General features: G+C 30.9%; 4 protein-coding genes and 1 long non-coding RNA gene across 10 annotated transcripts; 3 read left to right on the plus strand and 2 right to left on the minus strand.

The window, feature by feature from the left end:
* Positions 1–2,309: 2,309 nt before the first annotated feature.
* Positions 2,310–5,130, minus strand: LOC112323559 (uncharacterized). 2 transcript variants are annotated; one of them, XR_008056943.1, is made up of 2 exons: positions 4,875–5,130; positions 2,310–4,734 (listed from the first exon to the last, which is right to left on the minus strand). It is a non-coding gene; the product is annotated as an uncharacterized LOC112323559 (long non-coding RNA). The 2 variants fall into 2 exon arrangements; XR_002976991.1 differs by having other exon boundaries at positions 2,310–4,752.
* A 6,547-nt stretch (positions 5,131–11,677) lies between these two features.
* LOC112323661 (uncharacterized) lies at positions 11,678–18,584 on the plus strand. Of its 4 annotated transcripts, none has more exons than XR_008056944.1 (4): positions 11,678–12,011; positions 12,399–13,318; positions 13,404–13,828; positions 14,177–14,729. XR_008056944.1 is itself a non-coding variant. In XM_052445871.1 (4 exons), exons 2-4 carry the CDS (start codon positions 13,645–13,647, stop codon positions 16,831–16,833), a joined length of 516 nt encoding a protein of 171 aa, XP_052301831.1. In that variant the 5' UTR covers positions 11,678–12,011; positions 12,399–13,644; the 3' UTR covers positions 16,834–18,584. The 4 variants fall into 4 exon arrangements, 1 of the variants encoding a protein (XP_052301831.1); XR_008056945.1 differs by having other exon boundaries at positions 12,399–12,523; positions 12,819–13,828; XR_008056946.1 differs by having other exon boundaries at positions 12,399–12,523; positions 12,950–13,828.
* Positions 18,585–22,306: 3,722 nt separating this feature from the next.
* Positions 22,307–33,697, minus strand: LOC7483295 (GDSL esterase/lipase At1g74460). 2 transcript variants are annotated; one of them, XM_052445870.1, is made up of 5 exons: positions 33,337–33,697; positions 32,990–33,120; positions 32,632–32,871; positions 32,250–32,499; positions 22,307–22,685 (listed from the first exon to the last, which is right to left on the minus strand). In XM_052445870.1, the coding sequence occupies exons 1-5, from the start codon at positions 33,575–33,577 to the stop codon at positions 22,414–22,416; spliced, it is 1,134 nt and encodes a 377-aa protein (XP_052301830.1). In that variant the 5' UTR covers positions 33,578–33,697; the 3' UTR covers positions 22,307–22,413. The 2 variants fall into 2 exon arrangements, with proteins under 2 accessions (XP_052301830.1, XP_024437982.1); XM_024582214.2 differs by lacking the exon at positions 22,307–22,685 and adding an exon at positions 30,932–31,310 and having other exon boundaries at positions 33,337–33,696.
* Positions 33,698–40,717: 7,020 nt separating this feature from the next.
* LOC7484745 (geranylgeranyl diphosphate reductase, chloroplastic) lies at positions 40,718–43,207 on the plus strand. Its single transcript, XM_002317943.4, has 2 exons — positions 40,718–41,502; positions 42,229–43,207. Exons 1-2 carry the CDS (start codon positions 40,792–40,794, stop codon positions 42,928–42,930), a joined length of 1,413 nt encoding a protein of 470 aa, XP_002317979.3. The 5' UTR covers positions 40,718–40,791; the 3' UTR covers positions 42,931–43,207.
* An 8,652-nt stretch (positions 43,208–51,859) lies between these two features.
* On the plus strand, positions 51,860–54,906 carry LOC7483432 (uncharacterized). Its single transcript, XM_052445872.1, has 4 exons — positions 51,860–52,170; positions 52,695–53,375; positions 53,508–53,606; positions 54,293–54,906. Exons 1-4 carry the CDS (start codon positions 52,027–52,029, stop codon positions 54,536–54,538), a joined length of 1,170 nt encoding a protein of 389 aa, XP_052301832.1. The 5' UTR covers positions 51,860–52,026; the 3' UTR covers positions 54,539–54,906.
* Positions 54,907–63,721: the final 8,815 nt, after the last annotated feature.

Genomic DNA, 63,721 nt, shown 5'->3' on the forward strand with positions numbered 1-63,721 from the left:
ATGTCATACTAGAAATAAAAATTACTAGGACATTTGATAGATCAGTATTGTCTCAATCTCATTATATTGAGAAAATTCTTGACAAATTTTTAAATGTGACAATAGTATTGTCAAAACAACAATAGACATAAGTGTACATCTATCTAGAAATAAAGGTAATAGAATAAACCAATTGGAGTATTCTTGATTAATTAGGAGCTTGATGTGTTATAAACTACACAAGATCAAATATCTCATACTTAGTAAACTAAGTAGATATACCATTGTCTAAGTAAGGATTATTGAAAATCAATAAATATGGTACTAAAAAAATTAAAATACATATTAGACTATGGGATACATTACATTGGATACCTAATGATACTAAAAGGTATAGTGTTGTGAATTAGATTTCCAACACTAAGGATTTCAAATCCACTAGTGGATATGGCTTCACACTCAGTAAAGTAGTTGTATCATGAAACTCCTCTAAGAAAACATGTATTGTAAGATCCAAAATATAATCAAAGTTTATTTCTTCTGATAAGGTTGGAGAGAAAGTCGAGTGACTTTGAGATTTCTTAAAGAATATTCCATGTTGACTAAAATCATAACAATAATTTATGTTCATTGTGACAAACTGTTAGTAATTGGAAGGGCTCAAAGTAGTATGTATAATGGTAAGTCTAGACATATACATTGTAGATATAATAATGTTAAATATTTACTCTCGAATGAGATAATTTGCATTGACTATGTAAAGTCAAAGAACAATATTGCATATCCATTAACTATAGGTTTGTTGAGAAAGCTTGTGTATAACTTATTGAGGGAAAATGGTTTAAAGACTTTAAAGATGAAAATGTGTGATGACTGTAACCATACCTAGTTGACTAGAGATTTCATGATCTAGGTTTAAAGAAAAAACTAAGTCATATAATATTCTTAGTAACACTTGAAAAGTATTGTTTCTTGTTTATTTCTATGATAAAAAAAAAGTTTTAGATGAAACATGATAAAAGGTGAGTTGTGCTCTTAGTGATTTTTATACTTTTTGTATATTAAGTGGAGTATAGTTGAATACTCTGAATGAAAAATTACTTAAATAAAAGAGAAATGTGATCGTTTTTTTGAAAATTTACAAAAATACTAAATTCTTGAAAGTAATTATATATTTGTGAGTTGTTTAAAGTCAAAATAAACATAACCATGATAACCAAAGAAAATCTCTAAATAAAGAACCATCTGAGTTATCTTGGTTTGCATAGAAAACTATATGGTTTAAGACACCGCGTTCACTACTTAGCCAAGTAAATTTGATTGAATTTCACTAAGGAAGGTTCCAAAACAAAAGCTACATATCTTGATGTAGTAATCCTTCAAATTAGTATATCTCTATGAATATTCAAGAGTCTTTGTATATTGATTAGATAATTTTTATTTATGAGGGGGGTTGTTAGAAATTTGTTTTAAAAACATGGTTAATAAGCATATTTGAGGTCAAATTAAAATTGAGGTCCATTAACCTTTAAAGTTAAAACTTTATTGAAAAATTTCTCCAACAAAAATTCTTTAACATGAAGCATTTACATAATTAAAACAAATTATAGATTAATGAAAAATTGATCTAAACAAATTGTTAGCTACCATATTTTTATAAAACCTTTTATCCAATATGAAAAGTATAAAATCTCCTTATAATTTATATAATAAAAAGTCAAAGGATCATAAATGAACCTAAACAAAGTGAAATTGAGCTTAAGTCACTTATTTGGCTCTGTACAAGCTCAAGCTTGGTCAAGGAACTTGACCCCGAGCCACATAACTCGGATTTTATTTATATATTAAACATTAGATTTTCAAGCTAAAAAAAATGAGGTTAATTGTGTTTTTATGATGGTAATTAAAGCTAAACAATTGCTAGAATTTGTTTTGCATAAATTTTTATTTTAAAAATCAATATAAAAAAAAGTTATATAGAATAATTTTTACACACATTGCAACAGTTGATATGCCTTCTTATCTAGTGATTTTTAATTTACTTTTGTCTCAAGCTTTACTTGATATTTTGTTCTCTCTCCTTGTTTTAGAGTTTAGGATCTTGCTCTTCGCAGAGAGATTTTAAAAAATCACGTTTTCTCGAGTTATTGTATTTTATTTAGAAATATATCTAAATAAATCAATATTATTAGAATCCTTATGAGATTTATTGAGATTATTTTATTTACACAAAAGAAAAGGAAGAAAAATGATTCTTTTCAACAACCTTTTATCTCAATCAAATTTATGTGCCAAGTGCTAAGTATTTTATTTATACTACTTTCTCTTAGTTGATATATAACAATTGTTTTATATATGTATTAAGATGTAGGATCTTATTTTAAACTTTATTGCAAGTTTATGTTATCTAGTTGCATGCAATCTATACAAAACTTTTGAACCTCTAAATATCACACAACATTCCAATCCTCTTGACAAAGATACTGGATATCGGAAACAATGTTAGAGGATGTGTCGGTATTGCACACCGACAGCAGCAGCTAGCACTGCCTCAAGAGAATCTGAATTCACAATAGCATGGCGAATACCTTAATCCAAGCCAGCGTCGGTCCTTCTCTGATTGCTTCTAGTTCAGCCAACATGATATTTTCATAGCCAAAATACCCTGAAAAACCAATTAGCCACTGCCCCCATTATCAGGAAAAGTGCCACCATTTCCAGCATGAGACAATGTGCCAGAATTTCTGCCATCCATATTAATCTTGACTGTAAAACCAATTAGCCATCTGCTCCCTTGAATGACCTCTTTGTTTATCATCAATAAGCATAGCCTTCGTTGTTCCCATTGAAAATCTCAATCAAACACATTTACCATGAATCCAGTCTGACCAAGTGGATGAGAATAAATTAGATTGAAGTCGAAACAGAAAATTGTTGCCACATCATTTTAGCCCGCAGACAATCATGTAAAGCATGCACTTTTGTCTCTTGTTCAACGCCACATCTGCTTCACAAAGGAGCAGTCATTCCTAGCTTAAAACGAAGCCCATTAGTTGGAAGTCTGTCATTCAAGCTGCCACAGAAAGAATTGTTTTTGGGGAATATCAAATTCCCATAAGCTCTTTTGTCTCTTGTTCAACGCCACATCTGCTACACGGAGTAGTCATTCCTAGCTTAAAACGAAGCACATTAGTTGGAACTTTATTCCCCTAAGCTCTTTTGTCTCTTGTTCAACGCCACATCTGCTACACAGAGTAGTCATTCCTCGCTTAAAACGAAGCACATTAGTTGGAACTCTGTCATTCAAGCTGCCACAGAAAGAATTGTTTTTGGGGAATATCTAATCCCCATAAGCTCTTCCAGTGAATATTTGCTTCCATAGGATAAGGAATTCGGGTAAAGAAATCATAGCCAGACTTAGTTGTATAACTACCTCACTTGGTCATCCACCTATCAAACCAAAGTGAGGCTTGCAGGCCAATACCAATTCTCCAAGTTTAACCATCTTTCAGAAAAGAAAACACCTTGAAATAGCCTTCTGTATCGGAGAAGCTCTCTGTGAAGGTCGATGAGACACAAGAGACTCCTCGGCTAGATACTTCTTGTATAAACATGAATCCAAGGCTTATCTCCCCTTTGATTAATATCCCACCATAGTTTCCCCGTCATGGCAATCTTATTATCTCTTGTCATTCTCAGACCCAAACTCCTATATTTTGGCAAATTAACTGCATCCCAATTTACCAAATGAATACCGTGTCCCTCATCTAGAGATCCCCAAAGAAAAACCCTAGCAATTTTATCAACCTCCTTACAGAAATGGGACAGTAACCAGGCAGATTGCATGGTATATAGATGAATAGTAGAAATGGTAGATTGAACTAGAGTACCTGCCTGCCTTATTCAACAATTTTCACTTCCAACCAGCAAGTCTACAGTGAATTTTCTCTAAAATATGCTTAAAGGACTCCTTACTTCTCTTGATAATCAAAAGCACCCCCAACCCAAGATCAGATGTGAAAGAAAAATTCAATCTCTGTCTCAGCTCTTCTTTATGTCTACAGCATGCATTAGGAGAAATAGAAGATCACGTTTTAGCATCATTAACCAGCATCCCAGAACTAGCACAGAATCGATCCATAGTCTCCTAAAGCTTTGTTTGGGAATGCGGCCAACCATCCCAAACAGGTTCTTAATAGAAGCAAAACGAAGATATGAAATAGCCATACCACAAATTTGAGACCACAAGAGGCCTCCATTTCTGAGTTGCTTCTTTACTTTCAATAAGCAGAGACAGTTTCTCCATTCACAGAACAAAAGGATACAAAAATTAGGATCTCCCTGACTAAGGTCACTTTTAGGTTGAAAACAATGGAAGTTTAGAACCGTTCCAAATGATTGACAGCAAGGAGTTAGAAACACAAAACATGATCAGTCGAACATATGTTGGAGGAAATCCAAACACAATCACTGTCTAATGTGTAAAAACAACAATCAACGCTATCATTTCGCCAACTCAATCTTCAGAGCAAATGAACCCAATCTTCTCTTGATTCGACTAAGTGTGCATTTATTCCTGAGCCAGCACAATATTAGCCAAACCTACGTGCCCAGAGAGAAAAGCACTTTGGAAAGGGCTAATCAACTGCTCAAGCATAGGTCGAATACGTTGAACCAGAACTTTCATCAGGATTTTATAACTAACGTTGCACAAGCTTATAGGTCTGAACTGCTTCATACTCATAGGATCGTGCTCTTCAGGAATGAAAACTACTGAAGTTATCTCAAATACATACCAATCAAATAAAACAATATGAACTCCAACCAAGCAATTGCACTATAATTAGAAGATATGAAATACACATAAAATGAAATGATGTGGAAAATTTATTCACCTGATGAAACAGACACATTGATGCCAAAATTTTATAATTTTATCTCTTATAACACCGACACCGTATTCATTCCCTTCCTAAAATAGCTTCTCATTTCATATTGGATTCTCCTTTAATTTTTATTTTTTTTAAAATTGAAGGAGAAGCCATTTTAGGAAGAGGAATGAACAACGTGGCAAAGAGAAAATGAGGCGGCCAGCGACAGAGGATTAGGGTTTCTTTGCCCTTCTTTCATTTATGCTTGCACATACACAGACACACAGACACACACACACACACACATATATATATATATATATATATATATATATATACACACACACACGCACACGCATATGCGCATCTGCTACGCAAAAGGTAATGCAAACCATCTAAACATCTCCTATTTAGAGTGTGTTTGGTATTGCGGTAATTATTGTTGTTGTGGTTTGAAAAAAGTTATTTTATAAAAAGTACTTTTAGTTGAGGTTGGTTTGAAAAAATAGATGTTTGGTTAAAACTGTGATTGAAATTGAGATCAAACAAAAAGTAGTTTAATGTGTTTGGTTAATAATGATTTTCAAATTGAGGTTATAAAATAATTTTAAAAATATATATATATTAATATTAATAGTTTTTAATTTAAATATTATATATTTAACTACTGCTATTACATTATGAAATGAATAATACTTAATATAAAATATTTTTTATTTTTCTATTAAACTATCTACAATTCCATCACGTATAAAATACATCCGACAAGGACTACAGTTGCATTGGTTTTGTAAGTACGCAACAACATCAGGTAAAATATTATCAGAAATAAAATTGGGATTGCGATCAAATTCTACAAATATTACATCATCAAGCGATCACCTTCTAATTTATATAGTGTTATTGAATAATGTGAAACACTAGTTTTTCGAATAAAACACAATTAAAAATAATATTTTTTTTTACTAGATCGAACCTGGTCTAATGTATTTTTACAGCTTTGAACCGGGTCCGATCTCCACTGTTCACGTGAACAGTGGAGAGTGAATTAAATTCATTCTCCACTTTTCACTTAAGTAAACAGTGGAGAGTTCACTCTCCACAGGAGAAGAACGCAGGCAAGAGCAGGAGAAGAATGTAGGAGAAACAGATAAAACTTACTTCTCATAAACTGAGTTTCGACCTCAGTTTTTAGGTGGGACCCATGTGAAAAGGTTTACAATAACCAAACACTTATTTTTAATATTTGCTTTCTACCGCTGCCGCTGCCTCATTACCAAACGGGGTCTTAGTGCTATTAGCACAGAAACTCTTCTTCTTTTTTTTCTTCTTTTTTTTCTAAATAACACATTTATAAAAAAAAATTTATGAAATAATATAATTTATGATTATCATGATTAAGAGATTGTTCATAAAACACAATATAAAAAATTCATGATCGAAAAACATAACATCGATTCAATATCTGAGAATTCTAGAAATTACCACAACCAACCAACCAAAATCAAGTAGCCAATAAAACTAAAAATCACAACATTTAAACAAAATTTCGGCAAAGTTTTTCTTTCATGGGTACTACCTAAAATTTTGTGCAGCTTAAAAATACTTGTAAATAACCACAATAACTATAATAACCAAACACAATAGTTCTCATAGTCCGTAATAACAAGTAACTTCAACTTTATCACACAAAACACACTTCTTAACTATTTTCACCCACCATATTTATGAACTATTATATATGAGAATGTTTTCAGGAGACGAAAGCAAATAAATAAGCATACATACATGGACATGAAATATGAGATATTTAAACAATGCAACATTTTATTAATTGAAATCCTAAAATATATCAACATAACTATGTATCTATCTATCTATGCTTATGTCATTTACTATGAATGATCTAGGCTCATTAATAGTGGTTGCTTCTTGCTCATGTTTGAATAGTCTCATCCTCAACCACAACATCATTAAGAGTTAACTTCTCTTCAAAGTTTGCAAGCGCATTGAGGCAAATAGTGAACCACAATGTATCATTTGTTTTCTTCGTTACTATTACAAAGTACAAAGGCAGCCATTTGACTCTTTCATAGTAAAAACCTAACCTAAAAAATTGGACCTCAATTTTTCAAACACCTATATGATGGCTGGAAATTGATTTCAAGATAACATGTCCTTTTGTTTTGAAATAAAGGAGTGGATGACTTGTTTTCCATCCCAATGCAAAAGAAAGAAAATCAAACCAAGTGCATGAGCCTGGGTTTCCAAGCCCAGGCGTGCTTAGGCATATGGATCTAGTTTGCTAGGCCCATCAATGTGTAGCTTATTTTTTGTTTTCTTTAAAAATTTAATTAAAATGCTTTTTTTAATGTATTTTTAGTTTGCGTCAATTTTTTTTATTTAAATTCTAATCAATTTGAGGCTCTTGTTTTTAAAATTTTTAATCTTTGAATTGGACAAAAAAATAGATTCTAAAAGATAAGGTCATTAAACCTAAGGGTTATGATCTGGGTCACAAGTTGAGTAAATTAAACCAGTTTGGTTCAAGTCTATCCCAATTTAACCCATGTCTATCTAATATATCATTGTTCCAATATTATCTTATAAAGAAAATGTTAGATTAACATTGTTTTTTATTTATCTTTTTATAAAAGCATATTGAGGTTTGGCCTAATCAACCAAGTCATCGGGGTTATACCTAAAGACTCAAGTCCACCTAGAGCGTCATCATGTTAATATTTATATTTTTTAAAAAAAACCAGCTTCTAGAATTTTTTTAGTCAAATTAGGTTTTGAATGGATCATAGTTGAATCTATTAAATCGACTAGGTTACATTAGATCAACTTCTACATGATTTAATTTCAAATCAAAGCTAAGCAAAGTTGAGGGTCTCCCTGGTTGACCCATCAGGCCAGATCGATTTTAACAATGGTATCAAAGAGTTCCCAGAGGCAACGCTTGAACAATATATTATTTTTATGTTTTTTTATGCATTTGCCTTAACATTGTCAAAATGCTATTTTTTAATCAAAACTTTTTTTTTTGTATGATGCTATTTAAAAAACAAATATTATGATAAAAAAAAACACTAAAAAAAATAAAGCATGTTAATAAAATAAAGAGATTTTAATTAGAAAAATACATTTTTTACTCTTATTTTAAATTGTCCAAGACTTTTTTTATTTTTATTTAATGATTAACAAATAACAACAGCAAAGTTTTTACTTTTTTAGTGGTAAGTGATATTAAGCGTGTTAATACGGTGTAAGGTGTTTTTAAAAATATTTTTCAATTGAAAATGTATTAAAATAATTTTTTGAATATTTGTTTTTTATTTTTAATATTATCATATCAAAATCATAAAATATCAATTTGATATTTTTTCAGGTAAAAAACAATTTGAAAAATACTTTAAAAAATAATTTCAATAACAAACACTCCCTAATAAATGAAATTTAAATTATTATTCTTTTTATATATAAAAATATCATTATATATTTAAATAATTAAAAGAACTTTAATATCTCCTGCGGAACAATATCACATGCCGTGATCCATGTGCGTTTAAAATTTTAATTTCACAACCAGATTTTTTTTTTCGCTGGAAAATATGTTGACAATAATTATGTTGTTTCTTTTTTTTTTTTTTTTTTGTATAAAAAAATTTGATGGACATGAGGCGAAAGGATGGAGGGATTTACTTTTTACTCATATCTATTATACTGTGGATCATAATTTTTTTTCATTTTTTTTACAGTTTTTTTTCACTTTTTTTTCACTTTTTTTTAAAACAAATTTGTTTTTGTTTATTTTTTTGATATTGAAGTAATTAAAAATTAAGTTTTGTAATTTATTTTTTTTTCATTTTGCCTTTATACAAGGTTAAAATAGTTTATCTATTTGCTAGGATAACCCGAGTTGTTCGGATTTACAAGTTTGGTGGGATTTTTTTTTATTGAACTTGACTTGTTATTGTTTATTTCATATAGTTAAAAACAATAGTTTCAGAAAAAAAAAAAACCTCATTTTACATAAAGTTAAAACATGTGGGGAAAGTACTGTAGCTTTCCTCACATAGTAATTGCTACAGTGCTTTCCCTTTTTTTCATTTTTTTTCCTCAAAATTATCTTTGTCAATTTTATTTTTTTAATATTGAGCTGGTTAAAAATTAAGCTTTGTAGTTTTTTTCCTTTAAAATATTATAGATTACTACGATATTTTTCCACATGGTTTTTCTATTTTATTATACATAAAGCTAAAATATATGGGGAAAGTACTATAGCTTTCTTCACATATTACTGTGGATTGCTACAATATTTTTTTCTACAATACTTTCCCTTTTTTTTTGTTTTTTTCCTCCAAAATTATCTTTGTCAATTTTACTTTTTTAATATTGAGCTAGTTAAAAATTTAGCTTTGTAATTTTTTTCCTTTAAAATACTGTGGATTGCTACGGTGTTTTCCTATAAGGTTTTTCTATTTTATTTTTTAATTTTTTAAAATTATATTTGTCATTTTTTTTTTTAATATTGAGCTGATTGAGAATTTAGTTTTGTAATATTTTTCTTTAAAGCATTGTTGATTGCCATAATGTTTCTCCACATGTTTTTTTTTTCCAAAATTATCTTTGTCAATTTTATTTTTTAATATTGAACTGGTTAGGAATTACAGTTACAATATGGAAGGAAAACACTGTAGCTTTCCTCGCAAATTACTGTGAATTGGTATAGTATTTTTCACCACATGGTTTTTTTTGTTTTTTTTCTAAAATTATCTTTGTCAATTTTATTTTTTAAATATTGAGTTGGCTAAGAATTAAAATTACAAGTAAATACAAGTAAGGCTAAATCACGTGGGGAAAACATTATAGCTTTCCTCACAAAACACTATGGATTGCTAAAGTTTTTCCTCACATGGTTTTTTTCAGTTTCTTTTGTGTTTTTTTTTGTAATATTTTTTTCCAAAATTATCTTTGTCGATTTTATTTTTTTAATATTAAACTGGTTAGAATTTAATTTTGTAATAAAGCTTAATCATGTGGGGAAAACATTGTAGCTTTCCTCATAAAACACTGTGGATTGTTGCAGTGTCTCTCCACACGATTTTTTTTCCTTATGATTTTTTCAAAATTATCTTTGTTAATTTTATTTTTTTAAATATTGAGCTAGTTAAGAATTAGAATTACAAGTAATTACAAATAAGGCTAAATCATTTGGGGAAAGACTGTAGCTTTCATCACAAAACACTATGAATTGCTACAGTGTTTCCAATATGGTTTTTTTCCCTTTTTTTGTTATATTTGTTTCTAAAATTGTCTCTGTTGATTTTATTTTTTTAATATTGAGCTGATTGAGAATTTAGCTTTGTAATTTTTTTCTCTAAAATACTGTGAATTGCTGCAGTGTTTTTCCACATGATTTTTTTATGATTTTTTCAAAAATTATCTTTGTCAATTTTATTTTTTTGAATATTGAGTTGGTTAAGAATTATAATTAAAATAAAGTTAAATCATATGGGAAAAGCGTTATAGTTTTCCTCACAAAACACTGTGGATTGCTATAGTATTTCTCTAAATGGTTTTTTATGATTTTTTCTAAAATTATCTTTGTTAATTTTATTGGGAAAAACACTGTAGTTTTCCACATAAAACATTGTCAATTACTACAACGTTTTTCCTCATAGGTTTTTTTTCTTCCAAAATTATCTTTGTTGATTTTTTTTAATATTAAGTTAGTAGAGAATTTAGCTTTGTAATTTTTTTTATTAACAAAAAAGCTAAATCATATGGGAAAAACACTGTATCTTTCCTCACAAAATACTGTGGATTGCTATAAATCATTTTGTTCAGTCTCTAAGTATTTTTATCATCAACACAACTTTTTTGCCGTCATAAAATATTAGCTCAATTATACCTTTAGTTTCTATTACTTATTTAGCGCTGGTTCACAGTTATAAGCACTATTAAGTATATTTGTTTTATAAACCCGTGGTAGCGCGCGTGCATACCATGTTATTGTAATTCTAAAACGTTTTCATTTATTATTGATTTATTTTTGAATTTTTCCCTATCAATTATAAATGAATTATGATAAAAGAAATGCCAGACTTTTATCCTCAAATTTACCAATTCCAATCCCCAAAAAAATAGAAAAGATAATCGTTTCTAAAAAAATTATCTTTGTCGATTTTTTTTTTAATATTAAGTTGGTAGAGAATTTAGCTTTGTAATTTTTTTATTAACAAAAAAGCTAAATCATATGGGAAAAACACTATATCTTTCTTCACAAAATACTGTGGATTGCTACAAATCATTTTGTTCAGTCTCTAAGTTTTTTTATCACCAACACAATTTTTTTTTTCGTCATAAAATATTAGCTCAATTCTACCTTTAGTTTCTATTACTTATTTAGCGTTGGTTCACAATTATAAACACTATTAAATATATTTGTTTTATAAATCCGTGGTAGCGCACGTACATACCATGTTGTTGTAATTCTAAAACATTTTTATTTATTATTGATTTATTTTTGAATTTTTCCCTATCAATTATAAATGAATTATGATAAAAGAAATGCCATAGTTTTTTTTCCGGGTTTTGACCAGGTTACCGGGTCGGCCGAGTCAGTTCTTTTTTTAAAAAATCAAAACGAAGTCATTTTAGTAAAAAAAAAAGGTCAACGAGTTTGCAATCAGGTCTTGCCGGGTCACACCAGGTTTTTCCTTCCCTCGTTTTTTCTTCAACCCGACCTGGTTCCAGCTCCGGATAGACCGGATCCCGGATCGACCCACCGGATCGGGCCGGTTTCAAAACTATGATTCTATCCTCAAATTTTACCAATTCCAATCCCAAAAAAATAGAAAAAAAAAATCGTTTCTAAAAAAACATATTTCACTTCCTTCCCTCGCTTTATCATTTCTATTAATCGATGACTGGAATTAGGTTACAACAAGAAGAATCAGCTGACCTTCACCTGACCCCAAACAGAGTTGCTGGTGCCGGCGGCGATCTGGTGTCGGACGACGAGAGGTCTGTGGCAGCGGACTCTTGGTCAATTAAGAGTGATTATGGAAGTATTCTCGATGACGATCAGCGCCATGCTGATGCCGCCGAGGCTCTCTCCGCCGCAGCAAACTGTCGTGCTGCTTCTGATTGCAGGTCGATATCTTCGCGTTTTAACTTGTTCAGATTTTTGCCTTTTCTTTTATTGTTTGAAAGTGAAATTAAAAGAAATTAAGTAATCAAATTAGGAAGTTGTGGAGGTTTTTTCTATTAGTATTGCTGTTGTTGTTGTTTAGAAACCACTTTATTTCGCTTAATCTGTCTGTTTTTTTTTTAATTATTATTAGCTGAATTAATTATCTTTTGTATGCATATGTGATGGAAATATTATTTAGTGTAACGTAAAATTATGAGGCATTAATTAGAAACCATTTTATTTGGCTTAATCACTTTTGTTGTTTTGAATTTTGCATGGGATTTGTGGTGTCTTTGCAAATGCAATTGTGCTTTGTACATTGAATCATTGATTGTTCATGAACACAGTTCGGACAGGATGAACTGGACGCTGAAGGTGTGGCTTCCATGCTAGGTCTACAGAGTTATTGGGATGCTGCTTATGCTGATGAGTTGGCGAACTTCCATGAACATGGTCATGCCGGTGATGTTTGGTAAACATTCCTTTAATTTTCTATTCATTTGAAACACCTCTCGCTGTTCAGTTTACATGATCATGAAGCAGGATATCTGTTGCCTAACCGAATGGAAATATAAAGTTTCCTTGTAGTGGCGTTTTATTTTGTGGAGAGGAAAATTAGTCCCTCAAAAAAGAAACTTCTTACCGATGACTTTTCATGGTCTAAAGATCCCATGCATTTACTCTCTCGTGGATACTAGGAATCACTGTGATATATGAACCTTGCTATTCTCGCTCATCCACACACAGAAATTTCTTTTTTCTTTCAGGGAAATTCATTGTTTTGTACATCTGTCACTGGAAAAATTATCTGGTTACATGATTCTGTTGCTAGTGGCCTAAAAGTGGTGAGTCCTCACACAATGTGAAATAATAATGCTCGAATTGCAACTGTTTGCAGCAATGCCGTGTCGTTGAAAACGATTGATTCAGCAATGCTCAAATGTCTTAATGTGACCAGTTAGTGGTCTATCATCAAAATTTTCGTACAACAAGAAGCACATTCTGATTCTCGAGGATATGATGTTGGTCCATTAAAGTGCTTCCCAAACTGGATCTTTTATGAGGTTGGGATGAGGTAAAATTAGTACTTTTTTGCAAAGAGAAAGAAAAGGCAATTTATCCTGTATATCTTTTATAGGCAGAGATTTCCGAGTTAGGCTCTCTCCAAATGGAGTCAAGCTGCATGCAAATTTTTTCTAGGTTAACTCATCATAATTATGCGAGGGCTAATTGATGCACCTTTGAGTAGTCTCTCTCCAAATCAAGGGTATGATGCTGTAAAAAATGTATAAATACTAAATCAATATAAAACTATGGTTTCCTTATATTTTTTATTTGGATTTTTTCTATAGGAAAAAAGGAGAAAGAAACGTAGGTAAGAGCCACCAACATGGTGCAATCTATAATCTATACTGAAAGGACATTGCAAAAGTATTTTTTTGCAAGACAAAGGTGCAGCGTTTCAATCCAGCAATCAATAACAGAAAGATAGCTACACTCCCTAAAGGCCTCCTATTATAGTTAAATGTATTAAAGCACTTTCCCCCATATCTGTACAAAAGCATTCCCAAGTCCACACCTGTCCTTAAGCTAATGCCGAACAGATTACTACCTCTGAGAATGGATGCTGTCACAGTTCTCACCAAGCAGAATGCCAAATTGATCCCAGCGATTCTGTTGCTCTGTTATGGAGATTTAATTTTATTTTTTGGACAATGTCGATGGCCAAAATTCTCCACAATACTGCTTTCCAAGGAAAATAGGGAAATCATTGGAGGTCAGCTTTCTTTTTAATAGCTCTCAAAAGAAAGCTAGTCTTCCATTGCATGGTTAGTTTGGTCTCACCTGTTTCTGATTGGATTGAATTATTCATGATGTAGCTACAATAAACTTTAGATTTTTTTTAGATGCCATTCATTACAATACATAATTGTCAAGAAGGTTAATATTCCAAGGTAGATTTGTGCTAGTATGTACATGCTGAATTTAATTCGGAAAAAATAAAAAAACAGAAGTCCATTTAAAGATGAGTTCTGCAACATGTGAATGATTAATTATCTCATATTGATCTATATGTCTATGCTATTTGGACCTCATTTGATTGCTTCTTCTTCTTTCTCAATAGGTTTGGAACTGATGTCGTGGATGTTGTTGCTTCTTGGACGAAAAGCCTATGCTTTGAAATTTCTCAAGGTCATAATCCAAGTCATGTTGATGATATCAAGTCTGAAACTGTTGGAGAGTGATAAATATTTGTCCAGCTGGAGTGTACTTGACATCGGGACTGGCAACGGCTTACTCCTTCACGAACTCGCTAAGCAGGGGTATGCTTTGAGATTTTGCTAGCTCTGGTATTATATACTAAATTGCCCTAAATAATTTAAAACGGCAATACAAAAACAGTACCTTTTCCTCATTTGTGTGAAGACTTGATGCATGCCCTGCGGAGAATAATATAGGATTTGGAAAGTTATTTTATAATGTAAAATATTCGTAAAGCTATAGCTAGCAATGCGTTCATCAGAGATGGTTAAGGTGGCTAATGTAAGTGAATCTTGGTATGTGTACATGGGATCCACCAGAGAAGAGGAAGTACAATTATAGCCTTTACAAAAATGTATTTTAGTGTTCTTGCTTTCTATCATTATATAAAACAGTAAAGGGTATGAGTTTTTTTATTTATTTATTATACACACCACTATTCATCCTTTCACATTTTATTATGGATTTATTGTTCAGAATATTTTTTTCTTTCAATTTGATCTTTAAACTCTCTTTTTGTAATTGTATCTTTTTTTGGACTAAATTCAAGGACAATCAAATCAAATTTGTTGACTAAGACAATTAAAAGATAGGAGATCAAAGTAGAAAAGATGTTACAAATGAGTGATGATTTTAAAACTCACATAAAAAATTTAATTTAGTCCTTGCACTTTTATACATATTTGGTCCCTTTATTTTTTCAATTCAATTCTGGTATAGAATTTTATTTTTGTTATTTTTTAATCTTTGATTTGGGAGATGAGAGAGAGAGATCGTCAGATTCCAGCGATAAAGAAAGAAAGATGTCATTGACATTGATTTTGACCACTAAAATTGTTGATTTTTATGTCAAATAATTTTATTTGATGATGTTAGTTCATATTATATGTGTTTTTTTTTTTACCTTAAAAATACCTAAAAAACATATCTGAACTCGAGAATATTTTTGATTTCGTATTGATTTTGATATTTAGGATAGGTTTTTGAAGTAATGGATAAGTTTATCAAGATTTTTAGGGTGTGTTATATAGTTGTTTTGGGTAAAAAGTAGGTTGAAAAATAGGTTTTGGGGCCAAAAAAAACTTTAGCCCTAATTTTCATGCTGCTATAGTGGTTGTAATTTGGGCAAAAACAAATGACATGTAGTTTGATTTATTTTTTTTCAAAGAAAATTGAGGTAGATAACATGTCATCTGTCTAAGTTGCAATAAAAAAACTAAAGGCTCAAGCGTGCAGGCCCTAACAAATTAGGTCAGGTGAGCTAGCTAAGGGTCCCAGCGGCCCTTGGCTTTTTTTTAAAAAAAAACTATTGTTTTAAATTAAAGTTTTTTATATTTTTTTAAATTATTTTTTTATTTATATTTAAATTAATACCCTTCTTTTTTCCATTCTGTTTATATAATTTATTTTAAATGACAATTATTTTTTAGTTATTTTATATGTATTTAATTTTTGAAAGAGATTTTTCTGATTTATTTATAATTTTTCTTAATCTTTTGTGTAGAAGAATTTTATTTTTGAAAATAAATAATGTTTATTTTTATATAATATTTCCAATATATGTATCCTTTTATAATATTTTTTTTATTTTTATTTTATTGAATCAATTTAATGCGTGTCTATTTATATTCATTTAATTGAATAAAAAATTTATTTTAACAAACAAATTTGGCAAACACAACCAGATAAATGTTTTGTTTTGCGAGATTAAATATCTTGATTTGTATTTGTCTCTTGATTTTTTCAGTTTTATTTTTAGTTATCGTTTATGATTTGTTTTTTAATTTTATTCACTAACACATACAATTCTTGATTTATTTAATTATATATATGCATGGACTTTTTTATTTTCATTTAGAATTTTTTTAACTACAAAAACTTGTGTATATAATTTTTTAATAGGACCTACAGAAAAGTATCGGTAAAATAATTAATATTTACTATAACATGCACGTACACATTTGTGTTCTTGCTAGCACCTTAGACAATGATTTTATATCTTTTAGAATTTCTCAATTGCTGAAGGCCACACAGGAAAGTCCATGGATCTTTGTGATGTAAGAAAAGTAAATATTTGCATCTTCTTTTTTCCCTGAAAAGAGGTGTACAGAGAAGGAAAGAAGCAAATTTGAACAAAATGCCTTTTAATACATTTTTGTTCTTAAATATCCAAGTTCATTCTACCTCTTTACGTGTGTTGTGACACATACAAACTCAGTGTGCGCATGTCCAATTTAGAATAAGAAATTCAGCCTAGCTTGGCTACATTCTGCAGAGCTTTATTTAAAGCTGTTGCAAAACTGTTGAGATTCTTAATAGAGCTAAAATTTTGTTCGCAATTATTATATTCTGTTAGAATAATGAAGGGTTCTACTCATGTTTTCCAGGTTCTCTGATTTAACTGGAGTTGATTACAGTGAAGGTTCCATTAAACTGGCGCGGACGCTTGCTGATCGAGATGGGTTTTCGAATATCAACCTTCTGGTGTGTCCTAACTTTAATATTATTATGAAATTATAACTGATTGTGTTTGTATTCTTGTGAAATTTTGTTTTATTCATTTCAATTTCATCTGTGTTTTTCCTTTTGACTTGTTAACTAGGCTTTTACAAGCTTGTGGCTGTCTTCTCCATGAAATTGATCTTCTTAATTTGTTGTCGTTTAGCGGGATCTTGATATTAGATAATTTTATCTTAATAATTAAATGAACTTGAGATTGATAACATGGAAGTGAGCAATCCATGAACTTTATCTTTTGAGATATATACAGAACAACCACTATTTAAGTATCATATATTTTTATTTATTGTTTTCAATGTTGTATGTATTAGTCTTTTTCTTTATTACCTACTAATTTTTTATTTTTGTTTTAGTATAATTTTTAAACTCTTGAAATTTTTCACAACCTTAGTACTTATCAAGTTTTGTGTTTTTTATAGCACACAATTGATTTAATACTAGGTTACTCTCTTAGCCACCTCTTGTTTTTTACATCCTAGTAAAAAACTTTATATATAATTAATTTTATAAACTAATTAGTTTTTTAAATTTAAAAAACTCTATATTAACTAAAAGTAGGGATTATATATCTTCTAACCTTAAACTTTTCTCATCAAGTAGCCTTACTTATACTCATCCATACAGGATGATTAATTCCATTAACACAACAGTTTTTTCATTAAATATTTTATCAGATGTTATTTTAATATTTGTAAATCTAAAAATTATTTCACGGAAGCCATATCTCTTCTAAGTATATTACTCTCTTGGGGTGTCATGACATTATAGAGACCACCCAAAAATTTGAGCAATCCATCTGTAGGCTTCTCTTTTAGGTATATTACACATGCAATTACACTCTTGAGGTGTCATGACATTAAATTGACCACCCAAAAATTAAAGGATATCACAGGAACCCTTTTTCCAACCTAAATGGCGGGGGTGATTTTAAAAAAGGGAGGGCATTTTGGATACAAAATAGGATTTCTGTAATATTTTTCTTTTTTAAACGTAGAGGGGTTTCATGTAAAATCTTCAAACTTCTATGTGGACTCTATAATTCTGCAATACCTCAGGGGCTTATTGTAATTTGCGTTTTATTTTTTGTTGCTTTTATCTTTAGTGGGATTTTAATATTGGATAGTTTTGTCTTAACTGTTAAATGAACATTTAATATTTGATAACATGGCATTAATCTATTTACTCCCGTTTGTATTTCCTCTTTGAATTGTCATGCATCTTACACCTCTTGAGAAAACCGGTGACCTTTCAAGCTGGAAGTAAGCTACTCCTGTGAAGTTCTTGTAGAGCAAGAAGTGGGAAATTTCAAGCAAAGAAGGAATGATGTATATCAGGAGGAACCAGAGTCCATGAAGAACAAGAAGCATCCAGGGACTCGTCATTTCAATACCTGGATCATGTGCGAACATATCCTACCTTTATGTTTGGTGGATCAGTAGGATCACGTGTTGTCACTGTGGCATTTCTTCGAAACTAAACATTAGCTTTCTGTCATGGGTGGAGGCACTGGGAGGTTTTGTTGTGGTTCGAGCTTTTGATATGTGTGTGTGTGTGTGTGTGAGAGAGAGAGAGAGAGAGAGGAGGGGAAGTAATATTTTTTGAGAAAGGTCGATGCTGAAATGAATTATTGAATCCAATGTTTGATCGAGAAATGATGAGATTCAACGAAACCAATACATTTTCATGTTTTTGTTAGGATGCCCGTTGAATTTGTTTATGTTAGCGATCAGGCAACTATATATGCTTCAATATTTTCTGGCTTTTAACTTCTTCTTTTGCGAATTAATTGAAAAGGCCCAAAACTCAAGTGTTTGGTTAATATATTTTTAAAACGACAAAATGTAAGCTTCAATGGTAGAAAATTGTCATGTGTTTTATTTTGCAACTAGATTGGTGGCTTAGGATATTGACGGTTTTTCATTTTATCCTACCATCTCATTCATTTTATCCTACCATCTAATTGTTGCTGCTAATAACAAATGATTTTTATTTTCATAAAAACTTTATACAAATACAATTAATTTGTATAGAATATAAGAGAGAGAAAATTCAAGGCAAATCAAACTAGTTTCTTTGAAATATCATGCAAATTAAAAAAATATTTAAAAAACAGTAGTAAAAAAACAAAAATAATTCAATAGAAACAATTAAAGTAAAGGGATAAAAGAAATTAAAAAAAAAATAGAAAGAAGCTAGACGTTGACGGGCCAAGTTCACATTCCTAACATTAATTAAAAAGCCTAGATGCATCTGTATTTTTTTTAGATTTTACCTCAGGACTGCCCCCTTTTTTTTATTAAGTAGGCACAAGTCATCTTTAGTGACAAACAACCTGTCGCCAACTACTCAAAATCCAACCATTATTGCGGTTGCCGGAAAATCAAAGGGGAGGGGGTTTTGACCTAAACATTTATTTTCCAACCAATTTTCACCTAAAAACACCATAAAAACCTCTATAAACTACACACCAACTCAAACACTCCAAAAATACTAAAGAAAATATATAAATCATTCGAATTAAAAAACAAAAGCTAAACAGAACTTGATCTATATTTTTAGGCATGTTTATAGAAAAACAACCACATCCATTGAACTTTTTGTTATTGAATAAAACCTATTGACACTAAGAATAACAAGTTTGTTGTTGAAAAATGGTAATTCACCAACTTTCTCTCTCATTCACTGTTTTCAAGGAACTTTCTTTTTTCTTTTTCAAATTCAAGGACTAAAATGTAAAAAAATAAACTTTCAAACCAAAATTAAAATCGTAAAAACTAAAGGGACTGCAAAGTAAAAAGAGAGAGTAAGTGGACCAAACAAAACTTTTCTAGCAAATTTGAGATTGTCAATGAGATTTCTTCTAATTTTATACTTTAATCCTTTTTTGTTGAATTTGTTATTTCCTTAACAAATTTTAGTAAATTGATCATTAATTTTGACATGGAAGGCTAGAATTAAAATAAAATTTGTGAATGAAAATGAAAAAAAATAGCTATTGTGGATTCATATAGTATTTTATCTTAACCTTTTAATATATTTTATAGCTGTAATTTTTCTTACGATTCTTAACCTTCTGTTTAGAGATTTAATTATTATAAAGAAATGATATTTTTATTTTATTGATTACTAAAGTGCTCAAAAGCCGAGCGAAACTAACTAGAAGATCAACATAAGAATTTGACTCCATGTAAGCATGGACCCCTTTCATGTCCCATTCCTTGTATTAAAAAAAAATCTAAACCACCTAGGAAATCCACTATTACAATTATTACAATTATTGGAGATTCAAAATCAATTGCACTATGGATTTCTGTATTTTTTTTTATTTGATCCTTGTGTTGATCTCCTTCATATGTGAACTAGGTATTTTATTTTCATTTTCTCTCTATAGACTTCTTGCCTAGTTAGAAAACAATACAACATTGAGTTTGCGTTCCATCATGCAAAAAATCAAACGGGTTTTCTATTTTCAAAGAGATTTAAACTAGAGGGAATGGAATTGACATCAAGAAAAAAAATAAAAAGGTTGTAATGGAAGAAGAGAAAAACATATTGCAGAATCCAAGGGAGGAAGAGAGAGTAAGGAAGAAAACAGAGGGAAGAAATAACCATTTCATGCATCACGATGTGGATAATTATCGTACACCACACTTATGGAGGACGGGGACATAAAGATGATTCTATACACCATACAAAATCGCATTTAGAGGCGATAGATGACCATATACGCCACTCAAAGCGACGACATTTTTCTTACTCGCTTATGTATGCCAACCTTTCTTTTTAAAAAAAAAAAACTTTAGTCTCTACTTCAATAAAAATCTTAAACTAAGCCCCAAATATCATTTAAACCATTCAATTTAATCTCTAATTCATTAATAACTCTTCAATTAGGTCTTGATTTTCATTCAATTAAATCCCTAATTCGATAATAAATCTTCAGTTAGGGTCCAAATGTTATCCTCACCAAGCCAATCCCTTTTCTTTCAATTTAGCCCTTTAGTCTTTATTAAATCCTCTATTTAATACCGATTTTCCTTTGATTAAAGCACAAATAAGGCACATGAAGTGTTCAAATAGGGAAAGGAAAAGGAAAGAAATAGTTGCCCGACCAAGTTAGTGCACTATAATCTATCAGTGATTCCGTTAGTTATTCTAACGGTGAATTGGTCACGTCACTGTACGGAGATCCCGGTTTGAATCATTCGGTCATTCCTTCGGTAAAATCACTTGCAAAAACTTCCACGCCATCGAACCATTTTTTTTAATTCATCTAGGGTGATAAATCCTTTATTGATTACTCAAACACTTTCATATAGTTCATATTATACCCAATATATGCTCGTTTGTTACCCTTAATTAGAACAACGTGTAACAGAATCAAAGCATAACATTCTCTATATAAGATAACTTAGTGATCTTAAGTATAAAAATCACTTATACAACCATCACGTGAGTCTTTCTATAGACACATGTGATCTTTTTATATGGAATTTCCATGCAGTTCAGTTCAATGTACATGTCATATGATAAACACCTACATATAAGTTTTACGGATCCCTTATACTTCAGCTTATGAGAGAAACTGTTTCCTTTCATAAAAAAAAGAACATAATTTATATTAGTCTTAATAGCTCTAATTAATATCGAGTTTTAATAAAGTATTAACCAGGAACATTTAGAAACAATGCTTGATACAATAAGAATCTCATAATTATAACAACTTTATAATTTTCTTTGCAAATCTTTTCTATCCTAATAACTTTATCTTTACTCTAGATTCATTAATCAAATATTAAATTCATTAATTAAATATTTGATGAATATATAAACAAATCTTTTATTAAAATTAAATATATTTACATAAATAAAGTTAATGTCATGTATAACTAACCAATTAGCTATATAGCATATATACTAACTGTTAGTTTTAATATGTCTTATAACTAATCGGTTGGTTATATGTGATGTTATTATATTTATGTGAATACATATTTATTATTAATAAAAAAATTAATTTATCTTTAATAGTTATATAATATTATATTCTATATTATAGTGATTCTTTTCTTCTTGTTCTTTTTTTGATGGGTAGAGAGCGCCACCCAACACATCACAAACCAATTTGAGCCTTCCTGGCTATTATACTTGATACTTTATTTATTAAAAATAAAAAGAAAAGAAAATTGGATATATATATATATATATATATATATATATATATATATATATATATATTGAGATTTTTTTACGATTAAAATAAATATCTTAAATAATAAACATTTGATTCTTAAGTATCTAATGAAAAGCTAATAAGTTACTCGTTAACATGATGGTATATGAATACAAGTATTAAATTCATATTTTTTAGTGTTTTTTTAATAATTTTAATATACTAAGATTAACAATAAAAACAAATTTAAAAAACTTATTTTAATATTTTTTTAAAAAAAAAAACACATAACATCTCACATTACAATAACAAACACTCATTCAATCTTATTAATAATTATTGAATGTACGATAAATTCGCAGCAATAATAAAATAAATTAAAAAGAGAAAGAAAACACAGTGATATTTTATCCCACAGGTGACGGGGCAATAACAGGTGACGGGGCAGTAACAGGCGATGGTGCTGAGGGTGGTGGAGCATTCGTGCCGTCGACACGAGTAAATCCGAATTTCTTGATAAGTTCATTTGCAATCAACTCATTTGCGCTGTCTGATGGATGGTATTCGTCCCAAAACACGTACTTGCTTCTATCCTCGCACAGCGTTGATGCCGGAAGACATGTAAGAGCAGGTCGTATTTGCCCAAAGGAGCAGCATGGCGAGTCCGCGTTGTCAAATCCTACAAACATGAAACTCAGAACTTGTCATGTAAAACGTCCGAAGCTACTCTTTTCTAATTTCCTCACTGTCTTGTCTTTAAAGCTTCGTTGCTGCAATGGCAGCCAGCTCTCAAGACAATTAATGAACTAGGTTTAAATTTGTCGAGACCAGTTTATTTAGTTTTAGTGTAATATAACAAGATTATCATCTATTATATAATTCAAAAACTAATAGATTAATTTCTTTATATAAAATGCATAAATAAAATCAGCCAACCCGTTTATATTAATATATGTTTCCACTTCACTTTAACTTTGATATATAGTGATTAATTAATATCTACGTAAATCAAATATCAAATTTTATAGTATGTTTTTGTTGAATATAATGGATTACGGAATTTAATTAATAGTTCATTGCATTTACAATTTATATGTTCAGATGAGTAATTTTAAATAGAATCGAAATGTCATGGACGACGTTATGATTAATTGTAATAATTCATTATATTACAAGCATTAAATATTATACTAAAACATTATACTAAACCTGATAAACTCAACATAGCCACAACAAGGAGAGAAAAAAAACAGTACAACAAATATAGTTTAGCAATAAAAAAGACAAATAGCAAAGCTTAGTCCTAAGGTTCCCAGTGGAGTCGCCATTCTGTCGCACCCGACATCGCGGCGGCCTTAAAAATTAAATCTTCGGAAAAGAACGGATTTCTGGCATCCTGTTCTTTAATGGGGAATGATCTTTGTTTAAGGAGTCGCCACCTAGTATTATGGTCACTAGGAACCCTAACTGGTCAACAGAGATTCTATGGTTCGGGACTGGTTACGTAAAAGGGAAGATATGTCGCACCCGACATCGCGGCGGCCTTAAAAATTAAATCTTCGGAAAAGAACGGATTTCTGGCATCCTGTTCTTTAATGGGGAATGGTCTTTGTTTAAGGAGTCGCCACCTAGTATTATGGTCACTAGGAACCCTAACTGGTCAACAGAGATTCTATGGTTCGGGACTGGTTACGTAAAAGGGAAGATATTATCACCCCTTAAACGTCCTGCCTAAGGCAGGCTGCATTGCTAGTTTCGTCTTAAATTGCTAAATGTTTATTAGTTTATGCTATGAAAATTTGCTTATAATATTCCTGACTCTGGCGCCAGTGAATATTCAACTACGAATATTTCCAACTCTGGCGTTGGTAAATATTACGTAGCTATAAAATAAATTAGATCAATATTTTATTTTATTCCCGACTCTGGCGCCAGTGAATAAATAAATAATAATAAATTTATTTTTTACAAATGCAAATTTTTTTTATATTTCTAGCTAAATAAAATAAAATACAACGAATAAAAATAATATAAATTTAAACCGGTATTTTTATTCCTGACTCTGGCGTCAGTGAATAAACCAATAAATTTACATTATTTTTATTCATGCATACACATTTTTATTTTTTTATTTTTCTGTTTTTTTTTATTTTTTTCTAGGACTAAACTTCACACGTGCATGCACAAACCGGTAAGTAGAGAATTAAATTGGCCTATGTACAGTACCCATGCAATTATAATTGCAAAGCAAAGGGAAATGAAGAACTTACCTGATGCAGGGAGGTGAAGTTGAAGACAGTAGCTTGCTTTGGATCCCTCGGTTCCTCCTCCCTCCTCTGCTTCTACTCATCTTTCACTTTCTTGGGTCGCCTGTTCTCTCCCTATAATTGTCTCTGTGTTTATATTCTTCGTTTGGCCCCCCTGTGTTGTCCCTCATGTTTTGTTCTCTGGTTTCCTTTGTCCGTCCACTGGTTTTCTCGGTTTTCTTGGTTTTCTCGGTTTTCTTCCGCTTCCCTTCTTTCTCCTCTGTTTTGGTCCTCTATTGTGGTTCTCCTCTGGAGAGCTCAGGTTCTGGTGCAGTTGTTGCTGAAGATGGAGACCTGGCCTACTCGGAGTGCTGGACCGAAGAAAGGAAGCTTACTGCTGTGGCTGTGGTCCACAGCTGCTGAAAACAACAGCTAACACACAGGAGACGAATAGGCAGCTGTTATTCGCATTGCTGAAGGAGAGCCGTCGTTTGGCGAGGGTCACGATGCTTTGGAGAACGAGTGGAACAGAAAGAAGTCGCGCTGGTGGACTGCTGGCGGAACTGTCAGCCTGAGGAAGAAGTAACTCGTAGACTCGATGAGATGCTGTTGTTGACGTGAGGAAGAGCTGACGATTTGGTTCGTTGCACTGTAAGGGGGCATTCCCTTTCGGCTACCATGGCTGGGAATGTCGTTGTTGCTCAGAGGAGAGGCCAAGGCTGGCGTGGTGGCAGTTTTGGTCTCAAGCTAGAGAGGAAAAGAAAAGCCACGGAGGGCTTGTTCTGGCTTTTTTTTTGTGACTGGGGGAAGAAGAGGAGTAAAGAAGCTGGGGGAGGGGGCAGCGGCAGCTAGTCTAGGATTTGGCCGCGCCCCTTTTTTTTTTTTTAAATGTCTTTTTTATAATTTTTTTTGTAGGGTTTTGAGTAATGGCCTTCTCCTGAGTTTTCTTCTCTTTTAGGGTTTCTCTCTAATCCTCTCTCTTTTTCCTTTTTTTTTTTTTATACCCTGAGATCTGTATTTATAGTGCCAGAGTCCCTTCGCTTGTGAGAAACCAAGTTTCAATCAAGCTCATTCTCTTTTTTGAAGTTTGAATTTGATTAAGAATCAAATTTGAAAGCGGATAACTATCATTATCTTAAAGACAAGGACTATCTCGAAGATAAAGATTATCTTGAAGATAGGGATTATCTTGAAGATAAAGATAGAATGATAAAAGCACATTGTAGTCCTTAATTTTCACGGAAGTTTGACAAATCACACTTTTCATCGAAATAAATCTCTGATCTTTTAATTTTTCATTTTAAACCCTGTAAAAATTAAATTAAAAGTCAAAGGGCCAAAATTGGGTTATGACAAGCAGGATCTTGATATTGGATAATTTTATCTTAATAATTAAATGAACTTGAGATTGATAACATGGAAGTGAGCAATCCATGAACTTTATCTCTTGAGATATATACAGAACAACCACTATTTAAGTATCATATATTTTTATTTATTGTTTTCAATGTTGTATGTATTAGTCTTTTTCTTTATTACCTACTAATTTTTTATTTTTGTTTTAGTATAATTTTTAAACTCTTGAATTTTTTCACAACCTTAGTACTTATCAAGTTTTGTGTTTTTTATAGCACACAATTGATTTAATACTAGGTTACTCTCTTAGCCACCTTTTTTTACATCCTAGTAAAAAATTTTATATATAATTAATTTTATAAACTAATTAGTTTTCTAAATTTAAAAAACTCTATATTAACTAAAAGTAGGGATTATATATCTTCTAACCTTAAACTTTTCTCATCAAGTAGCCTTACCTATACTCATCCATACAGGATGATTAATTCCATTAACACAACAGTTTTTTCATTAAATATTTTATCAGATGTTATTTTAATATTTGTAAATCTAAAAATTATTTCACGGAAGCCATATCTCTTCTAAGTATATTACTCTCTTGGGGTGTCATGACATTATAGAGACCACCCAAAAATTTGAGCAATCCATCTGTAGGCTTCTCTTTTAGGTATATTACACAATTACACTCTTGAGGTGTCATGACATTAAATTGACCACCCAAAAATTAAAGGATATCACAGGAACCCTTTTTCCAACCTAAATGGCGGGGGTGATTTTAAAAAAGGGAGGGCATTTTGGATACAAAATAGGATTTCTGTAATATTTTTCTTTTTTAAACGTAGAGGGGTTTCATGTAAAATCTTCAAACTTCTATGTGGACTCTATAATTCTGCAATACCTCAGGGGCTTATTGTAATTTGCGTTTTATTTTTTGTTGCTTTTATCTTTAGTGGGATTTTAATATTGGATAGTTTTGTCTTAACTGTTAAATGAACATTTAATATTTGATAACATGGCATTAATCTATTTACTCCCGTTTGTATTTCCTCTTTGAATTGTCATGCATCTTACACCTCTTGAGAAAACTGGTGACCTTTCAAGCTGGAAGTAAGCTACTCCTGTGAAGTTCTTGTAGAGCAAGAAGTGGGAAATTTCAAGCAAAGAAGGAATGATGTATATCAGGAGGAACCAGAGTCCATGAAGAACAAGAAGCATCCAGGGACTCGTCATTTCAATACCTGGATCATGTGCGAACATATCCTACCTTTATGTTTGGTGGATCAGTAGGATCACGTGTTGTCACTGTGGCATTTCTTCGAAACTAAACATTAGCTTTCTGTCATGGGTGGAGGCACTGGGAGGTTTTGTTGTGGTTCGAGCTTTTGATATGTGTGTGTGTGTGTGTGTGTGAGAGAGAGAGAGAGAGAGGAGGGGAAGTAATATTTTTTGAGAAAGGTCGATGCTGAAATGAATTATTGAATCCAATGTTTGATCGAGAAATGATGAGATTCAACGAAACCAATACATTTTCATGTTTTTGTTAGGATGCCCGTTGAATTTGTTTATGTTAGCGATCAGGCAACTATATATGCTTCAATATTTTCTGGCTTTTAACTTCTTCTTTTGCGAATTAATTGAAAAGGCCCAAAACTCAAGTGTTTGGTTAATATATTTTTAAAACGACAAAATGTAAGCTTCAATGGTAGAAAATTGTCATGTGTTTTATTTTGCAACTAGATTGGTGGCTTAGGATATTGACGGTTTTTCATTTTATCCTACCATCTCATTCATTTTATCCTACCATCTAATTGTTGCTGCTAATAACAAATGATTTTTATTTTCATAAAAACTTTATACAAATACAATTAATTTGTATAGAATATAAGAGAGAGAAAATTCAAGGCAAATCAAACTAGTTTCTTTGAAATATCATGCAAATTAAAAAAATATTTAAAAAACAGTAGTAAAAAAACAAAAATAATTCAATAGAAACAATTAAAGTAAAGGGATAAAAGAAATTAAAAAAAAAATAGAAAGAAGCTAGACGTTGACGGGCCAAGTTCACATTCCTAACATTAATTAAAAAGCCTAGATGCATCTGTATTTTTTTTAGATTTTACCTCAGGACTGCCCCCTTTTTTTTATTAAGTAGGCACAAGTCATCTTTAGTGACAAACAACCTGTCGCCAACTACTCAAAATCCAACCATTATTGCGGTTGCCGGAAAATCAAAGGGGAGGGGGTTTTGACCTAAACATTTATTTTCCAACCAATTTTCACCTAAAAACACCATAAAAACCTCTATAAACTACACACCAACTCAAACACTCCAAAAATACTAAAGAAAATATATAAATCATTCGAATTAAAAAACAAAAGCTAAACAGAACTTGATCTATATTTTTAGGCATGTTTATAGAAAAACAACCACATCCATTGAACTTTTTGTTATTGAATAAAACCTATTGACACTAAGAATAACAAGTTTGTTGTTGAAAAATGGTAATTCACCAACTTTCTCTCTCATTCACTGTTTTCAAGGAACTTTCTTTTTTCTTTTTCAAATTCAAGGACTAAAATGTAAAAAAATAAACTTTCAAACCAAAATTAAAATCGTAAAAACTAAAGGGACTGCAAAGTAAAAAGAGAGAGTAAGTGGACCAAACAAAACTTTTCTAGCAAATTTGAGATTGTCAATGAGATTTCTTCTAATTTTATACTTTAATCCTTTTTTGTTGAATTTGTTATTTCCTTAACAAATTTTAGTAAATTGATCATTAATTTTGACATGGAAGGCTAGAATTAAAATAAAATTTGTGAATGAAAATGAAAAAAAATAGCTATTGTGGATTCATATAGTATTTTATCTTAACCTTTTAATATATTTTATAGCTGTAATTTTTCTTACGATTCTTAACCTTCTGTTTAGAGATTTAATTATTATAAAGAAATGATATTTTTATTTTATTGATTACTAAAGTGCTCAAAAGCCGAGCGAAACTAACTAGAAGATCAACATAAGAATTTGACTCCATGTAAGCATGGACCCCTTTCATGTCCCATTCCTTGTATTAAAAAAAAATCTAAACCACCTAGGAAATCCACTATTACAATTATTACAATTATTGGAGATTCAAAATCAATTGCACTATGGATTTCTGTATTTTTTTTTATTTGATCCTTGTGTTGATCTCCTTCATATGTGAACTAGGTATTTTATTTTCATTTTCTCTCTATAGACTTCTTGCCTAGTTAGAAAACAATACAACATTGAGTTTGCGTTCCATCATGCAAAAAATCAAACGGGTTTTCTATTTTCAAAGAGATTTAAACTAGAGGGAATGGAATTGACATCAAGAAAAAAAATAAAAAGGTTGTAATGGAAGAAGAGAAAAACATATTGCAGAATCCAAGGGAGGAAGAGAGAGTAAGGAAGAAAACAGAGGGAAGAAATAACCATTTCATGCATCACGATGTGGATAATTATCGTACACCACACTTATGGAGGACGGGGACATAAAGATGATTCTATACACCATACAAAATCGCATTTAGAGGCGATAGATGACCATATACGCCACTCAAAGCGACGACATTTTTCTTACTCGCTTATGTATGCCAACCTTTCTTTTTAAAAAAAAAAAACTTTAGTCTCTACTTCAATAAAAATCTTAAACTAAGCCCCAAATATCATTTAAACCATTCAATTTAATCTCTAATTCATTAATAACTCTTCAATTAGGTCTTGATTTTCATTCAATTAAATCCCTAATTCGATAATAAATCTTCAGTTAGGGTCCAAATGTTATCCTCACCAAGCCAATCCCTTTTCTTTCAATTTAGCCCTTTAGTCTTTATTAAATCCTCTATTTAATACCGATTTTCCTTTGATTAAAGCACAAATAAGGCACATGAAGTGTTCAAATAGGGAAAGGAAAAGGAAAGAAATAGTTGCCCGACCAAGTTAGTGCACTATAATCTATCAGTGATTCCGTTAGTTATTCTAACGGTGAATTGGTCACGTCACTGTACGGAGATCCCGGTTTGAATCATTCGGTCATTCCTTCGGTAAAATCACTTGCAAAAACTTCCACGCCATCGAACCATTTTTTTTAATTCATCTAGGGTGATAAATCCTTTATTGATTACTCAAACACTTTCATATAGTTCATATTATACCCAATATATGCTCGTTTGTTACCCTTAATTAGAACAACGTGTAACAGAATCAAAGCATAACATTCTCTATATAAGATAACTTAGTGATCTTAAGTATAAAAATCACTTATACAACCATCACGTGAGTCTTTCTATAGACACATGTGATCTTTTTATATGGAATTTCCATGCAGTTCAGTTCAATGTACATGTCATATGATAAACACCTACATATAAGTTTTACGGATCCCTTATACTTCAGCTTATGAGAGAAACTGTTTCCTTTCATAAAAAAAAGAACATAATTTATATTAGTCTTAATAGCTCTAATTAATATCGAGTTTTAATAAAGTATTAACCAGGAACATTTAGAAACAATGCTTGATACAATAAGAATCTCATAATTATAACAACTTTATAATTTTCTTTGCAAATCTTTTCTATCCTAATAACTTTATCTTTACTCTAGATTCATTAATCAAATATTAAATTCATTAATTAAATATTTGATGAATATATAAACAAATCTTTTATTAAAATTAAATATATTTACATAAATAAAGTTAATGTCATGTATAACTAACCAATTAGCTATATAGCATATATACTAACTGTTAGTTTTAATATGTCTTATAACTAATCGGTTGGTTATATGTGATGTTATTATATTTATGTGAATACATATTTATTATTAATAAAAAAATTAATTTATCTTTAATAGTTATATAATATTATATTCTATATTATAGTGATTCTTTTCTTCTTGTTCTTTTTTTGATGGGTAGAGAGCGCCACCCAACACATCACAAACCAATTTGAGCCTTCCTGGCTATTATACTTGATACTTTATTTATTAAAAATAAAAAGAAAAGAAAATTGGATATATATATATATATATATATATATATATATATATATATATATATATATTGAGATTTTTTTACGATTAAAATAAATATCTTAAATAATAAACATTTGATTCTTAAGTATCTAATGAAAAGCTAATAAGTTACTCGTTAACATGATGGTATATGAATACAAGTATTAAATTCATATTTTTTAGTGTTTTTTTAATAATTTTAATATACTAAGATTAACAATAAAAACAAATTTAAAAAACTTATTTTAATATTTTTTTAAAAAAAAAAACACATAACATCTCACATTACAATAACAAACACTCATTCAATCTTATTAATAATTATTGAATGTACGATAAATTCGCAGCAATAATAAAATAAATTAAAAAGAGAAAGAAAACACAGTGATATTTTATCCCACAGGTGACGGGGCAATAACAGGTGACGGGGCAGTAACAGGCGATGGTGCTGAGGGTGGTGGAGCATTCGTGCCGTCGACACGAGTAAATCCGAATTTCTTGATAAGTTCATTTGCAATCAACTCATTTGCGCTGTCTGATGGATGGTATTCGTCCCAAAACACGTACTTGCTTCTATCCTCGCACAGCGTTGATGCCGGAAGACATGTAAGAGCAGGTCGTATTTGCCCAAAGGAGCAGCATGGCGAGTCCGCGTTGTCAAATCCTACAAACATGAAACTCAGAACTTGTCATGTAAAACGTCCGAAGCTACTCTTTTCTAATTTCCTCACTGTCTTGTCTTTAAAGCTTCGTTGCTGCAATGGCAGCCAGCTCTCAAGACAATTAATGAACTAGGTTTAAATTTGTCGAGACCAGTTTATTTAGTTTTAGTGTAATATAACAAGATTATCATCTATTATATAATTCAAAAACTAATAGATTAATTTCTTTATATAAAATGCATAAATAAAATCAGCCAACCCGTTTATATTAATATATGTTTCCACTTCACTTTAACTTTGATATATAGTGATTAATTAATATCTACGTAAATCAAATATCAAATTTTATAGTATGTTTTTGTTGAATATAATGGATTACGGAATTTAATTAATAGTTCATTGCATTTACAATTTATATGTTCAGATGAGTAATTTTAAATAGAATCGAAATGTCATGGACGACGTTATGATTAATTGTAATAATTCATTATATTACAAGCATTAAATATTATACTAAAACATTATACTAAATTAGCACATGATTAATTAGAGCAATCAATCATGCAAGAATCTAGTTGCTAAAAAAATTCATTACAAAGAATAAACTTTATTTTATACCAAAATTAAAGAACTTTCAAATAAGTATCAATTTGGAAATTGCTACAACATGTTCAGGATGGCCTCTGTGGTATTTTTCTAAGAAAAGGCTGAGTAGTTTATTATACATTTTACCGATTTAATTATCTTTCTAAACTCGTCGTTGGATTAATTATCCAAAATAACGAATCTTCGTTAGACTCGTCAGGATTGATTTTTAAAAAAGAGTAATTAATGAACAACTTCAGATCGTAGCAGCATAAAGATAATTTAGATACCTGCCTGCTACGACTGGCAGAGTAAAATTGAGTTGAGCTAGAGAGAAAGGGATGAAGCACACGCACCGTATTTGGTTGGATTGCTGATGACATCGTTAACAACATCATAAGCTTCTCCAAATTTGAAGCTAGCGTTTACAAGTTTGGTGGACAGATTATCTAATAACTTGCTTGAAGCTCTATTGAAAGCAATAGCTAGTTTGTTTGTTTTCTCTTGACATTTTCCGGTTGTGCTCAGGACCCTTTGGAGAGGGATGCAGCCCATTGGTCCCAGCCCGAAAACCATCAGCTTCCGTGCTCCGAAGCTATGCAATTTCTGTACAAGATTAACATAATTAAGTACCCTTTGAAACTGAAAGACAGATGAGGATATATCTTCTTAATTTTCACAAGTATTCTCTCTGATTCTTAAAATTCAAATCAAACACGTTTGGAGCACTCAACTTACTCTTAGCTGCCCTTCAAGAGTTTCCATTAAATAATCAATGAAAGACTGATCATTGTACTTCCATGAATCGCTGTAAACTGGCATCAAATAATTGTTGATGAAGTCATTGCTTCCTAATGCAACCACATATTGGGATTCTTTGAAAAACTCGTCTGATTTTTCTTTCCCAATTTTGCTTATTATCATCTGCTGCGTTCCTTGAAATAACTCAATTTGCTTATTGAGAGAAAGCCTCTGAATCTGTCAAAATTAAGTTATATGGATTTAAATATTTGCAAGTCTTAATTAGGGCTAGCGTGTGTGTTTGTGTGTGTGTATATAAACATATATATACACTCCTGGTAATTGATTAACTTACAAAGTAGCCACCAGTTTCATTCAAAATGCCACCACCTCCAGATGCATAGTTTACACCATTTTCCAGGATCAAATTTTCGGTTAAAGATGGGCTTAGAAAAGCAGGTGGTCTCGGTAGCCCAGTATTGTCACCTATGCCATATATATATATATACACGAATTATTATCAGGGAACTATATATTATGAGTAAACTGAAAGAAAACACTTCTTTCTAGCTTAATTCGATCAATGACAAGAAATTCTAATATATAGCTGCAGTATCTAATCATTAAATGATTGCGCGCTGGCATACTGCTTAATAAAGTATATATTTGGCATGCATGCATGGTGAGCTCTTTTGACGTTACCTATTATATCAGCAACCGTCCGCCCATTGGTGAACCTGCCGTTAGGCAGTCCATTGCCAAAATCTATACCATACCATGGCAAGCTCGCCTGAGCAAGACTCCTACTCAGGTACATGTTGTTGCCGACATCCGAGAGTGAATCTCCGAAAATGAACTGCACAATCTTGCATTCACCTCCATCAATCGTAACTCCGAGGACAGCCACCACCACCCATATCGCTAAGGCAACCTCGAACTTCATTTCTTCACAGAGCTAAGGCAACCTCGAGTAATTACTGGTGTCTTTCCCGGTTCTTCAGATTATTATGATTTGAAATATCACCATGCAGGGTTTGATTTAAACAAATGCCAGAGTGAGATGCTAAAGATTTTGTGCAAGGCGTTGTAACTACTGAGGATATCTTGTGAGTCAGAGGGTAGATATTGTTTGATGAACAAATTGTTACACTGACCCAAACCTACTACAACGACCACGTACTCCTTGGAGTTCTGGTTTGTTACAACTTACATCGCCATCAGAAGCTGTTCTCTCTCTTATTATATGACACGTGTACTTTAATTAATGGTGGCTTCTGGATACCCATGTCATGTCTTGAAGCCCTTAAAATGCCTCTCTGGTTGGTCAATTATTATATTGTCCTTCGTTAAAAACAAAAGGGCAAGGGAGTCCTTTTCTTTTCGGACACGCCGACTAAAACCAACATTAAATTAAATTAATTCTGAAGGGTGTAGTTTAATTGATCAGGTCTTGAGTTTACTCTTTAAAGATTACTAGTTCGAGTCTCACAAACCTCAAAACCACTGGAAACTTATATAATCGTTAACTTTAGGACCCGTGGGATTAGTCGAGGTATGCGTAAGTTAGTCCGAACACCCACATTAATCCAAAAAAAAAAAAAACCTTTCATCGGCTATAAGCTTTTCTTTTTCTTTTGATGAAGCAAGATAAATTCATAGATATGTAAATTAAACATATTTATTATCGAAACTAGAAAACGTGTGTATTTGAAGTTTTAGATGTAGAAGAAAGGAATTAAGATTATTAATCGAATAGTTGTTGAGAATTTATTTTTAGGTTTAAAAAACACACCACACCTACAACAAGACGCCTTGGTGAGCGAGCGTGTAGGTGTGTTTTTGGTGGAAAATAAACCAAAATAAAAGGTTTTCGAAATTCAACAACACCGCTAGATTATGAAGGAATGAAGAATAAGGAACCGTGGACGATGCATCATTTTTGTCGTTCAAAAGCTCTCTCTTTTTTTATTAATTTTTCTTCAAGTTCGGGCCTGATGTACTACAGCCCATGCGGGTGCAGACCTTCTACCAAGCCTAATAACGTGTTTATGCTGGTTCTTTTTCTCTTTTTTTTTTTTTTATAAATACCTTTTTTCCAATATATTTTTATTTTTTTTATAAAGGAAGATTACTAAAACAAATTATAAATTTGTCTAAATTTTGTTTCCTTTATCTTCATACCTTTTCTTTTCACTTATTTCTTCGTGGTAACAGAATTAAATGAAAAGTTTATAAACACAATGACTAGGACAACTAATTAAATATAATAAATAAAAACAACAACAACAATAATAAATTATTATTTATCATTTATTTGAATAAAATATTGATATTAATAATTATATATTTTTTAATAATACAATATGGATGCATTTATATCCCATAAATAAAAAACTATTAATGTAAATATACAATAAAGACTGTTTAATAAGTAATTGTTTATTAAAGGGGGAAAATAGGAAAACATACTAGAAAAAATACAAAAGAAAGTAACATTTTTTTTAATTAGAGGGTATATTATAAGAAAATATTCTTCTAGTTCTTTTGTTTTGTTTCTTTTTTTATGTTCATTTGATTTTTTTAATGTTAAAAGAATACATAAAGATAGGGAAATACATCTTCTCATATAAAATTTCAATTATTTTTTTTAATTTATGTTCGTCGATACAAGTTATATGAAATTATATAAGGTACATTGTTATTTATTTAATTAAAAATATATTAATTTGTTGGAAATGATGATATGGTGAGCTATCTAGAATATTTGTGTAATATAAGATCGATATAAGAAAATAAGAAGAGAGACAAAAGGTAAAACATAAAATATAAAATAATATATTATTCATTTTATATTTTTTGGGAGTATATTTTAGTTTTTTTCTTGTTAATCGATACTTTTCCAATACATAGAGCAGTTTATCTTAGTGTCGGATCATGCCAAAAAAAAAAAAAAGAAGCATATAATATTTTGCATATTTATAAGTAGAGAATCCTTGTAATTTCTAAAACTTATTCACAATTAAATCACACTTATTAATCATTTCATTTTAATTTTTAATTAATGGTTCTTTTGTGTGTAACCCATTATATTCCCTAATAATTTAGCTCAAATATAAATCACAACCCGAAATAAAATAGAGTTAAATAAATTAATTTAGTATCAATTAAAAAACTGATTGATTTATATTTAAAGATCTAGCACAATGTAAAGCAGCCTATCATGATCCCTTAATGATTAGGAAAGTCATAAGTGGTTTGACTTAGTCTTTCAGTAACCAATTTCTCAGTATAATTATTATTTTTTCATCAACAATGTTTTGATTTAGATATTATAACATGAATTGTGTATACTATGTCTAATCATATTTGTTCTTAACACCATATTCATTAATTTTTTGAATAAGATTTAAACCCTTTTTATTCAAATCTCATTTCACATATGCAAAAATTTACAATCAATATTAGTTTAAAACATATGGAATATTTTTCCTTAATTCATATAAAGTGATGAATCCTCTCTTAATTACTCAAATACCTTCATATAGTTTTTATTATGCTCAATATCTGCTCGTTTGTTTCACTTGATTAGAACGTCATGTACTAGGATGGAAGCATAACATTCGCTATATAAGATAACTTAATAATTTCATATCTAAGGATCACTTACAGAACCGTCACGTGAGCCTTTTTCATAGACATAGGTGATATCTCTATATAGAATTTTCATGCGGGCCAGTTTAGTGTCCATTTTATTTGACAAACACTTACATGTTAGTTCTAGATATCCCTCGTACCTCAATTTAAGAGTATAATTGCTTCCTTTCATGGTGAAAAAAATATAATATAAATCAGTCTTAACAACTCTAATTAATATTCAATCTTAATATAGCATTGACCAAGAATATTTAGGAACAATGCTTAAATGCCATAAGATTCTTATAATTTACTTTTATAATTTACTTTGCAAAGCATTTTTGCCCAAAAACTTTATCTTTACTCTAGATTTATTAATCAAATATTTAATAAATATCAAAAATAAATAAAATATATATTAAAAAGAAATATGTTTTCATGAATAAAATCAATATCACGTGTACTATAGAACATATCCACTAATATATGAGTATAATTTTGGGCAATAATTTTCAAGATTGTTGCTACAACTATCACATGTGTGGCATGACCTAACCATACGCCTCACCCCCACCATTTGATCTTCAACTTTGAACTTTTCAACTTTTCTTCCAATCTCTGGCACTTATCCCACAATTTCATGCATGCATTGCCAATTTAATTAACCTCTCAAGCATGAATGCATGCACAAGACGTATAATAATGGAAGGGCGCCTTCTAGGATTACCACATGTGACATGCCCACGGACATGAGAGTAGGTGGAAGCACCCAACTCATTCTTGTCCATAAGAGGGTCTTAGAAACATTCCTCCATTTCCTTTTTTCTTTAAATCGTAATGCTAATTATTTTTGCATCGTTTAGTTTTCTTAGAGAATCGGTTCCTGTTACTTCTTTTTTCATTGCTATTTCATTCCAATTCATTTACTTTTTATAAAGCTTTGGCATATTCTAGAAAAATTACAAGAAAACCGGATTATGAATTTGATTAATTTATCTGTAATTTGGCCTTTATAAATATATGCAATGTTTTTGATCTATGACTTGATATGTTTATGTATTTTGATTTTTCTTTTTTCTTTTTTATAATTGATTGGATGGCTGTATTGTAGTTCCTGTAGCATGGGAAGCTAGAAAGCCACCGGTGATGGAGCAAGTGGAGGTGGCACCTCCTCCGGCTATGGAGGTTCGTTTGAAGATCCTCTTCACTTCTCTCTACCATACTGATGCGAAGTCAAGGTACGTGATTGCATTTTCGATTTTGAGAAATTAATTAATACTTAATCATGCATGTGATCATGGAAATGCCGATATTGATATTGGTGTAGCCATCGATGTTATTAATTATTCATAACTTGAAATAGTTAATCAAATTCAATATCCCTCATATTTCAGGATGATCATATCGATGTTAGTAAATCTTATTGACATCATTAGCCTTTCATTCTCAAAGCGAACTAATCAAATATAGAAAAATGCCGATATCAATGAAACTCATTGGTATCATTAACTATTTCCAACTAGAATAGTTAATCAAGTCTATTTTTATTTCTTATTCATTTCATTAGATGCTTCTCTTTTGGCAACATTTATATATATAAAATCCAAAAATTAAACAAGCTTTCATAATTATGTAGATTTAAGAAAGATATGGGTGATATGCAAAAGTTTGGCTCGTGCTCCCTTGCTGTTATTATGCAGCTCCTGTGATCCCTCATGTATTCACAGGTATACCATATTAATTCATATTCAAGTTATATTTCTTTTAATAACAATAAAATCAGCAATTATTGACTTCCCTTCAACAATTTATTCCTTCACATTTGTGTTTTCCATTACATCCCTTAAGATCATTGTTTTTTTTTATTTAATCATAAATAACATTACAAATCTCGTTTCCGAACATGGCTTATTTTCTTTGAACGTTAAAACCTAGAATTACATATTTTTTTTGAAGGGAAATAAACCCAATTCTGCCCCTAACGCATCTAAATTACCCGTTTTAGCAACTTGTCGAAATTGTCAACAGGGATGGCAACCCGATCTCTCCTTAGAGTTTTATCTATATCTGGAGTTCTAGGACTCCAAATTAGGCAAGGCCAGTCTCATTGGAAAACTAACATCCTTGGCTATAACATCTATGAAATAACCTTTCCCAAATTCTATCATTTTTAGGCTCGAATCCCCTATGAAAGTTAGGAAGATGAATTTGTCCAGTTTCATCAATGTTTTAAATGTACCCTCAAATATTCCCATTTTCCACTCTCCCTCCAAAACAATCATTTTTTTTTACATTATAAACAACACATGACAAGCAATTTATAAAGAAGATCATAAATTATTCTCTTTCAATTCACCCACTAATAGCCGGCCACCTTTGCTTCTTTAACTGTTGAATTTTTTTCTTTGGTATCTTTACATAATTTCACATTCAAGACAATCTTCAATACTTTAATTAATTCAATTCCACACGATTCTATATTTTCTCAAAATTCTACTCAAGAACTCTAACTCAAATTCAAGATTAACTCAAATTCCACACCAATTCCTAATCGAATTCAAATTGGCTTACATAATCAAGTTTAGGGCACCTTACCTGATGATAAATTGGACTTCAATCCTTAACCAGTTGAAAAATTTCGACGACTCCCTTTTTGCACATCAGCTGGCCCTCACTCTCTCCCTCTCTCCCCACAATTTTCTTCATTTGTTTCTTGTTAATTTCCTTGCATAATGATGTTTTCCTTACCAATTGATCCAAGCCTCGTGTAAACTTATCAAATTTTGGTGTTTTGCTCTTAATTTTTTATGGAAAAATCAAATTTCTCTTCTCCCTTTTATCGTTGCTACAACTGACCTTAAAGATAAGAAAAGGGGATATTTATAATCTCATTTTTTTTTATTTTACATTTGACCCCACTTACTTAAGTGTTTTATTTTTTACCCCTTTCTTTCTTTCTTTTATTATTTGAGTTACACCCCTTTTTTATCTTTTATAATTTCATCCCTCAAAATTTGAATTTAATTTTTTTTTCCTTACATTTAACCTTACCCTCTTTATCTTCAAGTTAATTAAAACTATTTTTTTTATATTTCAAAATATCTTACTCGGGAAATTCATACCAGAAAATTTTTTGATCCCCAATTTATTTAATTTGTACATTAATTATCTCATTTTCTTTCTTTTATCTATATTATTTGTAATTTATGTAAAAGTTTATTCTCAGGGTTTACACTATTCATTACTCATTGGGTAAGATAACCATTCAAAAAAGACCAACCGGTCCGGGCGGGTCGACGCGGCATCTATTGGGTTCAGATTAAATTGCAATCCCTAATGTTAAGGGATGAAATTGAAAACAAACCAGAATTAGGAAAATGCTAAAAATAAAATAAATAACTATTAAAAGAATGAAGACTAAATTTGAAAAAAAAATAAGAACAAAATTTGAAATTAAAACTAAATGAAATCAAATGATAAGGATGAAATTGGAAGAAAAAATTAACCTACAAAAGATTTTGAAAAAATATAGATGCAAATAAAAAGAATGAGAATCACATTGTATAAACAAAGCAAATGAAAGGAAACTTGTGTACTTTGTCTAAGAGATGAGAGAGAAAATGAAAAGTAGAAGAAAAAAGTCTATCAAAGCCACACCATTTATCCTTCATTATCATGTTTGCCACCATTGAAAAGCTCATGATGTGCTGCTTTAAACATCACCATTAAAGGTGATGTTTAACGGAGGGAGGAGCCTATACATGCAACTCAAAAAGCGAGAGTTTTTCTAATTTGTTGGCGTGTGTACTACACATATCAACAACCTTTTCTTTTCAAATATATTATATATATATTAAAAAAATCCAACCACCCCTAACTCTAACCAACAATTACAAAAAAAAAAAATACTAAAGAAAAGTGATGAAAGACCCTAGACCCAAATAAAAGAAAAAAAACAAATTATAAGAGTATTCAAGTAATTAAATTGTTAAAAAAAAATTACAAAACCAAAAACATAGATTGTATTTTAAAAAAAAAAGATAAATTGATAATTTAATTATTCAATAAAAATATAAAAAGATTAATTTACTCCAAATAATAAATTGATAATATCATTTTAACCCGTGAAAAGACTTTTTTTTTCTTTCCTATCTCAAAACTCAGCCTTTTTCATACAAATATGTTGGGCAAAATTATTAGTGCATTGTAATAATCCACGTTGCACTCAGTCTTGGTTTACATTGAAAGGCTGAGTTTATTCTATTTTTTAATAATAATATAATTAAATTATTAAGAACATCCCCCGAAATCTACATGCAATATCCATATCCAATCTATACCATTCACTTTGTTAATCCAACAGCCAGCGTCTCCTCATATCCAAAACCTTATCCACCAGAAATCTTGAAACTCGTACAAGAATTACTAAGAAAATCCAAGTACGTACCAACGCTTAAGTCATCAGAAAAGATGAACAATATATTTTAAAAGGCTCAAACCACTCTCAAACCCAACCGTAACAAAATGGCTTCTTCCATTGTCTTCAAATCCTTCACCGGACTCCGGCACTCCTCCCAGGAACATCCCAAAGTACTCCATTCCCACACAAACCCCATATCCTCTTTCTCATACCGCCGCTTTCGAATCACAGCCAGCAAGTCTAGTCCGAAGCTCCAAAACCGCAACCTCCGAGTAGCCGTCATCGGCGGCGGTCCTGCCGGTGGTGCCGCTGCAGAAACATTAGCCAAAGGAGGCATTGAAACATACCTCATCGAACGAAAGCTGGACAACTGCAAGCCATGCGGTGGTGCCATCCCTTTGTGCATGGTGGGTGAGTTCGACCTCCCACTGGACATTATAGATCGGAGAGTGACCAAGATGAAGATGATCTCTCCTTCTAATGTGGCCGTTGATATTGGACGAACTTTGAAGCCTCACGAGTACATTGGCATGGTGAGGCGTGAGGTGCTTGATGCTTACTTGAGAGAAAGAGCATCAACGAATGGGGCTAAAGTGATAAATGGTTTGTTCTTGAAAATGGACATTCCTAAAAAAGGTAGTGAAAATATTAATTCACCCTATGTCTTGCATTATACTGAGTATGATGGGAAGAAAGGTGGAACTGGAGAGAGGAAAACTTTGGAGGTTGATGTGGTTATTGGAGCTGATGGGGCAAATTCGCGTGTTGCCAAGTCCATTGATGCTGGTGATTATGACTACGCTATTGCTTTTCAGGTATAGTTAATTGCTAATGTTAAATATTTCTCATTAATTGCTTGATATTTCTACTGTAAATTTATATGCTTTTGGTAACATCTTCCTTCACACACTGCTTTAATGAGATCAGTTATGTTCTGTTCAGTTGTGAATTGCCTTGAAGGCGTTGCTTAAAACTTTTATCCAAATGTGGAAGATGTTGATTTCACATTCCTACAGTAAAAAATAATGTAAATTATATATTGAAATTTCATTTAATAACTTCAATTTTAAGATTTTGGGTTAATTAATAGCATAAAGTAAATTGAGTTTATATAAATTACATGAGGTATCATCATTGTTCTTGCTCTTGTTTTTTTCTGTTGATCAACTGCATTGGAGAGTCCTTGGATCTCACAATAATATGGTACAATATTGAATTTCATCAGTGGATTGACGAATATATATATAAAATCATAGCTGCCATGAATACTGTAGTCATGCAGCTGAAATTTTGGTGCTCGTTTGCCATATAGCTAATCTTATTATTATTATTATAGCCCGGATGAATTATTACTATATTCTCTCAACTGTTTCTGTAAATAAACATTTTAGATAAAATGTTTACATAGCTTCTGACATACAGGGCATTTTTTATGCTTCCACAGTTGGATTTTGCTCAAAGATTATTGTATTGAACTCACGAATCCTCCTCTGTTGATGCTCTTGAATTCTTTTTAATCTTTCCCCACCTCATATTTTCAGGAGAGAATAAAAATCCCCAGTGATAAAATGGTGTACTATGAGAATTTAGCTGAGATGTATGTTGGTGACGATGTATCACCAGATTTCTACGGGTGGGTCTTCCCCAAATGTGACCATGTTGCTGTTGGAACTGGCACGGTGACACACAAAGGTGACATAAAAAAATTTCAACTAGCCACAAGAAACAGAGCCAGGGACAAGATCCTTGGTGGTAAGATTATACGAGTGGAAGCACACCCAATACCAGAACACCCCCGGCCTCGCAGATTATCAGGGAGGGTAGCGTTAGTGGGTGATGCAGCTGGGTATGTAACCAAATGCTCCGGTGAGGGTATCTATTTCGCAGCTAAAAGTGGTAGAATGTGCGCGGAGGCAATAGTTGAGGGTTCTGGAAATGGCAAGAGGATGGTGGATGAAAGTGACCTGAGGAAATATCTGGAGAAATGGGACAAGACATACTGGCCTACATACAAGGTGTTGGATGTGTTGCAGAAAGTTTTCTATAGATCAAACCCAGCTAGAGAAGCTTTTGTGGAGATGTGCGCGGATGAGTACGTGCAAAAGATGACATTTGATAGCTATTTGTACAAGAGGGTAGTGCCTGGGAACCCCTTGGAGGATTTGAAGTTAGCTGTGAATACCATTGGGAGCTTGGTGAGGGCTAACGCACTCAGAAGGGAAATGGACAAGCTTAGTGCATGAGAGATGAAGAACCATGCCGTTAAGACGCCTGGTTCTTCCCCCACATCGACTTCCATGAGAGACAAGCTTGGATTAATGTGTCTCTCCTCGAACTTATGCAAGATGATATTTGTAATTGCGCACAAGTAATTTGCGATATTTGTTAACCTTGTAGACTGCACTAGTTTTGTGATGTCAGGAGGATTGATGTTTCGATGTTGGGAAGGGCTCTGAGCTTGAGAAAACATTTTTCAATTTGCATGCCTAAGTGCATATTAATATTTTAAATTATTTGCTAGTGTTTGTTTTCATAGAAATATTTTGAAGTTTATTGTCGTCACTCTCATTTCATTTTTTTTTTTAATTGTTTCTAAATATATATCTTGCAACATTTATTATAGAACACGTAATGAGTGTTATATTTAATCTGGGTTATTGGTTTTCTCATCTTTTTCCATAATCCAATAAGCCATCAGCATTTACAATCACACATTTTCTTCTTTTAATTGGTCGTTTATTTAGATAAAAGCACCTAATGCCTTCTTACACTCTATAAGCTTGTTTGAGATTTGGATACCTTTTCTATCCCGAGGAACTATTAGTATTTTCTTTTCTACAATAAGTAAATGTTCTCCTTTTATTAGGGTAGTTTTTGTTTTGTACCATTCTCTCGTTGCTTTTGTTAGAGATTTAATGCCAACTTCTTCTCCTATAAAATAACAAACGACAACTTGGGATTGTTACAGTAATTGTTTTTTTTATCCAAGCTTTTTAGATGTTGGTCTACAACGATAGATATCTTTATATTATTGTTGTAGTTATTGATTGATCTTTATCCTTACATTGGTAGTATGTTGAGGTGTTCTTCTTTTAATTAGAGGTCCTTATTTCTGTATTCTTATGTCTTCTTAATATGTCATGGTCTGTTAGAACCTCTTAAGATGGAGATGGAGTAGAGATAATAACTCGTTTTGTCATTACCTTTTTCTACCAAGATTTTTGTTTGTGTTGTGATCTTCTTTTAATAGATATTAATTTATAATCAACATTGTTGTTTTGCATAAGAGTACAAGAGATCTAGTGTTAATTTTAAAGACTATGCGATTGTTAATATCATGTTTCTATGAGTCATGCCCCTTACAATACTTTTCCCCCTTAATCTTGTAGCAGTAGTGAAGATGTGATTGTTAATAAGCTTAGTTTACCTCAATAAATCAATTGGTTAAATATTTCTTCACCTGTTTTTGATGTCAAAAGAATACCGTTTGTTTTTTAAAACTTTTTTATTAGTCTTTGCATCTTTGCTATCAAGTTTAGTGGTCTATTTAGATTTTTTTTAATATTGTAATCTTAAATAATCTTACATCTTTTATTTTTTAGATCGATATAAGCTATTTTTGGACCTCTTCATCAGATTATGAATCGATCAATAGTGTGCACTTATGATATTGTCTTAATAACCAACATGGTATATTCCTTTTAATGCTTCTTTTTTTGTCCTCTAACTAGAATTTTCTCATATTAAGCAACATCATTTGTGAGGATGTAGATATTGAAGTACTTGATTTCTATGAACCTCTTCTTTATATTCCATTGCATTCTTTTTAATAGTAGTTTTATGCACTCCTGCTTTGTTATAACTGTATTGCACTTGGTTCTTAATTTCTTAAATTAAATGACATGAGTTTTATCACACCAAACATGAATGGAACCTTCAAAATTAAAGGAAATGTGAAAAATATAGTCACCACCTAGTTTTTTTAAAAGAGACTTGAAATCCTAAAACATGCATAGGTCCTAAAACATGCATAGGACACACCAACATTTTATATAAACTAGCCCAATACTTAAGAGAGTTTCCCTTAAATTTTAATGTTTTCAAATGTTGATATTATTATTTATCTTTATAAATCCTAAATTTGCACAGGATCCAACATCTGGGATCTTTTCAGTATCCAATATGATCAAAATAGATTACGTCCATTCTTTCTGTTTTTTCTTATTTCATTCCACATATTGATTTATATTTAATTATATTATAAACTTAACATAAATAAATTATAAAGATTAATAAATTAAATTCCATACATTTCTAATTAAGACATAAAAGAGTAAGATTATACAAAACACTATAACAATCTAGAGAATTTAAGTTAATACATGCATGTTTAATAATACATTAAAATACATCTAAAAAGATGGTACCATAATTACATTACAAAATAAATATATAGTATTCTTAAATTCAACATTAAAGTCTACCATTATAAATAATAACAAAAGAAGTCTATTGTTCAACTCAAACTTGTGAGGATCTTATAGTCAAGAATAATTACAGTATAAGAAATACTATTTAACAATTTATATGTCTATTTGGAATAATAATTATCAAATTAAAAATATTATTAATCAACATTTAAGAAATTTTATATCATCAATTATCCAATGATATCTTAATTAACAATACCATTAATTCTTTTATATCATTTCAATCCATTATCCCAATTACATCATTTGAGTCATCTATCATTCTAATGAATCTAATTACCTGAAGGTAATTTTATCATTGAAATTCTTGGTCGACAGATAAAGTGACGCCTCTAATACCACTCGGGTACTAGTCAATATTTAAATTTTTGATCATCAGATAAACTGATATCTCTAATACCACTCAAGTACTAATCAATATTTAAATTCTTGGTTATCAGATAAATTGATGCCTCTAGTACCACTCAGGTACTAGTCAATATTTAAACTCTTGATCGTCAGATAAATTGACACCTCTAGTACCACTTAAGTACAAGTTAATATTTAAATTTTTCTTTTTTATTGTTCGATAAATACATCGCACTTGGTATATATTCATAAACAAACAATTAAAACTCCCAATTATTTCACAACTAGAGCCTTGAACAACTTAAATAAAGGAGTGCAAAACGCCTACATGGTGCCTAAGCTCTAGATATTGTCCTCTGCTATTGTCCTGAACCTGTAGCCTCTCTTGTTACAACATGAATCTCCAAACATCATTAATATGAACACCATTCAAAACTCATATCAATGATTTTATTTTGAATTAGTAATAGTTTATTATCGGTTAGAATGATTGGTCGGTTCGCAATGGAACACATCGGAAATCAATATTTTTTTAAAAAAAATTATAATTAATTCTTCACCCAATCATTTATTTCATCATATAGCATAATTAAACACCAATTTCATGTCAAATTGAGCAAAATTTCAGAATTATTTACACTAATTTAGCCGAATTTCCCATTCAAAAGGGAACATAATTTCTCCACAATTCATTCATTACTCATTCCTAATTCATGCCCAAAAACATGATTCTTAACAAATATTACAAATTTAAACATTTCAATTCAACTTTCCATAATATACATATTCAATTTCTCCACAATTCATTCATTACTCATTCCTAATTCATGCCTAAAAACATGATTCTTAACAAATATTACAAATTTAAACATTTCAATTCAACTTTCCATAATATACATATTAACTTTCCATAATATACATATTCTTTCTAAGCTTTAAAACATACCAAAGTTAAAATCAATCATGGTGAAAGTGACCTTTACCTTTTAATAACAAGAAATCACAAGGAAATTAATGAGAAATCCAAGCTTTCTTCATTTCTCTCTTTCTCTCCTTAACTTCTAGCACCTTTATTTATAAGTTTACAACCCTTACCAAAACTTGAAATCTTATATTTTAATCTTTAAACACTTTAATCTTCATTTCTTAAGTGTTTTAATTAAAAAAATCAAAAGAAATCATGAAGTTTGCTCTCCTTTCTTCCCTCAATAGCTAGCAGTTCTTGGCTTCCAAGTGAAGCTAAGAAAGCTATTTATTCAATTAATTGTTATTTACCATATTACCATTATGTTATAATTCAGGAAGTTTTTTGTTTACCCGAGTATCCTATTTCAGCAAAAACTTTTACAATTTGTCTTGCCTCAAAGTTTTAATCCATAAAACTTCATTTAGGTAATTTAATACGTATATATTTATTTTATTCCATTATTCTTTGGGTAAATTTTCTAACATTATACTAATACAATAATACTTTTAACCAGGGTTTTACAACTGATATGTCATAGTTGGTTGTGATCATTATAAGATACCGTCAAATCCATATAAAAATATGCATATGGTTGTGTATGAGACATAAATACACTAATATATCCATCAATAATTGGTAATGGTGATGTCATTAAAATCGATAAAAATATAAAGGATTGTATGGGCATACTAGGGGTGTGTCTAGACACATTTCTATATTGTAAGGGTGGATTAGATTATGAATACCTGTATATGAGAATGTTTAATATTGGTTGTTGTACTAAAACTTAAGGAGATGATAAATTGTTAGACTTTTTATGATTAAAAAGCTGATCTCTCTTCTTTGTTTGTGCTAATTATTTGTTTAATATAAAAACAATGAGTTTACCTATGTTTTTCTTCAAATGCATAATTGTTGGCACTTAGGTGTTTATTAGGATGAATAATGTTAAATTTGATCCCATTTGCCGTGCTAATCTTTTTATTTTTTAGATAATATTTTAATTAATTATACTACTAGTTAATCACTACATTCCAATAAGAAGAAACTATTTAATAAGAACTTAATTTTGAGAGAAGGAAAGTTGCATCTTTGTAAAATTAAGTAGAATGTGAAATACTAATATTTCAAATCTTAATAAAAAGAAATCTATCTCGATTAACATCACACAAGAAAATGAAAAGGAAGAAAAAGAGAGATGAATTACAATAATTATAAAGTGCAATAATTGAAAAAGAAAATCAATAAAGTTATAAAGGAAAATAATAAAAACTAAATGAAAAATAAATTTTATATGTATGGAGATAGCCATCTTTCATAGCAACTGTATGACCCTTTATATATTGGTACAAAGTTTTAATTCTATCGAAATACTTAACTCTAATTCTATACAAATATTTATAGTAGATAAGAAGACTTTATTGAATCCTAATACAAACTAAACTCCTTATATATCAATATCACTTAAAATTTAAGCTAATCTTATGGTTTTAATTAATTATTGTATTGACTACGAATAAAATTAAGCTTTTTGGTTCTTTGTATATATTCAAACCTTATTGATGCGATCCAACCATCAAAGAATCTATTGGAGGTTCCAGTTGGTCCAGTTACTAGGCTAGGGCTAAGAAGTTTAAAGAAACTTTCAATGGACTTTTTTAAGATACATGGGCTAATGTGGACTTCAAGAGGATTTGTAATAATAAAGAGCAAGCCTTGATTAATCTTATTCATGTTCAAGGGGGGCTTGTTGGTGAAACCAAGACCATTACACAAGGATTGGGAGAAGAAGACTAGATTCGGATAGTTTGACCTTTCGTTACTCTTTTGGTCATAACTGGAGCTGCAGATTGAATTTTGATGTGATTCCAGTTGGAATGGAAACTAGACTTCTATACATTTCCAACGGTATATGACATGCCTTCTAATTTATTAAGACAAGAGAGAACCATTCGTTTTAAGTTGGGCTTTATTGCTGCCAAACAGAATGCGGAAACAACAAATTTGTCTTATTTAATTAGTTGGACTATCAAACTTTATTTATTTTGAGAGGAGACATTTTGTTTGGGTTTTAGACTTGTTTAGTTTTTTTATTTTAATTAGTTTGAGCTAGTTTTAGCTTGGGTTGATTATTATTTAAATTGGGTTTATGTGAGACCCATTAGGGAAATTAAGATTTTGGCTTGGAGTTTAAATACTCTTTAGGAATAATTTCATATTAGAATTTTAATGATAATTTCAGCATGGTAGCCAACTTTTTGGTTGCTCAATCTTGGTTCTTGATTGAACTTAACTCTTCAAAGAATTGACCATTATTTGTTCTAAATTTATACTTCCTTTGCTCGTCTCTAAGTGTAGACGTTGTGATTGAGTTGGTTTATAGTCTTGTTGCCTTGGAGCAAATCTTTCATTGTGATAAGCTCATTCAAATCTCAACAAACTTGGATTAGATTGATCTTGGGGTCATGAATTCCGTTAAATTCCGCTAGGGTTCGCATCACTTATGGTAGATTACTCTTCCTTGGTCGATCATGACTCTTGAACAATTGATCAACTTGTCCTTCAACCCTCCTAGTTGATTAAGATTCTTTTAGTGTGATCAATTACACTATTTATGAATTATTTTAGCTTCCTTTTATTTTATTATGGAAAATCATTGTTTTTTTTTTCTAATGACTAACACATGAATGTTTATTTCTTATGTAAACATTATAATTGTAGGTTGTATGTGTTAGGTTCTTCATCTCTATATGGATAAGCCTTATATCAGCATTAGATAAACTTAATGGCTGATATAAAGATGTTCTTTTAAGAGGATCCAATGCTAGCCGACTAGAACTTGTCACAATGGGTTATAACCACCTAATAACGCCATTGTGCCTTAAAAAGGAAATGCATGCAGTTGTGGAGGAGGAAAAAAAAATCAAATCACCCCCTAGAGGTTGATAGTGGTAATGATGTTGAAAGAGGTGAGAACATATGCATGTGGAGAATTATTCGATGAAAAAACATCTCATGGAACGTCTAATATTAGTCATTCCATATAAATCTATAATGATGATTGACTATCAAGATATTTAGTGCCAAAGGATTAACCTCTATTTTTTATTTATACCGAATGATTGTCGGTATTACATCAACAATTTCACCTATTTGTTTATGGCATGATTATTGATTAATGAGATAAACATTAAATCTAGTCTTATTGGACATGCCAATTTAATAATTTGACAAATAATTATGAGAATGATCATTAATTAATTAGTTAGCCAATCATTAATTACCTTATTAATTATGCTATGTACTCTTCATTTCTTCCTTCTAATCAAGGAGAAACTATAGTTAGGAACCTTATTCCATGTGAAGGCATATAACATTCTCGCCAAACCAAGTAGAGTGTGGGTTTCTTAATATTCTAAATCTTAAGAAAGGTGAATTTTGTCTTTTTATTCCTTTTTATTTTCTCATTTTTGCTTGTTATTAAATGAAATAAGGTAGGAAGGTAAAATAATGTTGGTAAAAGAAAATAAATGAAGGCAATAATAAAAAAGATAGATAGAACAAAATTGTATTTTTTTTTTTTGCATATATAGGTTGCCATCATTTCTAGTTATTAGATGATTTATTTATATTGATACAAATTTTGAGTTTTGTCTAAAGATCCAATTATAATCATATTCATATCAGATAAAGACTTTACATATAGAATCTAAACTTCTCCTTATTGATAGTCATATTAATCCTAACTAATCCATAACTGTAACTAGTTTAATATATTAAGTACTTTTGTTCAAAGTAGAATTTATCTTTTTTGGTTATTCGTGCGAATTCAAACTCATGTGGTCAATCACTTTTCCTTAGCATTTAGATTTTTTTTGGTCAATTATCTTATTCATGATCTGTTATATCATTTTCTTCCATGTTTTATTTTTTTATGAATAAATAACTATCCTTATTTGGATGATACATGGATGTTTATTTTGATATAAACACTATTATAATTGAATTTCTTATTAAAGTCTAATTTGGAGTCCACTTTTTTATTTTTTATCTTATAAGTTATCTATTAAGTCTCGTCCAATCAATTATAGAATAAATATTTTAGAGATTAAAACAAATGCTCGTCTCTAACCTAAAATGATATTGTAGCATAAGAGACGAGAAGGAAGAAGATAGGATTTAAGCCTACTTTGAAAAAAAATATAAATATCAAAATAAATTGAGACTTTAAAATTAAATTAAATTATCTAATCATAAATGAACAAATATAAAAGTATAAGTATGATATCAAACCAAATTAAATAAATCTAGATAATTTGGGTTTAATATCACCCTACCATATTATATGTACAATGATCAAAAGCCATCAACCTAGTTACATTTTAAACTCTCAAGAAATAAAAAAAAAATCAAGTACAAATTACTTGAATTTATTCTCCTAAATTGTGAAAAAAAGGCCACAAATCAATAGATAAAATTAGGAGTAGTTAATGTTGTTGCCCATGCATGTATGTACTCTTTCTCTTGTATTTAAAACGTTCATATCCTATTTTATTTTATTTTATCTTAACATTGTTTTTACGCATTATATTTTTATTGTCATTAAATATCTTCATGATGGAATCACCAACACCATTAGATAATGACACATGTTAGTTGGCCATATTTTAGAATATTTCATTGATGTACGTCTTGGTCCTTTAAATTTCTTAAAAATTACTTTGATCCCTATATTTTATTTTTTATTACAAAAATGTCCTTAATTGAATATTTTTTGGTCCTTATGTTTTGCAATAAATTCAAATCAAATCCCAAACTTATCAAATTAATATATATATATATATATTATAGGAAACAAAAGTCTTATTTTTTTAGTAATTTATCTACTTTGAAAGCAGTAGCGACATTTCATTGTGAAAATAGATAAAACAAATAACCTTTAATAATTCTTGAAAGAGATAAGCGGTGACAATCAAGCTATTTTAAAACTACAATTTTTTTTTGTCTGATGTTCATAGTTTATGCAATAAAACTATATTATTTCAAAGAATATTGACTAAAATGTTAATGGATATTATTAATAGAAGACCCGATTCAAAATCTCCTGAAATATTTAAGAATAAATTGATAATGTTTATTGGTTTAACATCCAATTAAAATTAAAAAGGATATTATTTGAGTCCCATAAATCTTAGAGTTATTGAAGGTTTACATGATCGTTAATTTTAGGGTTCTTGGGATTATTCAAGGTACGCGCAAACTGACCCGGACACTCACGTTAATAAAGTTTTTTTGAAAAAGACAGATTTGTAACAGTTGCCTTGTCATAAAAAGGATAAGATTGCAACTTCTTGAAAACTATAGTGGTAACAATCGGGATGTTTGAACTGTAAGGGAAGATATGAAACATTGAGGAATCCCAGGGGCAATTTCATCTATTTTTTACTTTTCTAGGTTGAGGAAAGGAGGAGGAAGAAAAAGAAGCCCATCAGGATCGGGAGTGATTAGAAACAGGGAACGAAGGGAGAATAACCATGGCATTGGTCATGGAATCGGCAGGGAAGTGGTTGGAGAAAACGCTGGTAGATTTGGATTTGGATTTGGATAGGGATATAATATCTGGGTTGGTCTCCTATTGCGAACTCGCTCAACCTCTCGACGCCAAAGAGTATCTCCTTGTAATTCCCTTTTATCTCTTACTTTCTTCTCAAGATCTTGGAATTGTCTTTTTGGGTTGTATATTTGAACCGCTTAGTCTTACTTGTAATCGATCTCTTTTATCACCACACCTTCCGTCATCTGTTCGTGTTTTTGTTCTTATCTTTCTAGGAATGTGAGGCGTATAAGATAATTTACCAATCTAGGTGTGGACAGTCAGCCTGCATAAGACCCCAACTAGCTAGGGAAGGCGATACCCTTAACGTCAAAAGCTAGATGTGATCTCTTCTGTTTGTGCTTATCATTTTACTGAAATTGAAATGCTTATTTTCTTAAAAACTATTTACTAAGAATCGCAATGGTAGTCATATCTGTGCGGAATGTTAAAAAGATTTCCCCACTTGTTGGTATTATGGTTCAGAGACTGCATGTCAGGTGACTACATCGGCTGTTTACTCGCTTCTTTGTGTGTTGGACCGCTAAACGACTGTTGTTTCGCAGTACCTTTTGGCTGTTTACATTTCTGGTTTGTCTCTGTTTGCAGAATATTATTGGCCAGGAAGCCAGCAAAGGTGTGATTGAGGAATATTTACAGCGTAGAGGTCAATCAACTCTTGTCAGTAGCGCACCAGCTGCTCAATCTTCAAAACTTCAGCCATACATCAAACCACTAACAGAAAACTATGTTGTCTCTGGAGGCAAGCAACAAGCTAGAACATCTAAAGATATAGTTTCCAGTGATCAGGGACAGGCAGAGCCAAAAACAAATACTGTTTCAAGACATATAGGAAATAGGGGTCCAGCTGAGGCCAGTGAGTCGAGGCAAAAAGGAATCCAAGGTAAGTCTAGGAAGAAGAAAGCTGGAAAAGTCGTTTCACTTGCAGAGGCTGCCAAAGGGTCATTTGTCTTCCAGCAGGGGAAGCCATGCCCATGTCAAGCCCGTCAGCATAGACTGGTGAGTAATTGCTTATCCTGTGGCAAGATTGTCTGCGAACAAGAAGGAGAGGGGCCTTGCAGTTTCTGCGGTGCCCTTGTGTTAAAGGAAGGAAGTACGTATGCTGGTCTTGAAGAAAGCATGGCTCCTACATCAGATGCTGAATTTGCAGCTGAGGCTTATGCTAAAAGGCTTGTGGAGTATGATCGAAATTCTGCAGCACGTACAACTGTTATTGACGACCAAAGTGATTACTATGAGATAGAAGGCAACAGCTGGCTATCAAATGAGGTATTCAAGTTATTGCAATATGCAACATACTGGTTGCATTCTCTCTGTTGCATCTGCCTACAAGGAGTTGAGCTCTCTCCTTTATCTTTTATCTTTTTATCTTTTTTTTTAAAAAAAAATTTCTCTTTACAGGAGAAGCAACTCTTGAGGAAGAAACAAGAGGAAACAGAAGAAGCAGAACTGGCCAAGAGAAGTAAAGTGGTTGTGACTTTTGATTTGGTTGGACGCAAGGTATCGAATTTTTAGCAACCAGGCTTTTTTGTGTCATTTCAAATAATTCTCGTTTCTCCATTCCTGTAAAAAATCCTTGTTGTTGCAGGAAGCTTTCTGCTTCAAATTTTAAATAGTGGCACAATTATGACTGTTTCTGCTTTTGACATCCCTTGCTCATTTTTTAAAAGCTTTGACTGTAATTTTGATGCTGCCCAAGCTCCTGCATCCTCACCTTTGTCAGTCATTTGAAATAAAACTGTATCGGGATATAGTTATTACAGACTTTTCCTTTTCGTCACGGTTTGAATGGGTAATGTGTTGAGTTGGGGTTTATAGGATTTATATTCATGACTTTGAACAGTGTAACTGCTAAATCAATAACACTAAGCACACATGCACACCTGCATGCAAACCTTGTTGTTGCACGCGACCTTTTGCTTGAATAATGTAACAAAGAAGAAAAATAAAATGAATGTGAGAGTAGCTTTTGTGTTGAAGTTCAGAAAAGAAAACCCAGCTTTTCTGTGGTGTACATTACTCCCATCTTTAACGTTACGGATCCTCTGTTCATGAGTTTAATCACTGGTTTTTCCACTTCTTCTGTATTGTTCTTTGCCTCGTGGATTTTATTTGCGAGTTATATGTGGGCAATGCTTTGCCTATTGATATGTGTTTCCCCCCCCATAACTTGCAATGCTGTGCAGGTCCTCTTGAATCAAGATGATGTTGAAGAACTCAAGTCTGAGAACAGAATACTTCGGCCGCTAGATGAAGGAGGCAGGGAAGTGAACCGAATTAAACCAAACCCAAGTCTTCGAATACAACCTGTTTTTTTGGATCCAGGACCTAGTAGAAAGCCTGCTAAGGGCAAGCAATCAAACAAGGGCGGCCTTTCCAAAGGTTTGTGCATGGAGATAACTGGTAGGGTGCAGCATGACAGAATGAATTGAAATATTTCATGTTTGACAACCGGTCGGAGACATCTTCCATTGGAAATCTTGGTAAGGTTCACAATTGAGCCGGCGTGTACGCTTGCAAGATGGCGAATGACTGTTCATGGATCGACATTAGAATTGCTGTTCGGGTTTTGGCTGTCATTACTATTTAGTGGTGACATACCTTTTCTTCTATCATTGATGCAAACGTAATACTCCGTTTATTGCTGCGGATTTTTTTTTTGTGACAAGTACAAATTTTTAATTTGCTCCTAAGATTTGGGGGGTTTCTTAATTTTCCCCAAAGCTTTTGTGTCTTCCCCTCCATGTATCTACATCCATAAACTATAGGAATTGATAACGTGACATGATTTATGTCTCAATTGAGCCCTTGAGTTAAATATCCATGTCTTTATTATTGTAGACATTTTATAATTAGATTTTGAACTTGCATTTTATTTTTATGGTTTATAGGTTGGTTTTAGTTTAGGATTTTTTGAAGGACAATAGGGGCGTGATAAGGGTCATTAATTTGTTAATGAGCTGTAAGCCTAAGCTTCTTTTTTTTTTTGGGGGGGATTTAATGGTTAAAAGATAATTTAGGTAAGAGATTGATATTTTTTTTCAGTCTCCAAATCACCTCATTTAGGTTTTAATTATAAAAACTCAATAATATACCTGCAAATCTTTTTTAGTTGTTTAAGCAATACTCTTGGCCATAATTCTTAGAACCAGTGTTAAGTTTTCTTAATTTCACCTTCAAGAAATTTGATCAATTACTTTATTTCTATGAATTATCTTTTTCGTGACTATCTAAACATCTGGTGCGGTAATATAACAACTTTAACAGGGACTAAGAGGTTAAGTATATGATATTTTCATGTTTTTGGGAATATTTTTATGCATTTTTTTAATGTCATTGCTAGCTTGCAATTTAATTTTGTGCATTTTATTTAATTACAAGCTTGGATATAGAACGTGGCCATCACACACATCAACACTTTACACAAGAGTAAGTTTTGAGCTGCACATATTTTTTGTTTTTTTTTTAAAAAAAAATTAGTAGAGGGATGTGGCGCTCAAGGGACTGTGATCCTTAAGCTCATGCAACTCAAGTGTCATCTACTATGGTCGAGCTTGAGTTTATGATGGGAGCTTGTTATTGAAAAGAACTAGGTTAACCAACCTTTTCAATAATGTCTAGATAAACATATAACCTATTGTTAAGTTATCCTTAGGACATGAAGGCATACTCATTTTGTTTCTTTTCTGTAGCTTAAAACCGATCAATACACTATTTTATGATCCATTTCAAGAGTATCATGATTATTGTCGCACGTGTGTACATGATGATTATTCTTCTAGATCGAAATTTTTAGGTGACATTGAAAGAATAAGAAATTCCTATCATAATTTAAAAAGGAATTGGAGTTTTCACCTAGTTTTTTGGTCATTAAAAATCTCTAACTAGTCTTCAGAGTCTAGATAAGGGAACTAATTATGTATAGGGTGGACAATACCACCCCTAGCACGCCATACTTAAGGTAAACTACATTGCTTGTTTGTTTGATTATTACTAAGGTTTTATTGTGTTCTTCTAAACATTAGTCTGTCTATTGGTTACAACAGATCCATCCCAGTAGAGTAGACCATGACTTTACAGTCAAGTCTAGCCATTATAAAACCATTTTTTTTGTTTCTTTTAATACAAAAAATATATCTTACCTGTAAATTCATAATTATTTGTATAAAAATTAAATAAATTATTTTTTTGGTGTTTTTGAAATTTAGACCAAGTCCCCATGGCTTAATAAATTTGTTATTAAATCTACAATGTATGCAAAATATAAAAACTCTTTTTAAAAAAAAAACAATTTGGTATGTAAATCATGCAATATTTTTCTGTATTTTTTTGCATTAAAAATGAAAATATAATTTTTTTTAGAGAAACTTGGATGTATGCAATTTAAAACATATATCTATTTTTTTTGGAAAAAAAAGGAATTTTGTTGTTTTTCTATTTCTAAAATTGGTTATTTAATACTAGAAAAGCACCTTAAGTACTTAAGTTCACATTCCCAAATATTAAATATGAAAAGATAAAAAGATGTGAGAGATCCAGAATTAATTGCATAATGGTCCTTAAAAAATATGAAAAATAATTAAAATTAAATTGGATGTGTTTGGCAAAACACATATAAAAAAAATAGAAACTAATGGATGTGAAAAAAATAGATTAGGACGTGTTTATGCTAAACACATCTTTAGCTAAAAAACACAGGCCTAAAATTTATCTTAAAGGCGTGTTGGCCAAACACGCTTTAAGAACATAAAAATTACATTTTTTTCTTTGACAGATTTTAGCTTTGACAAACACAGACTTAAACCTTAAAAGGCTCAACCTATTTTTCCAAAATCAATACTGGAAGGCCTTATCCATGGAAATTGAATGAGCTTAAAGCAAAAATGAGTACAAGCCTTATCTAAGAAGGGCTTAGCAAAATAGCCAAAGTTTACTTTTAAAAAAAATAGAAGGGCTTTAAAGGCTTGATGTATAAACAAATCCAAGAAGAAAGTTTCATGCTATAAAGATTAAATCAACCATTTTTCATGAACTTGCCCAAAATTCTTTTATTTTTCTAGGTACTAAAGGTTCAATGCTCAATCCATGTTCAAGCAAAAAAAAAAAAAAAACAAGACTTAACCAACACCTCAAAATTAAGCCCTCATTGAACCTTTAGTACCTGGAAAAATAAAAGAATTTTGGCATTCAAACACTGAAAAAAGAAACATTCTCATACTTAAAACAAAATCTTCATCAAACCTTTTTTCTTATAGAAACAAAGGACCAATGCATAGCGTGATCCACAGGTTCCTTTCCTAAACTTGAAACCTTATGTACAATAAATGTATGACTCTTTTTTGAAATTCTTCAGCCCTTGAAGTGAGAATCTATAGTTGTTCTTTTCTCTTTTCCTATCGTTAATGACAACTACTATTTTATATATGTGGAGGTAATCACCACCACAACTCATCACCCCACTTCCGATCTAATCATCCTAAATCTCATCTTCTCATATCCATTATTCTATAATTCATTCTCATCAATTCATATCACTAAGACATTTATTAATTTCACATCCATCATATTAATTAAAACATAAAAACATTTACAATAATTCCACATAAACAAACACTTGATTAAGTACATATATATAGTTACTACACAAATTACAATGACAAACATAATATTATGCAAGACCTTAGCGTTATTAGGTTTTAAACAACAAATACATTATATCACCTCAATTAATGGATGATAATTGTTAGTTTAATATGAGGATATGCAAATTCAAAATAGAGTATCTAAAATTATAATCCACAAGTTTGATATTACAACTGATATGTAAAACCCCGGGTATTATTATTGATATTAATAAAAGTCAAGATTACAAAAAATGAGGGAAAGTGATAAATTAAATTATAAGAATGATGATATATTCGAGAATCTGAATTGAAATGTTTTTTTCGAGTGTTAAAATATATAACAAATAAATAAAAATAAATAAATAAACACGGAAATATGAATAAATTTTTATGGAATTACAAAAAAAAATTCCCTAATTTTAATTGAATTATCATGTCCTTGCTCTTTGCTTTGAATACAAATGTTAGGGTTGTTACATGATAATTCATGATTTTTTAATCTACATAAAAACAACAACTAATAGTTACTCCTGGCAAGCTTGGAAGTTATTTATAACAAAATCAATAATATTTACTAAGTTAATATCTTATTTAATACTTAAATAAAATAATAATATTTCATCTAGACAATATTTAGTTTATTTTTTATAATCATCCAAATTTCTCTTTACATAGATTTATCCAACCCTAAATAAATCTCGTAAAATTCATAACTCAAATAATTGTTTCAACATTTTCATATTGAAACCAACATTCATAAACTCTCTCTTTAAGTACTTATTACTTCCACATATCCATCTTGGTTGCCTATCGACTCAACATTCACATTCAAAAACCAATAATTTGGTATTCTTTAATCAATCTAGTCAACCCATCTCGGTTGCCAATCAATCATGCATTCACATTTGGAAGTCAATAGTCTGGTATTCCTTAACGAATACCAATCAATCCGGTTAACCCATCTTGATTGCCAAACGAATCAACATTCCCATTCAGAAGCCAATAATCTGGTATTCCTTAATCAATCTGGTCAATCCATCTTTGTTACCAATCAATCAGACATTTTCATTTATAAGCCAATGATCCAGTATTCTTTAATGAATACCAATCAATCCACTCAACCCATATTGATTGCCAATAAATCTGGCATTCCTATTATGAAGCCAATAATCCGGTATTCCTTAACGAATACCAATCAATCTGGTCAACCCATTATGATTGCCAATCAATCTGGCATTTCCATTCAAAAGCCAATAATATGGTATTCCTTAACGAATACCAATGAATCTGGTTAACCCATCTTGGTTGCCAATCAATTCGGCATTCTCATTTGGAAGCCAATAATTTTGTATTCCTTAACGAATATCAATCAATCTGGTCAACCCATATTGATTGTCAATCAATACGACATTTTCATTTGGAAGCCAATATTTCGATATTCCATAATAAATACCAGTCAATCCTCTCATCTTACCTATAGTTCTTTTCATATACAATATCAATATCATTATTTGTATTTTCATGGATTAACTAATTCACAAGTAAAAAAAAATACAGGAAAATTATAAAGAGAATTACCATAAGATACAGAGTACCTACCTGCAGTCGAACTATGAGCGGCTCCACCAGCTCATTGAATCACCCCAACGAACTCTCCTGCATTGACATGTTTTTCAATTAATTATTATTATCGCATACAAAAAAACTATTTATTCATCGTAGCATCTATTATAATTCCACTTAGTTATTCATTCACAACTAAATTCATTTATCTTTTTCAACTTATATGATACTATTCCTATTATCATAAAATTATATAACATTTAAATGAACATGAATTTTATTTCATCTTGCTTCAATTACAAACATAACTACAGACATAGATACAACTAAAACTCTAAGTTCAACAATTTCTCAAAGGTATTCAATTTCTAAAACATCAAAAATTCATTTTTATCATATAACAATAGAACCACTCATAAAAAAAAACATTATCCATATGCTTAGTTATCACGATTTCAATACAATTTACAAGAATAACACAAATACATCAAACCCCCTTTTTTGTCTCTCTATAGCCGCCCCTTAAGCTTCACTACCCATCCAACATGATTTTACTCCTACAATAACTTACAAGGATTTGAGAAGCTCAATTTCTAGAAAATCCACTTTTCCCTAATTTTATTTTAAGAATCTTAATCCAATTTTGCTCAAAATCACTGAACTTTTTTTCTAATTGATACAAAGGGGTTTCAAACACTTTACATGGTTACAAAATGTAATTTGAAAGTCGAGTCATCAAAATTTTCCCAAAGCTTCTCTATTGTCCTCTTCTTTCTTAACTCTCTCTCTCTAATTCAATCTTCTTTCCTCTTTTTGATTTTTTTTTAATTTCTAGTATGAATGTGTTCTTCTCTTTCAAAACACTCTTTTTATACTCCTAAACGTCACTCTCTAACCCTCCAAGGTGAAAGGAAGGAAGAAAAAACAAAAAAGTTATCTTTCTCCCTTGACTGCATCCTGTAAGTTTTAAGAGGACAGCCAAAAATAGTTTGACTGTTTTGAGAAATGGTCAGCCTGGTTTATTAAATAAGTCTAACCGTTTTGAGAAACGAATAGATTATTTTTGCTATTGGAAAAATGGATATTTTCGGCCATAAACCTTTCTTCTTTGATCTTCTTAACTCGTTTTTTTTTCCTTTTCTTATTTCATTTCATTACACCATAATTTTAATTATATTATTATTTTTTTTAATTTATCCTCAGATTTACAAACCCGTCCTCTAAATAAAATCTTTTAGTTAGCCTCATTCATGTTATAGAGCTATGTTTCGAGCTTAAGAAACATCTTAACCCACTGATCGATCCTTTTCCATTTCTTATATTTCCATAAGCTTTAACCATTCAGGATGCTCATATTGTTGAACATTACTGCTTCAACCTTAAATGTTTCAATAAGCCTAATTTGTCCTATAAAATAATTTTAGCGCTAATGTTTATTAATAAAGTGGAGGAATATTTAATATGAAATATGAATTGATACTAGAATGGTCTTTAAAGATAAAATAAGACTTGTTTTGATATTTTAAATGGAAGATCTTACGAATTAAATTATATTATATTAGAATAACACTAGTTAGTGATATGCCTACGCTACGCTACAAGATGAACTAATTTTTTTATTCAATGTTAAAAAAGATTGTATTCATCAACAATGCATATTTGACCTTCAATTTTTTTTTATTGCATATTGTGAAGATCATAGTTTTTAAACCCGGTCCAGTCAAGGCTCGGGTTTCGGATTTTGACCGGGTCAATCTCTATTTTTTAAAAAATCAAATGACGTCGTTTTAGTAAAAAACAAAAAAAGTCAACAGGTTGCAACCGAGTTTTTGACCGGGTTTTGTCGGGTCAACTGGGTCACCGGATCACACTGGTTTATAACTTTTCCTATTTTTTCTTCAACCCGACCCGGTTCCAGCCCCGGGTCGGTCGGGTCCCTGGTTGACCTGCCGGGCCGGGTTTCAAAACTATAATGAAGGTGTTGCATGCGTATAATAAAAAAAAAAACTAATTTTGGCATAAAATATTTTGAGAAATGATAATTTTGACATGAATGTATTTAAAGAATTATAACAACAACTCACTACTGCTTGCAGATTGGTGAGGGGAACTTATTTTAATCCATTATCTATTATATGATAAGAGAAATTGAGATGTGGAATAAAACTTGATGAAATGTCTTTTAAATAAAAAACATGAATGGCTGCCCAAAAGAGCACTCGCTAATATTATACAAAGAATGCTAGATAAAAAAAAATAGAGTGAAAATTGAATGGTATATAATACAATAATATAATATTTTTTTAATAATTAAATTTTGAAATAACTTAAATATAAATAGAAGAGAATTTGTTTTTCATTAAAGCTTGTTTTTATGATTATGTTAAGCTATTGCTAAGAACCAAATATTTTGGTGAATACAATCTCAAAATTATTGTGTTACATTATTTATTTGATTATATGATAAAAAAAATAATAATGTGTATGAAAGACAACAATAAAATTAAAATTAAAATAAAGGCTATGTAAAAAGAGTGTTTGTTGATATTATAAAAAAGAGCGATACAATCTTATAACAATAGAGTAAAAATTGAATGTTATATAAAAAATATTATCTTAAATATTTTTTAATAACTTAATTCTACATAATTTAAATTAGAAGTTTCAATTGTCAAACTAGTTTTTTGTTTTTTTATAAATGGAACAGCAACGATCTAGCTTTTTTTAAAAAATATTTTTTTTGTTTAAAATATTTTTTTTTGTGTAAAATTATTTTTTTATGTTTTGACATCGTTTTAATGTGCTGATATAAAAAATAATTTAAAAAAAAATAAAAAAAATATTATTTTAATGCATCTCCGAACGAAAATAACTTTGAACTGCAACTACGTACTTTCTTAATTAGTTAATTAGGAGTTAAAAAAATTAGTTACAACTCTATTAGAGTTTAAGAATGGCAGGAAACTCTTGTATATAAAAAGGATTGGAAGAAACATGGAAGGCAAGTAATGAAATCCATTTTTTTTAACGGTTGCATTATCTCTAAACTTCTTCTTTTATTCCTTTATTTTATCTTTAATTACTCCATTTGTTTATTAAGGAAACACTTAGTCAAGCCGACAACCCTTAGCCTTCCTTAAGGAATTAATTGCACCAATCAAAAGAAAGATGATGGCATAAAATATCAAGGTAAAACACCATTGAAGGAACATAATAGGAAGCTTGATGAATAGATGCAGAGCATTCATTCATTAAGAACTCTTCTTACAATGACTACTCCATGCATCATGGGAAAATAACCAAGTAATTAATCTTTTAAGCCTTTCGACCATGTCAAGTCTCAAGTACTAAATGGTTTATATTTTTTTTTATGTTTTCGGATCGTTTTAATGTACTGATTTTAAAAAATAAAAAAATATCATTTTGATGTATTTCTAAACGAAAAACACTTTGAACCGCAACCGCAACAACAATCCTAAAAAAGCCCCTCTCAATTTTCTAACTACTAACTACTTTGTCATGTATATTTCTTCTTGTTAGTGTAACTTTTGCAACTGCCAAAAAAGCATAACTATTGTTGCAACTGTTCTTATTGCTACCTCTTTGTCTTACTTGTAACTTTCCTCCTTCTCAACACCTCATGCTCATGAAACAACAATCATAGCCCTGAGAACCCTCAAGAGGAAGAAAAAACCCAAAAAAATTAGTCAACACACGCCTTCACCGGGTGTGGCATGTTTCTAGTTATTTTCTAAGAGAATCTCCATTTCCCATATATATTTTATTTACTTAATCCAATAATAAATAAATAAAAGTATGCTGGGTTGATATTCAAGCAGATTATGACTTGAAAAACACCTTGGAAGTCCTTTATAGATATTGGGAGAGAGGTTGTCTGTGAATGATGATGGCAACGGGATTTTCTTTTATTTTAAATTATTTTATTGTTGATGCCATGAACATTAATTATATTGAATAGGCTAATAATGGCTGGCCTAAGTGAGGGTTTGAGAAGGGAGCCATCTGGGGAAGATGTTAGGAAGTCACATCAAAAGAAAATGCCAAGCAGTAACATAACTTCAATGATTAATTATTATTATTATTTTTTAATTTCATAATATTCATCCCTTACCGATTGAAATTCCAAATCCACAAATACATTGTCGAGAATGTCAAGATATCAATTACACCTGCAACAAATATCACATGCGACGATTTGAAGAGATGCAACTTAACTGGTCAGATTTTAAATTTGTTTTTAAAAAATTACTAGTTCGAGTCTCATAAACTTCAGTGCCGCTAGAAACTTAAATAATCGTTAACTTTAAAGTCCGTAAAAGCCTGTTTGAGAGTGTGGTTGTTGTTGTTTTTTAAAGTGCTTTTCACTCATAAATGAATTAAAATAATATTTTTTTTATTTTTAAAAAA

Source organism: Populus trichocarpa, chromosome 12 (genome assembly GCF_000002775.5).
Source record: "Populus trichocarpa isolate Nisqually-1 chromosome 12, P.trichocarpa_v4.1, whole genome shotgun sequence".
Lineage (NCBI taxonomy): Eukaryota > Viridiplantae > Streptophyta > Magnoliopsida > Malpighiales > Salicaceae > Populus > Populus trichocarpa.

What these genes read in the sequence shown, in the direction of transcription:
- LOC112323661 (XM_052445871.1), top strand. Translation starts at nt 13,645, where the DNA reads ATGCCGAACAGATTACTACCTCTGAGAATGGATGCTGTCACAGTTCTC. An exon ending in AAATAGGGAAATCATTGGAG is followed by an intron (nt 13,829 to 14,176) that starts GTCAGCTTTCTT and finishes CTTTCTCAATAG; the next exon opens with GTTTGGAACTGATGTCGTGG. An exon ending in CACGAACTCGCTAAGCAGGG is followed by an intron (nt 14,376 to 16,700) that starts GTATGCTTTGAG and finishes CATGTTTTCCAG; the next exon opens with GTTCTCTGATTTAACTGGAG.
- LOC7483295 (XM_052445870.1), bottom strand. Translation starts at nt 33,577, where the DNA reads ATGAAGTTCGAGGTTGCCTTAGCGATATGGGTGGTGGTGGCTGTCCTC. An exon ending in ATGAAACTGGTGGCTACTTT is followed by an intron (nt 32,872 to 32,989) that starts GTAAGTTAATCA and finishes TAATTTTGACAG; the next exon opens with ATTCAGAGGCTTTCTCTCAA. An exon ending in CTCTTGAAGGGCAGCTAAGA is followed by an intron (nt 32,500 to 32,631) that starts GTAAGTTGAGTG and finishes AATCTTGTACAG; the next exon opens with AAATTGCATAGCTTCGGAGC.
- LOC7484745 (XM_002317943.4), top strand. Translation starts at nt 40,792, where the DNA reads ATGGCTTCTTCCATTGTCTTCAAATCCTTCACCGGACTCCGGCACTCC. An exon ending in ACTACGCTATTGCTTTTCAG is followed by an intron (nt 41,503 to 42,228) that starts GTATAGTTAATT and finishes TCATATTTTCAG; the next exon opens with GAGAGAATAAAAATCCCCAG.
- LOC7483432 (XM_052445872.1), top strand. Translation starts at nt 52,027, where the DNA reads ATGGCATTGGTCATGGAATCGGCAGGGAAGTGGTTGGAGAAAACGCTG. An exon ending in ACGCCAAAGAGTATCTCCTT is followed by an intron (nt 52,171 to 52,694) that starts GTAATTCCCTTT and finishes CTCTGTTTGCAG; the next exon opens with AATATTATTGGCCAGGAAGC. An exon ending in TTGATTTGGTTGGACGCAAG is followed by an intron (nt 53,607 to 54,292) that starts GTATCGAATTTT and finishes AATGCTGTGCAG; the next exon opens with GTCCTCTTGAATCAAGATGA.